This window comes from Felis catus, chromosome C1 (genome assembly GCF_018350175.1).
Source record: "Felis catus isolate Fca126 chromosome C1, F.catus_Fca126_mat1.0, whole genome shotgun sequence".
In the NCBI taxonomy this organism is placed as follows: Eukaryota; Metazoa; Chordata; class Mammalia; order Carnivora; family Felidae; genus Felis; species Felis catus.
Window position 1 is genome coordinate 99,728,883 of NC_058375.1, and position 71,641 is coordinate 99,800,523.

The following is a 71,641-nucleotide window of genomic DNA, read 5'->3' on the forward strand; positions in this document are numbered from 1 at the left end:
AATCTCTGTGTGTCTGTATTGTGGACTGGAGATAATAAAATACAGAAATTACTATTCTAGAGAGCAGAACATAAGTGCCTTGAGAAAGACGTGAGAGGTCAAGGAAGAGAGTGATAACATCCATTTGGGGAAATTGAAGTAGTCTCATCAAGGAATTAGAATGTAAGCTGGGTCTTGAAAAGTGGGTAGGATTTGGGGGGATGGAGACAGGGTGAAGGGCTGCCCAGGTGTAGACAACAGGGAACTGTAATAACAAAGGCAGACACCAGAAGGGGGACGGGTTTGGAAAACCACATGGTGAGTTCAGTTCAGCCAGCCTGCAGAGTGTGCCTAGAAGATGAATGGATTAATGTTGGAAAGTTACATCGGGTCAGGATTTGAGAGGCCAATAAATTAGGGTTTGCTTAGGTTGGAAACAGCAGTCCCTAGAGAGTCTCTCACGAGGCCAGTAACACCATCAGAGCTGAGCGTGGGGAGATTCAGCTTTAGCAGAGGGACCAAAGGCATTTCTGATTTACCCAATAATAACTGCTGTAGGTATTTGCCATGCCCTCAATATACACACACATTCGTACAGACACAGCTAAAGCCTTAGCAAGAAGAAACAAGAAGGGGGGCACCTGGGTGGCTCAGTTGGTTAAGCATCTGACTTTGGCTCAGGTCATGATCTCATGGTTCGTGGGTTCGAGCCCGGCATTGGGCTCTGTGCTGACAGCTCAGAGCCTGGAGCCTGCTTCAAATTCTGTGTCTCCCTCTCTCTCTGCTCCTCCCCTGCTCATGCTCTGTCTCTCTGTCTCTCTCGCTCAAAAATAAATAAAATTTTAAAAATTAAATACAGGTTTGTCCAATGTCAAAGCTTGTATTCTAAAAATAATAATAATATAAATAAATGAAAAATAAACAAGAGGGAATTACATTCTCAGAGCCAAGCAATGGGAGGGAAGAATGGGGAGCAGTGATTTGCCTTGGCCTCCTACAAACTTCTCCAACCCTGCTTCCTGCATCCTGCCCCCCATTTTTTAGGCTCTGTAGCCCTGTAACCACAGAGAGCCCCCATTCCATTTAAAATCTGCCTCGAGGGGCAGCTGGGTGGCTCAGTTGATTAAGCATCTGACTTCGGCGCACATCATGATCTCACATTTCATGAGTTCGAGCCCCGCATCGGGCTCCATGCTGATAGCTCAGAGCCTGGAGCCTGTTTCAGATTCTGTCTCCCTGTCTCTCTGCTCCTCCCCTTCTCCGTCTCTGTCTCTGTCTTTCAAAAATAAATAAATCTTTTTTAAAAAAGTTTAAAATCTGCCTCTCCCCCCCCAAAAAAAAAATAATAAAAAAAATACAATCTGCCTGCAGAGCCCAAATTTGCACCGGGATAGTGGTTCTCTAAACTCTGGTCTCTATAGATTTTTCATACAGTGGAGTTCCTATCAGTCATGGTACCCTTTGCAGAGTACCATGAAATATTGATATATTTAAGTCCAAAATACAGTCTATGATTTATCACAAAACTACGTATTTACTTACTGTATGCTTAAGTTGCTTAGAAATGTTAAATTTAATTAAATTTACAGGCACTAACACACAATATAAAACCACAACCATAAGCCCAAACACCTGTCCACAGAAAAAACAAGCTGTCAAACTAAGCACTGGCGGCTATGTCTGGGTCCATTAATATTCATTTGCTACTTGCTAATTCTTTCTGTCATCTGCTAGCACTGGCCAGTGGACAAGTAATAACAGGTGCCAAAGATTTAATAAAAATGTAGAGGGAAAAAAAAAAAACTAAAAGCTGGAGAAATTCTATCCATTAACTTAATTTTTCTGGGAATTAGTATATTTCTTCATTCATCCAACAAAGATTGATTGAGCGGTTACCGTGTGCCAGGCGCCGTGCCAAGAGGAGGAGACACAAGGAAGTCAGGTGCAGTCCTGCCTTCCAGAAGGTGGCTAGGAGGCGAGATGGGTGAGAAAACGCTAACAAGGCACGAGGAATGGAGTCTGATGGGCCCTACGGGGCGTAGAGCCCAGGGCCAGAGGGGGGTTTCCTGGAGGATAAGCCATGAGACGTCAGTCTCGAAGATAAACTCAAGTTATCTAAGCCATCAGAGCATGGAATTTCACAGCCGGGACAATGTTCACGGAAATGGAGATGGAGGCGGGACCAGCAGAGAGTTACCAACCTCTACATTTCATGAAATAATAGCCATGCAGAGTATCATCTGCCATTGCCATAACTTTACCATCTTTATTTATTTTTGAGACAGAGAGAGAGAGCATGAGCAGGGAAGGGGCAGAGAGAGAGAAGGGGACAGAGGATTAGAAGCAGGCTGGGCGTTGACAGCCCAGAGCCCGATGCGGGGCTCGAACTCACGAACTGTGAGATTGTGACCTGAGCCGAAGTCGGACGCTTCACCGACTGAGCCACCCAGGCGCCCCAGACGTCACTATAACTTTATAGATGAAAGCACATTTTAGTACCAAAAAAAAAGGAAAGAAAAAGAAAGAAGTATACAATTTTAGAAAAAAAGAGCTGTCCCCCAATTGGTATAAATTCGGTTTGGGAGAAGAGCTCATCACATTGTCCTTCTTTGTCTTGTTTTGCTGCAGATTCAAGGAAATATGAGCCATACAGCTGCAGTAGGGAGAGAAGCCGGGGAAGGCGCCACAAGCAGAGAAAAGGAACAGGGAGACAGGTCCTGAGTTCTGGGTTTGGGGGAAATGCAGGGGGTGGGCCGGCGGGGGCAGAGCCAACCAGACCCCAGGGCTGCACTGCGGCCTTCCGGGGCCTAGGCACATCTCCTCAGGGCATGGGGGGTAGGCAGTCCTGTATAAAAAAAATTACAAATTATATTTTATGGTTGTGTTGGTATACAAAAGAATATAATCTTTATCCCTAATAGTTCATTTTTTTTCCTTTTGATGTTAAAAGAAACTAACCCATTTCTGTGGGCCCCTCAAAGTATTGTAGGCCTAAGGTGCTTTGCCCGTGATGCCTAATGAATAAATAAGTCAGGTATGACTGTCCTAAAATTTGGGCAGCATCCAATGAGGGGTGGTCCCAAAGGACCTCCACGTCGCCATAATCGCCTCACTGGTTCTGCCTACGGAAAAGTCTGGCCCTGTTTGGAGGGCAAGGCACGAACTCGAGGCAGTTAAGCAGTAAAGTCACTAGATGGCCGAAGACCGTAGAGGTGGTGTCTCTGGTAAATGAGCACAGCCAGGGCTGGATACACAGGAGGACAAAGGGCCACTTGCCAATGGTCAATGGGACAGGCTGGCCTTTCTGGCTTCAGGGACAGTAAGCAGCAGGAACCTACCCTTTCTAGAAACTCTGCCAGATGGCCTAGCATCCTGGGCTCGGCCTGATCTACATTTTGGCGGCCAGGGCCAGACCAAGCCTTCCACAATTCTGAACCCCTCCTCCACCAAGACCCTGCCCCCAATGCCACCTCTATTATGGACTTGATAAACTAAAGCTAACATTTAATCCTGCCATCCTTTTTTGTCAAAGTCTCAGGTGTGTGCTTATGGGAGGTGGGGGTTGGGGGCTGGGACATTTTCCTTGTTTCTCCTCAAAGGAAGTCTTTTTTTTTTTTTTTAATTTTTAACGTTCATTTATTATTGAAAGACAGAGAGACACAGAGCATGAGCAGGGGACGGGCAGAGAGAGGGGAGACACAAAATCCAAAGCAGGCTCCAGGCTCTGAGCTGTCAGCACAGAGCCCAACATGGGGCTTGAACTCATGAACTGTGAGATCATGACCTGAGCCAAAGTCGGTCGCCCAACCGAGCCACCCAGGTGCCCCTCAAAGGAAGTCTTATCTAGGATACGCGGGGCCCTGAGTGCGGGGACCAAGGTCACTTAAATGCCTGGAGCATTTGAGATCACTGGTGGGGAGATGAGGGAGAAGAGGGAAAAGGAGAGAGACAGAGACAGAGACAGAGAGATAGAGAAAGAGACACAGTAGGAATACACAGCAGGAGCCCAGTTAATGTTTTTGAAAGCAGCATGCATCTTTACAAATATGTGGACTCTAATATGTTACCCCGATTTTCTTTTTTTTTCTTCTTTTTTTAATGTTTATTTATTTTGAGGGAGACAGAGACAGAGTGCGAGCAGGGGAGGGGCAGAGAGCCAGGGAGACACAGAATCCAAAGAAGGCTCCAGGCTCTGAGCTGTCAGCACAGAGCCTGATGCTGGGCTCAAATTCACAAACCGTGAGATCACGACCTGAGCCGAGGTCGGACACTTAACCGACTGAGTCACCCAGGTGCCCGTGACCCTGATTTTTCTAATTTAACCTAGGAAAGGGAAGTCCAAAGGCAAATGCATAATAATAAACATGGAGAGAATCCAAATGGACAAAACGTAAATATCTAACTGGAAGAGCGTCTAAGGGAGTAAATTTTCATGCTGTTCGCTAATGTCCTCTCCCCTAATATTTTATAGTGAAAAAGTTCAAAGCTACAGGAAACTTGAAAGAACAGTGCAGTGAATGGCTATGTGCCCCTCCCCTAGATTCACTAGTTAGCATTTTGCCACATTTGCTTTTTCTCTCTCTGTATATATGTCTCTGAGTCACGTGTGTGTATACAGGAGTATATTTGTGTGTGTGTGTATTTTCTTCTAAACCATTTCCAAGTAAGTTACAGACATCACCACATTTCACTATGTAACTACTAAGAATAAAGACACACTCCTAAAATAACATCATCACACTGAAGAAATTTAACACTGATGCAACAGTATTATCCAATTTGTAGCCCAATTATCTAAAAATATGTTTTTGTAGCATTTTTATAATCCAGGATCCAATCAAATTCACTCGTTGCAATTTGGTTGCTCTATCTTCTTAGTCTCCATTAATCTAAAAGCGTCCGCTGCCTTTGACTTCTTTTTTTAAGTTTATTTTATTTTTTTTTTGAGAGAAATTGTGAGCGGGGGAGGGGCAGAGAGAGACGGAGAGAGAGAGAGAATCTCAAGCAGGCTCGAAGCTGTCAGCTCAAAGCCACACGCGGGGCTCTAACTCACAAACTGTGAGATCATGACCTGAGCCAAAACCATGAGTCGGACGGACGCTTAACCGACTGAGCCACCCAGGCACCCCTTGACTTCTTTGTCTTAATGACCCTGACACTATTAAGGAGTTCAGCTGGCTGTCCTGTTGGATGTTCTGGGATTTGCTGGTTGTTTCCTTGTGATTATATTCAAACTGTTTGAGAGACGAGTACTACACGGGTGAATTGTGCACCTCCCACTGCACATGTCAAGAATCTATAAGGTCAGTTGCCTCATTGTTCGTGATGCCAAGTTTCATTAATTATTTGGTTAAAGGAATGTCCATCGGATCTCTCCATCGTGAAGACACCTTTTGGCCTTTATAATTAATAGTTACACTATCGGTGGTTTTGCCCGTTTGTTTCTTTGTTTTTTTTTTTTTTTTAAGGGCCAAAAGCCATCAACTTCTCTGAGAAAAAAACATCTTTCTTCCCCTGTCCCATCAAAAACTCCCACTGCCAGCATGGCGGGCTTTGGAACTCATACTGGCATCCAAGAGGCTGTTCCTATAGCAGGAAGCTTCATGATTGTAATAATTAATAATCATGACTTTTAAAAAAGTTATTTATTTATTTACTTATTTTGAGAGAGAGAGAGAAGGAGGGGCAGAGAGAGAGGAAGAGAGAATCTCAAGGGGGCTCCACCGTCAGCACAGAGCCCGATGCAGAGCTCGAACTCACAAACTGCAAGATCATGACCTGAGCCGAAATCAAGAGCTGGACGCTTAATGGACTGAGCCACCCAGGCGCCCCAATGAGCATAATTTTCTTAATGTTTCTGTAGCATCTTACAGTTGACAGAGCATTCCTGCACATATTACGGCTTTTTCTTTTTCCCCAAATTTCCTTTTCCGTCCATAAGAAGCTTAGAATCATTCACTCATTTGTTCACCTGTCCATTCATCCTGACCACATACCAGGCGGGGGCTTTCTGAGATGAGAGAGGGGATGGGATCCAGTGAGTGGACAAACACACACATTACAGCACAGCCTAACCAGCATGGCACTGGAGAGATCTGCTCTGGTGTAAGGACCATGGGGATGAAAGGGTCCCACCCAGGAGAGAGTCACAGGGAAGGGGAAGCCAAGTCTCCAACCTGCCCTATCAATTACGTGAGAAAATAGATTTCCTCCTCTTTTTTTTTTTTAATTTTTTTTCCACGTTTTTATTTATTTTTGGGACAGAGAGAGACAGAGCATGAACGGGGGAGGGGCAGAGAGAGAGAGGGAGACACAGAATTGGAAACAGGCTCCAGGCTCTGAGCCATCAGCCCAGAGCCTGACGCGGGGCTCGAACTCCCGGACCGCGAGATCGTGACCTGGCTGAAGTCGGACGCTTAACCGACTGCGCCACCCAGGCACCTGATTTCCTCCTCTTTAAAGCACCGTCAGCTGGGATTTTCATTACGGTAGCCAATAACGTATACTCTTAGCGGCCTCACATTGCAGGTAAGGAAACTAAGTCCCCAGAAGCCACCTGAGTTTTCCAAATGACACTCAGCCAGTGAGTGCCCAAGAAGGTTCTTGGTCCGGAATGCCTGGTTCCAATCCCCATGCATCTCCGTGGCCTGTGCTGGCTCTTAGGGGAGGAGGCAAGGAGAGCCCTTTCAATCCGAGCCTGGGTGCACCCCTGACTCCCCTCCTCTGCACACAGGCAGACGTGGCTAGACAGAAGGAGAATTACCCAGGGACACAGACTCGGGTGGCACAGGCATTGGTCATTTCCTTCCAGACAGCTGAGTGCTGGGCATCTCAGAATAGGGAGGAATTTCATCAAGTCTGGCCCGGCTCACACAGACAGACAGGGGCTGTACCCAGTTAATCAGCCCAAACAGATGAACAGACTGTCTCAAGGCCACAAAGTGCCCCATGAATAATTCCTGTAAATCCAAATCCAATGCCCACGTTTCGGAGGGACTGACTGTGTAAAAGACGGAATGGCTCAGGGAACAGGAGTTAATGGAGGGGAGGACTCATTGGGGGCGGGGGGTGGGGGGGTGAGGCCAGAGAGTAGCTCAGTGTACCAAAGAGCAGGGCTCCCCAGCCTGCTGTGAATTTGAAGTATGGGAGCAATTAGGCCAGAGCTATTTGCAGACAGAAGGAGAAGAGGTGAGCTGAGTGGCTCCATTCCGCGTGCAGGGCTTGACGCCGAGGACTGTCACCCTCAATAAAGGCTGTGAAATGATGTGGACGGTCATCCTTGTGGAGGGCAGGGCCCACAGTCAGCCACATTTACAACGCACCTTCTGAGCTCTGAAAGAGGTATCGCACATACATAAACACGAAGGCTAAGAACCCTAAAAGCTTGGCGGCTAATTGTTCTACTTCACCTTAAATCATTTGATTAGAGAACGCTGATACACCTGTATTTGTGGCGTGTGTGTGTGTGTGTGTGTGTGTGTGTGTCAAGGAGGTAGTGAGAGGGGGGAAACGTGGTGTTTTTGCCAGCATTTGCCTTTTTTTTTTTTTTTTGGCTTTTTTTCCCCCTGCTGTTCTCCACCCCTACAATAAGCTGAGGCAGTGTAAGTTACAATTTATTAGCTGGTTGCTATGGGTTACACCAGCGCTCCACACATATTCCCTTCAGAAATAGTAACATTTAATGTAATGTAAAACAGAACTACTGTATCTCCACTCGCTTGGCTTCTGCTGGCTTGCAACATTGTATCCTTCCCTGCTGAGATCGAAGCCTGGGGAAATTAGCTGGTGCCTTTATTTTATTATGGGGATGGGTGTCTGCCCCACCCCTTGTTTCGTGAAAAAGAGAGCTTGCAAACCAAGGGTGTCGGAAGGATCTGGGGTGCCAACTTATAGTGCCAGGCAGTGCCCGGGGACCGAATGCCCGTTTCAGCTCCCTGTTCATTATTTAAGGCAGTCTTCTCGAAGCCGGGTCCCTGTGAGCCTCAGGCCAGTTACCATTTCAGGGAGGCCAGGCATAACTACAGACGGGTTTTATTTATTTTGCCATCTGTATAGCATTCCTAGCAGGCCAGTTAACAAAAATTTGTGGGCTGATACATTTTTAGGATAATATTTAGCCGTAAGAGTCATGTCAAGGGAAACGGTTAAGAGATGGCAGTCATTCGGTTTAAAATAAACACAGCACCAGAGAGGTTGGTATTTTCGGGCCACCTACGTTCTCTCTTGTCGGCCCCCGTCTCCATCAGCCACCCAACCTCACCCAGAGCACACGGCCTCCTAACCGTCTGCTCACACGCTTCTCTCTCCTGCTCACGGAGCCAAGCTGTCTTCTATGTGCAGGTCAGTCTACACGTGTCTTCTTCCCGGACAGAGTCTACTTCCATAGGAGTAGTGGGGTGGTAGAGAAATTATAGGCTCTGGAGCCTGACGGTCTGTGTTCAAAGCCTGACTCTACTACGTTCTGGCTGCATGACCTTGGGCAAGTCACAGCTCTTTGGAGCCCCAGTTTCCGTGTTTAAAAAAAAATGGGAAAACAGTATTTACTTGCTCTCATATCACGAGGATTAGAGGGGAGACCTGTATGCTAAATCACTTAGCTCAGTGCCTGGAGCATCCAAGGCCCCTACGGGGCCATCCTGCTTACCTTTTCAGTTCTCCGGAACGTGGGATGTTGTTCCCGCTCCCAGAGAGACTCCTGACCAGTGGGTCTGTCTGGATGACTCCTGCCTTCTGTTCAAGACTCAGATACCACCTCCTTTGTGACACTGCTCATTTACCCGCCTAGTCCCCTGCTTCTGGGCACCGGTTCTCGGCGCCCTCAGCCCCCCTTCTGTTGTAGCGGGTGCACTCTGGATTGTCAGGCTCTGCCAGCCTTAGTCCTAGTGGCAGCCACCAGACCGCAGGACAGCAAATGCTGTCGTCTCTGTGGTTCAGATGCCTTTGGCTGCAAGTAACGAAAGATGCAATTCGTAACGGCTTAATGAGGAAACTTACTATGCCCCATAACAAGGATTGTTCCTCAGTAATGTCACAGATGACTCAGTTTCTCCAGCTGTACGAGGCATTGTATCCAGATCAAAAGGCGATGTCTGCTTCTCTTTTCGTGAAGGGAAACACTCTTTCAGAACCCCCTTCTCTGACCCAGTAGACTTACACTCATGGTTCCGGGCACAATCACGTCGTGTGTCCTTTCTGCAACCAATTACCAGCCCAGGGAAAGGGAATGCCACGAATGGCCCAGTAAAGCACGCGGTCAGGAGTGGGACAGGTTGCCCAACAAAATTTGGGGTTCTGTTAGAAACGGAAAAGCATGGGGTCAAGCTTATCCTGAATAAGCAACCACACTGCTTGCTGCAACGGTATCCATTCATTTATCTATTCGTTCAACAGATCCTTCCTAAGAAACCACCCTGCTTTAGGCATTGTGCTAAAAGCTGTGGACAGTGGAGAACAAGACACAGAGGCTGGGCCTCTAAAGGAACTAACATCTCGGTGGGGAAAGAGACAACGAACGTGGAAACAGATAAACAAGATAACTATAGATTGTTTTTATTTAAAAAAAAATTGTAATGCTTATTTATTTTTAAAGGAGAGAGAGAAAGACACAGCACGAGCAGGGGAGGGGCAGAGAGGGAGACACAGAATCCAAAGCAGGCTCCAGGCTCTGAGCCATCAGCACAGAGCCTGACGCGGGGCTCGAACCCACAAACCATGAGATCATGACCTGAGCCAAAGATGGACGCTCGACTGACTGAGCCACCCAGGTGCTCAAATGTTCCGAGAAGGAACATTTGATGCAGCATGGACCACAAGCCAAGTGAAGATGAAGGGGGAGGATATTTCAGGCAGAGGGACCAGCCAGTGCAAAGGCACAGAGGCAGGAATGAGGTGGCTGTGTGGCTAGAGCAAAGTCTGTGCTAATGACAGATCAAAAGTGGCTCCTGGAACCTAGCCCAGCTCCTGCCCCAGGCTGGAAACAGATCACTGGCAGTCACCCTAGCTTCCTGGAGCCTCTCCTGCCCAGACATGCAGCCCCACCCAGGTCAGAGGCACAGCTGCTGAGTCCATAGGACAACGGGCTCGGCTGTGGGCTCGGCTTCGTGAAGAGGCGGAACACTGCCTCAGTTTTGATGCAGAACGTGCCGACGGGGTCCAAGGCTTTGGGCACTGCCTAGTTTAGGTCAGCAGACGTTGCCTCTGCCACACCAACCGGGGGGATATAAAAAGACAGGTGCGAGGTAACCACGGAACTACTTTCTCTGTGTTTTCTCCCCGGTCTCCCCAGCATTGTGGCAGGCTGGGCCAGCGGCCGGGCAGTGCCTGAGCAGGCAGGGGCTGGTGTTCGGGACCGTTGGCAACAGCCATCCCCCTCCGTCCCCCTTGCTAGAACCTAGCTGCCGGGTGGACGCAAGCATCGACGGATCACCTGGGTCCTCAAACCTTCTTCCATTTTTGAGACTGGTCATCCCCCTTCTGGCCTCCCCTTGCTGACAGCCAAAACCTCTCCCAGGAGTTTTCCCGGCTCCTGCCAGGTTCAAGCCAGTCATGCGTATCCCAGCCTGGCCAGGCCAGAGAGCGGTGGGGTCTCCGTCCTCCTTCCTCTGTCAGCAGTGACACCTGGTACCTGCTCAGGGGGCTTCCTCTGGAGGCTGGGCTCTTTCCCTTCTGCTTCCAGAAGGGAAGTGCTTCTCTGCCATTTCCCTAAGGTGTGGCCACTAGACCCATCTGAAGTCTTGGTTTTCTCTGAAGCTCCTGTGAAACGAGAGTAGGCTCACAGGTGCCCGGATGACTCCAGATCCATACCAGTTCCCTGTCCCTGGCTCGCTACCCCGGGACACCAACCTGCTCAGTGTTTTTCACGCCCACGGCCTCCTGGACGTCCCCGAGGACGTCTCGCCCGTGTCTGCAAACTGCATGGTTTTCCTGGACCTCTGGCTCCTGGCAGGCTGCTTGAGGGTAGAAGAAAAAGAATAGGTTCCTCCCTCCGGTGTGACAACACCACAGGGCCCTAGAGCAGGGGTGCCCGGCATCTGGGGGGCTGGGAGTTTGGTAAGACACCCCAGCCGTCTGCTGGCGACTAGCTACCACACTAGCCGGGACCCCTGCTTCCTTCTGACTCGGAGATGTGCTGCTGAGTCCTTTCTACCTAAGGGTAAGCCAGGTCCTGGGGGCTCCACATTTGAATTTTGCCACCAATCTCCCCACCTCCCTCCTCTCCCTGTCCAGAGTCTGCAGGCAACCCTAGCTGTGGGCGTGGTGGGGTTTCTCCCCTGGGGCTTCAGAGATCCAGGTGGGAAGGGGTGGGAGAAGAGGTCCCTCCACCATCAGACGTATCTAAATCTTGGCTCTTTCTGCAGCCTGCTATGGAATGGTAGTTTCAAAGGGAGCGTAGAGGTCGAGCTCAACTAGCTCATTTTGCAGATGAGAAAACAGAGGTCCAGAGAGACAAAGTCGGTGAGCTCCGGACGTGGGCCACAGAACCCACGGCAGGCCAGGGCTCCCCATGTCTCCTGATTCTCAGTCGAGGTCTCTGTTCACTGGGTCTCCTGCCCTCCCCCCTTCAGAGTTCTATGAAAGGTCCTTTTAGATCGGAACACCTCTTCCATCAGTCCCCACGCCCCCCCCCCCCAAACTTGCACGGCATCGTATGAGGAGCGTCGCCGTGAGCGGTCCCCCTGGTTGGTCTTGAGGATGAGGACCACCTGTGGCGCTGTCTCTTCTAGCACACATAGGGGAACCAGCACATATGTATGGAATCAGATTACGGCCCCACTTCCCATTTTCTCCTTATTCTATCGCGTAGTAACAGGAGTACCGTGAAACACAAAAGTGCCTATTTTCTGCTCAATTAGGTGAGGCACACTTAGATTGTTGTTTTTACCGCAAAACCTAGACAGCTTTTAATAGGCTAATGAGTGCTGTGACGATGGCCCCCCGATAGGAACCTGTAACAACTCCAGAAAGCGCGCTCTGTGCCACATTTGGGGAAATGCTGCGGACACACGGACAATCGGGGGCTTCCTTGCTCTCCCCCTGGGGCCTCTGGTTTGCTGGGACGGCCAAAGCTCTCACTAGTCTCAGCGAGATGAGTATTCCTCCAGCTCGGCAGAACTGCCTCTCCACGGCCTGGGCCTCAGGGCTGCCGCGGGGCAGGGCAGAGCCCAGATCACCCCATTTGTACAGGTGGGGCTTCTAGTTGGCCGAGACATTTTCCCTCTCTGCTCCCCACTTCCTGGAACAGAGTTTAAGGAAGCCAGCTGGGCTTTTGGCCCAGGAGACAAGACATGAAATGAAACCTGTCTTCTGACAGGCATCTCCTGGCTTTCCTTCAAGTGGGATTTTGACTGTAGGATCGGGTTTAAACATTGAATTTCAATTTTGTACACACACACACACACACACACACACACACACACAGGCCCTGGGGCACTGGGGCATTTGAAACGAACACCAGCCCCAGTCCTCTACCTGCCCAGTGTTGGATTAAGCTGCTTAGGTCTGTTTCCACCATCCTGTCTTTCAAATATTTATGTGGCAGATTATAGGCAAGCTTCAAAGGCAAGGAAATGCAAATCTGTTCCATAAATCATAGAATAACACAGCTGCTGTCTTCCTCGGAGTGACAGCTTACGAATGCCAGCATTGCTGTCTGCAGAGGGGTGGTTGGAGGTGGGCTTTTTACTCTCAGCCAGGACCTGTGTGTGTGTGTGTGTGTGTGTGTGTGTGTGTGTGTGTGTTGGAGGTAGAGGAGGGAATGGAAGTACTTAAGATATTTGCCTTTTTGCAGAATAGCAGATTTTATTTGTATTTGTTTTCACTAATTTCCCAGCAGGTAAGGAGTCCTATGGAACTTATGTGAGGTAAGGAGTTAACTAATCCTAACACACTGTGGAGGGCTAGGACCTCTCCAGGGATCTGAGGCCTCTGGGAGTTAGAGATGGGAGTAGCTTTCAGTTCTGGGGAAATGCGCCTATAACGGAAAGTAAGGTTGGGGGGTGGGATGGGGAGAGAAGTCGGTAGGCAGTAACTTTGAGAATTCCAAAACGAATTTAATTCGGTCTAAATGTGTGAAAAGGAAATTGTGCATTGCAAATAGTTATGCACATTAAGCTCTGCCCCCAGGGTCTTAACAATCTGCCAGGGGAGGCCCCAGTATGCTAAAGATTAGGCTTTCGAGGGCTCTGTTCAGCTGTTGCCATGAACACATAGTTCTGGTACAATGGTGTTCAGTGACACATTAACATCCACCAAGACCAACACTGGGGTTTATGGGCCTTGTCCAGCAGCCGGTTCTGGCCTGTTGTCATCCTGTGTGACCATCTGGGGAGGGCTACAGTCAACAGTGGGCAGAGGCCCGGGGGAAGGGGCGTAGAAGAGGAAATGTGTCGGGAAAAGGTTTGCTGGGTATTAGTCAGGATTCTGTGGCAAGTGACTCAAACGAACTTGGGCAATAGAGGGATTGTCTGGGTCAGAGAAAGGAGTACTGAATAAACAAATCCTGGGAAAGGAAGGGCTGGAGGGAGCTGGGTTTGGAAACAGCTGGAACAGACTGGAACACTGCCAGGGCTCTCTTCCATCACCTGTCTTTGATTTGTTTCCGTGTTGGTTCCTAACATGGCTGGCAACCACTAGCGGATTTTGTATCTAACACCTTTTGCCTCCATCGTGTCCTATTTTGAATAATCCCAGGGAAGAACTACAATTGGCTCAAATGGGGTCAGGTGCCCATGCCTGGGCCAATCAGCTGTAGGGAGAGGGTGTGGGGTCATGTAAAAGCATGGCAGCTCTTATGGCTGTCTTACTAATAAGGGGAGGCCTTCCTAGCAAAAGGGGTGGGGAAAGCTTTGGGCAGACAATCCAATAACCATGCTCCTATTGCAGCCACGAGAGCACTGAAAAAAAATAGAACAGACAAAGCAGTGAAAGGGGGCCAGAAAAGATAGTGCGATAAATTAGTTACATCTGGAATTTCACTGACTTCTTCCTTGAAACTCAGTGTTCCACAGGATTCCTTGATGACACTGATTTCTCCTGGCTCTCCTTTTTATTCTTTCTCCTTGATTGCCCTGGATCCTCCCCTTCTCTGCATTGAGGATCCCTTCAAGATTCCAGTCCTTTGCTCCCCTGCTTCTAGAGGAGACCAGTAGACAGCTTCCTCCCAAATGCATAAAAAGTCTTCCTGTCAGGGCCCTCCCTTTATCTTTCAGAAGAAATCTATACTGGAAAATTCATTAGTCACCTTTAACCCTTTGCTAGTCAAAGTGTGGTCCCCAAACCAGTCACACCAGGATCCCTGGGAACTTCCTGGAACTGCAGAAACTTGGGACTTGCCCCAAACTGCCAAATCCATTTACATTCTAACAAGATGAGCGGGGAAGTTCGTTAATTTGAAATGCATTACTTTAACCAGTTGCAAACTGAACTCATAACCTTTCTGCTCTCCATGCTAAAATGAATATTTATCTACAGTTTTCCCAGCAGGTCAAAAGCAACCACTTTAAGAAGCCCAGACTCATGATAAACCTCAGAGTCATTTTTTTTAAATACTTTCTCGTCCTCCTTACCTATATCCAATCTGTCATTAATTTGCACTTGTTAATCCCACTGTCTCATTGGTCTGCTTTTCTTAATCATGCCCTCATCGCCTACAGCAGGCTCTAATAGAAGCATTTGCCAGTCAGCCTCCTCATTTATAAATTTTTTAAATGGGTCTGATAACACTAGACCTAATTTACACATTTTCGTATTATACAAATTTAATGTGTAATTATCTTCATCCTTGTAGGTAGGTGTAGTTTTCAACCACAGCTTTGTGAAACAGTTGCAGGGAATGTATCACAAACAATACATTACGAATCATAGAGTGCCGTAACTTAGGACGATTTTGCTGATGAACATAAGCAGGAACTTTGTTTGTCGCAAGCCCACCGACGTCACTGTTCCCAATCAGTAAAGTGTTGGTAGCCCTCCATGGTTAGAGTTTGGTGCAGAGGTAATAAACTCAATGTGAGAATTCTCATTTGATGGCCCTCTTCCAACGTCCTAGGAGGGTCCCTAGCCATCTGTTTACATGGGACGTGGTTTTATAAATTTTGCAGAGGATAGACATTTGAATCACAATCAGTTCAGGCACTCTCTCTTTGCTTTATGGATTTCCTTCTGCCAAACTCCCCTTCTGTCAGGTGATGTGAGCGCTCATGGGCATTTTGGGGAACGAGTAAAGGAAAGTTCAGTTGGTAATATATTTAGTTTGGGTGTAGTGGGATGTATTGGTGTGGCTTACAGACGTTTCCACAGACTTGCTCTTATCTGTCCTGTGCAGGAATACTGTTACCACTCACTGGGCAGACTTACCCATGGACCTGTTAGTAAGATGCAGAACCACAGGGACCTCCTGTGAAATGAGTCTGTTCTACGGCACCAGCACAGGACGGGCACAGGGAGAGGAAGAAGAGCAAGGTTTTATGTGCAAAGCTGGATAGTTTATAAATTTTAAAAATTAGTGACTCACAAAATGTTCTGATCGACCAAGTTAGAGGAGGAACTGAATTATTCTATTTTCCCTATCGGAAAGATTACATAGGGGTGCCTGAGTGGCTCAGCCGGTCGAGCGCCCAACTTCGGCTCAGGTCATGATCTAGCGGTTTGTGAGTTCGAGCCCCGCATCAGGCTTGCTGCTGTCAGCATGGATCCCGCTTCAGATCCTCTGTCCCCCTCTCTCTCTGCAATATACCACAAAACCAATGAAGCTAACTATGAGAATTCTCATTTGACGGTCCTCTTCCAGTCCCTGCTCAAACTCTCTCTCTCAAAAATAAACAAACACTAAAAACAAGAAATTATTACATAATAGCTGCAGGTATAATATATAGATCACATATATCTATATATTACAGCTATTTTACATATCAGCTTTTATTTGTATTATATCCTCCTGGGGTCATGATCTCACAGTTTGTGGGTTCGAGTCCCAGGTGGGGCTGTGTGCTGACAGCTCAGAGCCTGGAGCTTGTTTCGGACTCTGTGTCTCCCTCTCTCTCTGCCCCTCCCCCACTTGCACTCTTTCTCTCTCTCTCTCTCAAAAATAAATAAACATAAAAAACAAAAGACCCAGTTCTGTGGCCTTTTAGGTGTTCCCACAGGATATTTCATGAAAAGCTTATATGAAGGAAACAATAATATTCTCAAGTCAGAATTCTGCTAACCATCCAATCGGACTCAGGAGGACAAGACCCCTCTGACACAGCAGCTGTACCCCAATTGGTGAGGAATGGAGCCCAGGTGAGAGGGAAGGACTTTCTGGATTCTTATATCCTATTCCTGCAAAGTGGACAGATGTGGGATGGTCAGAGCCATCTGACCTTGTATTTAACCTTGGCCAGTGATGGGTCTCAGCAATGACGTGACGTATTCACCCAAGACGACCACCTGGCGCCTCAAGGGATTTTGAACCAAGAAGCAAGCCCTGTCCTGTCTGATGGCAGAGCTGGGCACACGTGTGCCTAGAGTGGCTGGCATCGGGCTTCCAGCCTTGAGAGGAAAGCCACCTGAGGAGACAAAGCTGCCTTGCCGCAAGCAGGAAAGAGGGACAAGAAGTGCCCCGAGAGCCTCCAGTCCTACTGGCCAGTGATGCCCAATCCTATTTCTTCCCCCTCTGGTTTGGGTTATGAGTCCACAGAGTCTCTCTATTGCTTGAGCTGATCAAAAGTTAAATTTCTGTCATCTTTTAGACCAAAACTGTGTACAAAAAATTTGTTTTAACGCTTATTCATTTTTTGAGAGACAGAGACAGAGCGCGAGCAGGGGAGGGGCAGAGAGAGCAGGAGACACAGAATCCAAGGCTCTGCGCTGTCAGCACAGAGCCCAACGCGGGGCTCGAACCCCGGAACCATACGATGGTGACCTGAGCCGAAATCAGACGCTTAACCGACTGAGCCACCCAGGCGCCCCTAGACCAAAACTGTTTTAAACAAAGCACTAAGTCAGGCAGCATAATTATAGAGCTCGATGAAATCAAAGAAATGGAAGCAACAGGAAACCTGGAGGAAATGCCATAATTCCCAGGAACAAAATAACCAGGGGGAATAAAATTTGCAGTCTTGGAAGTCCACATACGCTCCAGGGTACAGGGTTGGATCTGAAAACAATGACCTTGGAATTTTAGCTCAGGAAGACAAATGCGACTTGGAGGTGCCGTGAGCCTTGGAGGATGGAAAGGCACGGCAGCAACAGAAGGGGAGGAGAGGGCGACCACGTGTGAAGACGAGAACACGTGCGTGGAAGTGCACAAAATGAGGGTAGAGACGGTCACGGAGATGACGAAAAGAGAAAGGGAAATGCGACCGTGGCCTGGGCTCCAGGGCGTAGAACCAGAGGTAGGGAACGGATGGCCGGGTTCCTGAGCAGTGTCACAGGCTGCGTGCTGGGCTCGCTCACTGGGGGCAAGGGTCGGGGTTTGAAAGGACAGCGAGCCGCCCCAAGAAGCAGCCAGGCACAGGCCCTCTGGGGCAGGAACCACACTAGGTGCCGGACGGATCAACGCAGGAGCAGACAAACACGGGCTCAGGTCACCCTTTGGGCAGAAGCCACGTGACATGCGCGAGTGAGATCTGGAAAGAGAGCATAAGGGTGGGACACCGGCGGAGGGAGGAACCCAGGAGCACGTGGAGTCCCAGCAGACGGCCGTCTGCTGCCAAAGCGTCGCTTTTCTGCTGCTCGTCCACGAGAACGTGGCTCTGCCCTCGGGCTCGGAGGGCACATGTCTTCCGAGGGCACATGTGACCACGCTGGCGGGCACAGGAGCAAGACCCAGGGGAGATCGCGAGGAATCTCATCCTACCAGACACAGGGGGTCTGATAAATTCTCCTCATGCCGCTGACACTTCCATCTTCCCTAATTTAAAGAAAGAAACAAGAAGTGCTCCCCTGAACTCACTCTGGGCGTCCCGCCCTGCAGATGTGTAGTGACAGAGACCCCGAGAGGAACCAGCCTTTGAAAAAACTGAGGCCATCGAGGGCCCGACCAGATGAGGGCCTTGAGCCCACCGGGATAACAGGTTTTAGACATGTCCCGATAAGGGTTAGAAATATCCGGAGACTAGATCTCCAGGAGCAGAGACTCACAGGGAGCACACAGCTCCAGGGGAAAGGGAGGCTAACGGGGGCTAATTGGGACTCATTGTATGGTGCTAACCTATAATCGCAAGAAAGCGAGCTCAGATTGTACTTAACTTCCAAATTCGCAGTCGAGGTGGATCATCAGACTGGAAAAGGCAGGATTAATGCTGATGAGAAGGAATGAAGTCACATATAACGGCCACAAGCCGACTTCACGTACCCACTGAATACCTAACAGCCCCAGCAGGATTTGGCCCCCTCAGAGTGCTCCTTAGATACTTCCAAGCCCAGGGTGCTAGGCTCCAAAGGTTTGCCCACCACTCCAAATCCCCCCCTGTCGGTAATGATTCTCAAGAACCTAGCACTCTGCAGGCCACAGCCAGTCAGCTCTGCTGTTGCTACAAGTACACATGCCCCAGCGTGAGGGGTGCTGACGGCATTCCCTCAACCCCCCCAGAGTGCGGCAGAGACCAACTGACCTCCTTCTAGAACACAAGCTGCACAGGGGCAGGGGGTTTGTCTGTCCCTACCCCGCTATATGCCGTCAGGGTCTAGAATAGGGTCTAGCAGATAGCAGGAGCTCAGGAAATCATACTCGTAACAAGTCTTTCCTAAACATTCCAAAACTAAAGAAGAACGAGACAGAGAATAATAACAACTGTTAAAAGATGTTGCTAACTTGGGGGTTCTCAGGCCCAGATTTAGGAATGCCTGTGTACAAATTACAAAAAAGTACGCCCTTGAGCAGGCCCATGGCTTTGCATGTAGAAAACGCCTTTGCAGAAAGGAAAGGGCTCATTGGCCTGACAAAATAGAAAAACAAGCTTCCCCTTTGCCTGTCCGCCAGGTGGGCAGGGAATATACCATGATCATGAAGGTGGTTTTCCCAGGGCGAGGCTTATCCATTGCACACCGGATGTGCTGACCCCTGCGATTTCCCCAAATGTGGGAAACTCGACTGTGTAATTTGTGGTAGTGGGGGACTGCGTTCGTGCTTTCCCCTAAAAAACAAAAAAAAAAAGGAAGAAAACCCCACTTGGTGGGCACAGCCTGGGCAGAGGGCTTGTTTAGTAGGTGTCAACTCTGTGTAAAGAATAAGGCTTGCCTTAAGAGAAGAAAGGAACAGGGGTGCCTGGGTGGCGCAGTCAGTTAAGCGTCCGACTTCAGCCAGGTCACGATCTCGCGGTCCGTGAGTTCGAGCCCCGCGTCGGGCTCTGGGCTGATGGCTCAGAGCCTGGAGCCTGTTTCCGATTCTGTGTCTCCCTCTCTCTCTGCCCCTCCCCCGTTCATGCTCTGTCTCTGTCCCAAAAATAAATAAACGTTGAAAAAAAAAAAGAGAAGAAAGGAACAGAGAAGAACTACAAACACAACCATAAAACGAGTAACAAGTATATACCTCTCAATAAATACTCTGAATGTAAATGGACTAAATGTTCCAATCAAAAGACAGAGGATGATGAAATGGATAAGAAAGCAAGATCTATCCATTTCCTGCCTCCAAGAAACTCATTTCAGACCTAATGACACCTGCAGATTGAAAGTGAAGGAATGGAGAAGCATTTATCATGCAAATGGATGTGGAAAGAAAGCCGGGGTAGCAATACTTACATTGGACAAAATAGACTTTCAAACAAAGATTGTAACAAGGGACCAAGAAGAACACTATATAATCATAAAGGGAACCATGCCAAGAAGAAGATATAACAATTGTAAATGTTTATGCACCCAATATGAGAGCACCCAAATACATAAAGCAGTTAATAACAAACACAAAGGAAGTAATCAATAGTAATACAATAATAGTAGGGGACTTTAAAACCTCACTTACATCAATGGATAGATCATCCAAACAGAAAATCAATAAGGCAACAGTGGCTTTGAATGACACACTGGACCAGATGGGTCTAACAGATATATTCAGAACATTACATCCTAAAACAGAATACTCATTCTTTCCAAGTGTGCATGGAACATTCTCCAGAATGGATCACATATTAGGCCACAAAGCAAGCCTCAACAAATTCAAAAAGATTCAAGTCAAAGCATGCATCTTTTCGGGACACAATGCTACGAAACTAGAAATCAACCACAAGAAAAATCTGGAAAGAGCACAAATACATGGAGGTTAAATAACATGTTACTAAACAAGGAATGGGTCAACCAGGGAGTCAAAGAGGAAATCAAAAAGTACATAGAGGCAAATAAAACTGAACACGCAACAGTCCAGAATCTTTGGGATGTAGCAAAAGCTGTTCAAAGAGGGAAGTTTATAGCAATACAGGCTTACCTGAAGAAGCAAGAAACATCTCAAACAAACAGTCTAACCTTACACCTAAGGGAGCTAGAAAAAAAGAACAAACAAAACCCAAAACCAGTAGAGGAAAGAAAGAATAAAGATTAGAGCAGAAATAGACGAAATAGAAGCCAAAACACAATAGAACAGATCAATGAAACCAGAAGCTGGTTCTTGGAAAAGATAAACAAAATTGATAAACCTTTAGCCACACTCATCAGAGAGACAGAGAGAGAGAGAGAGAGAGAGAGAGAGAGAGAGAGGACTCAAACAAAATCAGAAATGAAAGAGTAGAAATAACAACTGACAACACAGAAATACAAAGATTACAAGAGAATATTATGAAAAATATATGCCAACAAATTGGACAACCTGGAAGAAATGGATAAGTTCCTAGAAACATAACCTCCCAAAGCTGAATCAGGAAGAAATAGAAAATTTGAACAGACCAACCATCAGTATTGAAATTGAATCAGTAATCAAAAAACTCCCAACAAATAAAAGACCAGGACCAGACAGCTACACAGGCGAATTCTACCAAATATTTAAAGAGTTAATAGCTGTTCTTCTCAATCTATTCTAAAAAACAGAGGAGGAAGAAAAGCTTCCAAATTCATTCTATGAGGCCAGCATTACCCTGATACTAAAACCAGATAAAGACACTACAAAAAAAGAGAACTACTGGCCAACATCTCTGACGAATATAGGTACAAAAATCTTCAACAAAATATTAGCAAAACAAATCCAACAATACATTAAAAAAAACATTCACCACAATCAAGTGGGATTTATTCCTGGCATGCAAGGGTGGTTCAATATCTGCAAATCAATCAACATGACATCAACAAGAGAAAGTACAAAAACCACATGATCATTTCAATAGATGGAGAAAAAGCATTTGACAGTGTACAACATCCATTCATGATAAAAACCCTCAACAAAGTAGGTTTAAAGGGAACACACCTTGGGGCGCCTGGGTGGCTCAGTCGGTTAAGCGTCCGACTTCGGCTCAGGTCACGATCTTGCGGTCCGTGAGTTTGAGCCCCGTGTCGGGCTCTGTGCTGAAAGCTCAGAGCCTGGAGTCTGTTTCGGATTCTGTGTCTCCCTCTCTCTCTGCCCCTCCCCCGTTCATGCTCTGTCTCTGTCTCAAAAATAAATAAACGTTAAAAAAAAATAAATAAAGGGAACACACCTCAACATAATAAAGCCACATATGAAAAACCCATAGCTAACATCATGCTCAATGGTGAGAAACTGAGAGCTTTCCCCACTAAGGTCAGGAACAAGACAGGGACGTCTACTCTCACCACTTCTATTCAACATGGTGCTGGAAGTCCTAACCACAGCAATCAGGCGACAAAAAGAAATAAAAAGCATACAAATTGGTCAGGAAGAAGTAAAATTTTCACTATTTGCAGAGTACATGATACTGTACATAGAAAATCCTAAAGACACCACCAAGAAACTACTAGAATGGATAAATGAATTCAGTAAGGTCACAAGATACAAAATGAATATATAGAAATCCACCGCATTTCTGCACACTAGTAATGAAGCAGCAGAAAGAGAAATTAAGAAAACAGTCCCATTTACAGTTGCACCAAAAATAATAAAATATCTAGACATCAACTGAACCAAAGAGGTGAAAGACCTGTACTCTGAAAACTATAAAACATTAATGAAAGAAAATGAAGATGACACAAACAAATGGGAAGATATTCCATGCTCATGGATTGGGCAACAAAATAGTGTTAAAATGTCCATACTACCCAAAGCAATCTACAGATTTAATGTAATCCCTGTCAAAATATCAACAGCATTTTTTCACAGAACTAGAAACAATCCTAAAACCTGTATGGACCCACAAAGGACTCCAGAGAGCCAAAGCGGTCTTGCAAAAAAACAAAACCAAAGCCCCAAAACTGGAGGCATCACAATCCCAGACTTCAAGTTATATTACAAAGCTGCGGTAATCAAAACAGTATGGTACTGGCACAAAAATGGACACATAGATGGGTGCTTGGCTGGCTCAGTTGGTTCAGAGTCTGACTTCAGCCCGGGTCGTGATCTCATGGTTCCTGGATTCAAGCCCCGCGTCGCACTCGCTACTGTCAGCACAGAGCCTGCTTCGGACACTTTGTCTCCTTCTCTCTCTGCACCGCCCACCGCCCCCCTCCCCTGCCACCGCCCTGTTCATGCTCTCTCTCAAAAGTTAAATAAACATTTAAAAAACAAACAAAAGTAGATGCATGGATCAGGAGAACAGAATAGAGAGCCCAGAAATAAACCCATAGTTAGTTATAGGGTCAATTAATCTTCAACAAAGGAGGCAAGGTAATGGGAAAATTCTTTTCAATGAATGGTGTGGGGAAAACTGGACAGCCACATGCAAAAGAATGAAACTGGACCACTGTCTTATACCATACACAGAAATAAACTCAGAATGGATTAAGGATCTAAATGTGAGGCCTGAAGGGGCGCCTGGGTGGCTCAGTCGGTTGAGCGTCCAACTTCAGCTCAGGTCACGATCTCGCGGTCCATGAGTTCGAGCCCCGTGTCAGGCTCTGGGCTGATGGCTCAGAGCCTGGAGCCTGTTTCCGAGTCTGTGTCTCCCTCTCTCTCTGCCCCTCCCCCATTCATGCTCTGTCTCTCTCTGTCCCATAAATAAAAATAAACGTTAAAAAAAATTTAAATGTGAGGCCTGAAACCATAAAAATCCTAGAAGAGAGCCAAATTATGGCAGTAATTTCTCTGACATTGGCCAGAGCAATGTTTTTCTAGATATGTCTCCTGAGGCAAGGGAAACAAAAGCAAAAATAAACTATTGGGCCTTCTTCAACACGAAAAGCTTCTGCACAGCAAAGGAAACAATCAACAAAACTAAAAGACAACCTATGGAATGGGAGAAGGTATTTGCAAATGACATATGTGAGAAAGGGTTAGTCTCCAAAATACATAAAGAGCTTATACAACTCAACAGCAAAAAACCCCAAATAACCCTATTAAAAATGGGCAGAAGCCATGAACAGACATTTCTCCAAAGAAAAAATACAGGTGGCCAACAGACGCATGCAAAGATGCTCAACATTACTCATCATCAAGGAAAATGCAAATCAAAACCACAATGAGCTATCACCTTACACCTGTCAGAATGGCTAAAATCAAAAACGCAAGAAACAACAAGCATTGGCAAGGGTGAAAAGGAACCCTCATGCACCATTGGTGGGAATCCAAACTGGTGCAGCCGCTGTGGAAGACAGTATGAAGGTTCCTCAGAAAATGAAAAAGAGAAATACCATATAATCCAGTAATTTCATTCCACTACTGCGTATTTACCCAAAGAATACAAAAACATCAATTCAAAAAGACATATGCATCCTTATGTTTATAGCAGCATATAATAGCCACATTATGGAAGCAGTCCAAGTGTCCATCGACGGATAAATGGATAAAGATGTGGTATACACACACACACACGCATGCACACACACACACACACACACACAGTGGAATATCACTCAGCCATCAAAACAAATGGAAGCTTGCCATCTGCAACAACATGGATGGAACTAGAGTATAATGCTAAGCAAAATAAGGCAGTCAGAGAAAGACAAATACCATATGATTTCTCTCATATGTGGAATTTAACAAACAAAACAAAGGAACAAAGGGGAAAAAAAAGACAAACCATAAAGCAGTCTGTTTCTTTTTTTGAGGGGGGGGGCACAAATGAACGAGGGGCAGAGTATGGTGGGGGACAGAGAATCCCACAAGGGGCAGAGACAGAGAGAGAAGTGGGGCTCGCCCGATTCGGGGCTCATGCTCACCCAAAGCTAGGGCTCGTGCTCATCCAATTCAGGACTTGAACTCACAAACCGTGAGATCAGGACCCAAGCCAAAGTCAGAGGCTTAACCGACTGAGCCACCCAGGTGCCCCAAGCAGACTCTTAACTATGGAGAACAAACTGATGGTTACCGGGGGGGGGGGGGGGGGGTGGGTGGAGGGGCGGGGAGGTGGGTGAACTAGGTGATGGGGATTAAAGGGCACACTTATCATGATGAGCACTGAGGAATGTACAGAAGTGCTGAATCACTAAATTGTACACCTGAAACGAATAGACCACTGCATGTTAACTATCCTGGATTTAAAATAAAATAAAAATAAATAGATAAATAAATAAAGTGAGATATGTGTGAACAATGCTAAAAAAAATAAAGTAAAAAAAAAAAAATAAAAGCATCCCGAAGCTGCCTGTTACCTTTTTAGAAAGCGCTGAGTGACAGCTAACCCGGAACATGGAACGGTTAGGGTGACACTTCTTTAAAAACGGAGAATTTCCCCCTTGTGAGTGTGTAGTGAATTCTATGTGACAAACCTTCTCCAGACGGGCGAAGAAACAGACCTATTTTGAGGCCCCCAGAACACTGACATGGTTTTTATCCTTGTTATGTGTAATGTTTTTATGCAGCTGGCATGGTGCAATGCTGCTGGTCTGATTTTGATAATCCTTTCAAAACGATCACATATCCTTACGTATCGAGAAGAACAAATAAAAAGGGGTGAAAGGACCAAAGAAGGGAAAAGAAAGAGAAGGCCTGCTTTCTGCCCGGGGGCAGCCCACACCAGAGTGGACATAGCGCCGTCCTTGGACGCGTGACCTGGTGTCACCCCTTGGCCGGAACCTTTGTTCCACGGACAAGCTGCGCTGTCTCCCGACGGCTCCGCCGTGCCAACGTGTGGCATGAGTCAGCACAGCTGCCTATTCGCAAGCCTTCTGGTGTCAGGCCAGCTCTGCCTGGACCCCAGCCCCGGCCCCACCCAAGGCGGAGGAGAGGGCGAGGGGTTCCCAGGCCTGCCTCCCTGTGTGCATTTCCTGTCCTGGCACCTGCTCTGTGGTGATTGGTGATGGACATCCATTCCCCCAGGAAACCAGCCCTCACCCCCCAGGTCTGCGATCTTGTCCTGCAGTGACCTGTAGAACAGTCCAGAGCACAGTAGTCCAAGGGGCTTTGGGGTCACCAGTCTTCAGTCATGCTACGTGGAGGACAGGAACTGTTTGCTCCAATTACGCTGCTCCGAGCATCCTTAGTTTTCCTTACAGTCTCTCTTCCGGGGGAGGTGAGCACTCTGCCTGGGTGTCCCTGACAGTCCTCTGGGCCCTCAGCTCCCGCAAACAACTGCTCAGGCAGAAAATACTCTACACTCAGCAAGAACAGGCAAACCCGGTAATCCTCAGCATTCGTACGGAGTTAAGAACTGTTTCTCCCCTCCTCTGAAAGCAAGATCACGGGGACTCAGCTCAGCCTTCATCACAGACAAAAACATACACTGCCAACACAAAACATTTATCAACCAGACCTAAAGTGGCCATCCAGATTAATCACGAGTTTCATTGCTGCGAAGGGCATGCACGAGGCATTTGCTTCGCGTGTGTGCACGTAGGTAACAAAATGACTCCCAAAGGGTGACCCGAGGATCGACCGTCCCGAGGGATCCAACTCGCTGTCTCCTTGTTGGACAAAGATGGATATGAGTTTGAATGGGAATTTCCTTAGATTCTACCCACCCATGGGGCTCTCAAAGAAAATGGCAGGCGCCAGCTTCATCCAGGACACACCCATCGTAAAAGAATTAACTAAGGGAATTTAAAAGAGCTTCTTACCATTGGAAATGGTGTTAAGTTTCTTGGCCTGAAACTTTAACCCTTGGGTGCTGAGAGACCTTGCAAATGTCATTGCTGAGTTCTGCCAACGACAGTCTTCAAGGGACTGTGGGGACGAAACTGACGTCCTACGACTAGACCCAGGCAAATGTCCTGTATGCAAACAACGGAAGAGGGGGAACTCTGGAAATCACAGAATGACCAGCCACCTAGATTCCGGGTAATATTCATGAATAAACTACCAGAAGGAGATACATGAGCCCTTGTAAAAGGAAGTGGTGATTGCTAGGAGCCGGTATCGATTTGCCCATAATGTTAAGGCCCGGTAACCATTTCTCACTTTTTGAGAGGACTATTAACCTGAGGGGATTCTGAGACAGGGGGCTCTGTGTTTCGTGAAGAGAGCACGAGATTGTTCATTCCATCTCCGACCCTATGAATCACAGGTTGTAAATTGGTAGCCCACGGTGCCCTGTGTCTTGTGTGGCTCTGCCCAGCATTGATGGTGCTTTTGATTCAGTTGCTAATGTTTAAAAAGAGGGTTGCAGATGGTATCCTTGCCCCCGCTGTCCCCTATGCCCCGCCCCTCGACCGCCAGTGGCCACGTGGGCAGCAGCGTCTCCCCACGAGACTCCCCGTGAAAGACAGAGGGGCAGGGATCCAGCCTCCCCCTTCCCCTCCCCTCGCTCAGGGCACCTGCTCTGGCTGACGGAGTGCAGGCACGAGCAACCCATGCCACCTGCTGGGAGCCATAGCTTGAAGAGGTGCCCGTGGGTCCGTGGGCCCTCTTTTCCCTCTGCCACAAGAGGCACATCCAGGATGGGGCCAGCCATTCAGAGCAGAGCCATCCCAGCCAGCACGCAGAAGGAACAGAAATAAACCTCTACTGGTATAAGCCAGTTTGGGGGGCTGTTTGTTCTACAGCTCTAACCTAGCAAAACTGACTGATAGGGGAGATATCCCATAGGAATCTGGATCTTCCCTTCGTCTTAAAGAGTCAGAAGACCCATGACCCTGCCCCCCCCGACCCCCCCCAGAGCCCTCTGGCAACAAACGGCTGGAGACGAAGGATGGCTCCCCCTTCGGGGGGAGACTGGTCACCACCTGCCCACTTTATTCTTCCGCATAGCTTGCCAGCCCTTCTAAGCTTCTGACTCAAACCCCCATGGCACCCCTGCCTAACACGAGCCGCAGAGAGCCTGGGAGAGGCCCGTCTCCAGGGTGCTCCGGGCACGCGTCACCTCCTCCATGTGCTTAACCATGCTTCGGACATCGCCCACCCACCTGTCCTTCTCCTTCAGCCTCAGAACGTCTCTAAGCTCCTGGAAGGCAGTCGCTTCCTCACGGCACAAACCATAGGACAAACGGGTTGTCTCCACCCTCTCCCGGCTTTCGAGGCCCATTCATGGAAGCCAGACCCCTAGAGTGCTCCCACCTCAGCCCCAAATAGTATCTGCACACCTGCGAGACCCCACTCCACACTCCTCCCATTCCCTAAGTCCTTGGCAAGTGCTCCACAGGTGGGGGAGAGCCTGGGACACGATGGAATGAAGGTGTCACGGGTTCTGCTGCTGTGGGGACACTGCCACATGGAAGCTACCAAGTGTCTGGGAGCAAACCAAGAGTCATGAAAGACCCACTGCTGACATTTGGGTGGCTCCAGCTAGCCATCGCTGACATCCCGCCTTCCCTGGGCCTCCCCTAACTGGCGAATGCCAACCCCGCTCTTCTGAAATGCAGCAGTATAGTCCGAACACCCTTGATGTCCCCTCTCCGGGTACCACTCAGGTGCCAGGACCCTAAAAGCATAAGTTATGACATGACAGACCTGATGCCTGGGCCTCCCAAACATCCTCCCTTTGGCGGTGACCCCAGGCCCCTAGCGTATTCACAGGCACTGGTTTGGGGCAGTGATCCATCAGGGTCCCCCGTCCCCGCAGGGTCCCTGCTGGACAGTGAGAGAGGGTGAATGCAGAGCTCAGTAAGGTTTCAGACATGCACTTTTTGAAGCCACTGTTGTCTCCTGGAGCCCACGATTTTATGGAACTAGACCCAGATGGCACTCACCTCCTTAGCTGGCACAGCGAGAGCTGGGCGCCACGGTTTGTGTGGTCTTCCAGCAGCGAGGGGCCGGGGTCCTGGACCACCCCCAGGACGTGTCCATGTACTTGCCTCACCTGGTCCCTCATCTCACGCCCATGCCAACCCCTGCCGGAACGAGCCTCGTAAAACGCCCCCCTGATTATGCCATTCCCCTGCTTATCCCTCTCTTGCCTGGTTCCCATCGCTTTCAGGAGGCAGTTGAAGCTGCTTAGCACAACAAGCAAGTCTGTTCATGATCTGGCCCCACACCCTCCCCCACTCCCCACCTGCCCCTCAGTTCACACCATACCGAACCGCTCAGGGTTCCGCAAACCCACCAGGCTGTGGCACGTCTCGGGGTCACCCCTGTGCCAGGAACACCTCTCCTGGCTTCTTCTCACGGCGAGCTCCTCCTGGGTGTTGTCTCCTTTGGCAAGCTTCCCCGGGCCCCTGAGGCTAATTCTGACGCCCAGCCCCTGAGATTCTGAGCAGCCTGGGCTCAGGGGCGACAGAGAGAGCGGTTCTCACCGAGTGTTGCTGCCTGTGGCCCCCACCCCCACGAAAGCAACGGCTCCCCCTGCCTGGCGTCCACGTTGCCTTGCCATCAAATGATACTTTGCTTAGTATTAAAAATCGCAAAAAGAGTCACGCCACATCCTTTCTTTTCCCCGCCCCACCTTATCACTCTTCCTATTAGTCCTTGCGTACATCATCAGGAAGACCCTTGGGATTGTTAGTCTGTTCATTCATTCATTCGTTCATTCAGCAAACACTTATACTTCGCAGACACTGTGCTGAGTGCTTGGGAACTTACATTCTAGCGGAGTAAGAAAGATAGCAAACAGGTCAGGCGCTGAATAGTAAGCTAGCAAATAAAGACGATGTCAGGTGACGCCGCGCGTCACGAAGAAAAATAAAACCGTACAGGGGCAAATGGAGCTGGGGCACAGGTGACTTGCTCAGGCATTTGAACGGAGAGCTGAAGGACATAGAAAACCATGCAGATGTTTGGGGAAGAGCATTCCAGGCAGAGGGAACAGCAAATGCAAAGGTTCTCTGTTGGTCAGGATGACACTCGCTGTGGAGGCGACCGAATCCCAGAACTTCACGATAACAATACGGCACAATAGATGTTTATTTCCTGCTCGTGTTCTTTCCGGTGTTGCGTTGCTGGTTGATGGACAGCATGCTTTCTTTGGGTCCAGAGACTCACATGCCTTCCCTCTTGTGGCTTTCCCATTTCCAAGGGCCTCAAAGACCTCCCAGCTGAGTCGGCAGATGGGGAGTAGAGGAGGCACGAACAGTTCTTAAGACCTGCACCCCCCCCCGGTGGCCACAGACCCCACTTCCTGTTATGCCGCGGAGGTGAGAAGGAGTCAGTAGACCACCCCGAATGCCCGGGATCAGACTGGGTTGCCGCCTCCCAGCAGCAAGGCCACACTGTGGACGGGCATCCTGGGAGGCCAGCCAGTGAGTGGGGGCAGAGCCTGGCAGTTCGAGGCTCAGCCAGGAGGCGGGGGTGACTGGGGCAGAGGGAGCCAGGCGAAGCGAGCAGGTCGGAGAGGTAACGGGGTGGGTGGCGGGCAGATGATGTGGGCCCTGCGGTCACATGAAGGACCCTGGATTTTACCGTCTATGATGTGGAAGCCCTCGGAGGGTTTAGAGCGAGGCAGTGGCATGAAATGGCTTCTATTTCGAGGGGGCACCCTGGCCGCAGCGTGCAGCACAGACTGCAGAGGACAGGAGGGACACCGGTAGGCGGAGGTAGGCTAGAGCAGCCATGCAGGGGTGAGATGATGCCGTCCCGGACCAGGAGGGAGGGCAGGGGCAGGGGCAGGGCAGACCCTCCTGGAGCGACATCCAAACGACCTGCCACCCACTCCCGCCTTCTAAGCCAGGGGCTGGGGAAGGGTCACAGTATTTTAGGCTTTACAGGGCACGTCCACGCAGTGCAGCTGCTGCAGGGAGAAAGCTGCCACAAACAACACGTAAACGAAGGAGCATGGCCATGGGCCTTGTGCCAACAGAGCTGTATTTACGAAATCAGGCCCTCGGCCGGCAAAATTTTCAGACCCCGATAAACCGGTCACACGGCACTGGGCTTCCCTTGTCCTCCGTTCCCAGCCGAAGCAGGGGTGCTGACTGAGGGCTCCGTCACTGCTTCAAGTGCGTGCGACAGCCACTCCCAACGAACCGAATTTCTCTCTCGGAGTAACGCTTGGGGTAGAAGAATGAATCACGGCTTCACGCTGCCTTTGAGCAAGTTCTCTCTTGACAAAGGAAATGGCTTTTGGCAAGACCTTTTTATTATAGTTCAGGCTCATCAACTATTCTTTTATAGCGCAATACCTTTGTTATGTGTAATTAAGGCAGCAGCTGAGAAAAGATGCAAATGTGCTCTTAAAAATCTGACTTCGCAGCAGCCCAGAGCTCTGCAACCTTTTAAAAGAGCAAGTTGATGTAATTTTTTTTTAATTTATTTTTGAGAGTGAAAGAGACAGAGCTCGAGCGGGGGAGGGCCAGGGAGAGAGGGAGACACTGAATCAGAAGCAGGCTCCTAGCTGTCAGCACAGAGCGTGATGCGGGGCTCGAACCCACGAGTCTCGAGATCATGACCTGAGCCGAAGTCGGACACCCAACCGACCGAGCCACCCAGGTGTCCCTAAAGGAGCAAGTTTAAAGCGAAACACATTGGGTCTGTGTCAAAACGGGAAAGGAGAGAATGAAAGCTAAAGAAAGAAATAAAAAGACGAGGGGGCTGCAGCATGGTGTTCGGGAACTCACGCCCGTCTAGCCGTCACCCTGTGAGCTGGGCAGACTGTAAACTCCGGGGAGCGTCCTCAGTGCCAAGCCAGCCCCGTCCCCACAATGGTCCCCCTGCCCCAAAGCCAAGTGCTGTAGCTTCAGAAATATCACAGGCTGCCGCATTCCCAACTTCCATGGGTATTATCCGTTTTCGGAATTTCTTCGACTTCTTTTCACAGCGAGTTGTAGAGGGTCGCAAGTCAGAGCAACTGGGAAACAAAAGAGGAGGCCGGAGGAAGGAAGAGAATATCCCATCGCCTCCTTCGGGATGAGGAATGGAAGCCAGAAACAATCCATTTCCTTGGCACAGCACCGTCCAGCAGCACTTTCTGTGGCGTTGAAAATATTTTATGTCGGGGCACCTGGGCGGCTCAGTCGGTTAAGCAGCCGACTTCGGCTCAGGTCATGATCTCGAGGTCCGTGAGTTCGAGCCCCGCGTCGGGCTCTGTGCTGACCGCTCAGAGCCTGGAGCCTGTTTCGGATTCTGTGTCTCCCTCTCTCTCTGACCCTCCCCCATTCATGCTCTCTCTCCCTGTCTCAAATATAAACATTAAAAAAAAAATTTTTTTAAAAAGAAAGAAAATATTTTATGTCTTCACTATTCAGTGTGATAGCCACAAGTCCCTGCAGGGGGCCACTGAGCCATCAAATCACCTTCTAGGTCAACTGCCTTGTATCTACACATGCATCGCTACTCGTGGCCACTAAGCCCCGTATGGGTCAGCAGAGCTGCAGGGGGCTGGTTAAGAACTTAGGCTCACGAGCGGCGCCTGGGCGGCTCGGTCGGTTAAGCATCCAACTCTTGATCTCGGCTCGGGTCATGATCTCGTGGTTCGGGAGTCTGAACCCTGCATCGGGCTCTGTGCTGACAGCATAGAGCCTGCTTGGGATTCTCTCCCTCCCTCCCTCCCTCCCTCTCTCTCTGCCCCGCCCCTGCTCTCTCTCTCTCTCTCTTTCTCTCAAAATAAATAAATGAACATTAAAAAAAAAAAAAAAGAACTTAGGCTCAGGAGTCAGACCCAGGCTTCGATGCTCGCTGCCCACTTACTGTGACCAGGCCAGATGCTCACTGCCACCAATCCTTGGTTTCCTCACTTGCAGGCTGGGTACAATTGTGCCAACTCATGGAGTCGCTGGGAGAATAAGGTGACGGAGATAAACCGCTTCACACAGTGTGCCTGGCGGAGGACAGATACTCAGTACCTGCTGATTGTTTTTATTGCTCTCTAGGAAGTCCCTCGCAGGACCCACCTTCTAGATGTTTCAGAAAGCTCTCTCCTAAGGCACCTGTGCCGGTTTTTCCCACCGAGGCTTCCTGGGTCTTAAGCTACACCACATAAATTTGGGGAGAGGGATGAAGGAGGGCAGAAGGAGAGCCAATGGCCACGAAACCAGACCTATGACTCCCTCTGATCATCTTTGAGGAGGTGAAGACTGCTTGCTGCCCACTCAGTCTTTGGGTGGCAGTGCGACCAGCTAAAAGACCTTATTTCCCAGGCGGTCTCACAGCCAGGAGTAGCCAATAAGATGTAAGCAGACACGTTAACCGTGATTTTCACAAAGTCTTCAGAGGCATCGATTTGTATGTGCCCTTTTGCCTTCTGTCTTTTTTCACCATTCCTCCTATTTCCTATCTGGGGCGTAGACATGATGGCTGGAGCTCCAGCAGCCTTGAGGAGCTATCCTTGTGGATGAAAACCCTGAACTACTAAGAATGGCAGAACACACATAGAAGAGGCCTGGGTTCATGAACACTAGGAAACGATACCAGCCTGGGACCACTTGCCTCCAGATTTCTCTTACCTATGAGAAAGCTTTGTATCATGTTTATGCCATTACTCCTTCTATTGTCTTGCTATGTGGCAGAACCTGATGTCAACTGTGCCTAATTATTTCTGAACGGTGATTAATTCTACAAGTCTAGGTTTTTATGACACATATTTGATGAAAGAGAGAGCTTGAGATCAATTTGGTCCCTGTTCCCTCATTCTGTCTGCAGGGGGCACCTCAACCTACCCTGAAATATTAGAAATCATCTATCCTGGGGGTGCCTGGGTGGCTCAGTCGGTTAAGCGTCCGACTTTGGCTCGTGTCATGATCTCGCGGTCTGTGGGTTCGAGCCCCGCGTCGGGCTCTGTGCTGACGGCTCAGAGCCTGGAGCCTGCTCTGGATTCTGTGTCTCCCTCTCTCTCTGCCCCTCCCCTGCTCATGGTCATGCTCTGTCTCAAAAATAAATACAAAAATTAAAAAAGAAATCATCTATTCTGGCCAATCTTTTTTTTTTTTTTTTTAGTAGTCTCCAAGCCCAGTGCAGAGCCCAACGCCAGATTTGAACTCATGACTCTGCGATCAAGACCTGAGCTGAGATGAAGAGTCAGACATTTAACAAACTGAGCCACCCAGGCGCCCTGACCCCCTTTGTAACCATCAAGCCTGTTTGCTATTTGTTTCTCCATCAATCCTATGTTCCGAAATAAGCTCTCCCCCCACCATGGATTAAGTTCTAATTGGTTTACTCATCATTGACACTTAGCAACCGGGGGCCTGGATGGCTCAGTTGGTTGACGCAGTTGGACTTCGACTCAGGTCATGATCTCGCAGTTCAGTTCGTGAGTTCGAGCCCCCGCACAGGGCTCTGAACTGGCAGCTCGGAGCCTGGAGCCTGCTTCAGATTCTGTGTCTCCTTCTGTCTCTGCTCCTCCCCTCCTCATTCTCAGTCTCTCTCTCAAAAATAAATAAACATTTTTAAAAAATGACGTTTAGCAACCATAGTGGATATGTGCCAGTTGGGAGGGGGGCCGCCCAGCTGTGGCTCCTCTTTCTGTATTTGGGGAGTTCTCCTAACACAAAAGAGTCTCTGATGACCTGACACTTGTCCCCTGTCTGAGCTGGACGTAAGCACAGAAAGCTGAAGATGAGCCGGCCGGATGGTCTGACCTGGGACTCTGCACCCGGAGTGAGGGGCACACAGCGGCAGCCATGGTTTGGGGCTCATTCCTCCAGGGAGCAACATCCTGCGCCCTCGAGTGGTGGTTCCAGGGGCTCCCTGACCAGTGTCCAGGGCTAGCCTAAGCAGGTTGTTCTTTACTCAGGTTCCCCTAGCTGCTGGCCATTTCGAGAGCCTGGCCCTCCTGCGTCTCTGTTTCTTCTGGGACCAGCAGACATTGTTCCAATGGTCTTTTTTTTTTTTTTTTTTTTTTTTTTTGCTTAAGTCAATCAGACTTGGTTTCTATTCCTTGCGACCAAGAATCCTGACTGACGTACATGCTGAGCAACATGATTTTACCTGTGATACCACACCAAACTGACATCATCCCAGCCAGATAAGGAGACGGCGTTGAAATTAGCCAGTGCAGTATACTTTCTTCGGAGCTTTTAAAAATACCGAGTATTGCCTGGTCCATGTCTCCATTTTCCCCATGGTGAACCTTTAAGGACTGGGAACTCAAGCCTGGAAAACCCCTGAGATCATTGTGTTTCCTCGTTTTACAGATGGCAAATGGAACCCCAGAGAGGCAAAGTGACTTGCTCCATATGTCAGGCTACAGAAAGAACTTCCAGCGAGGGTCACTAGCTGTTCACTCTTGCACTGGTTTGGCCTGTGGATGTGCTCTCTCAAGGAACTCAAAGTCAGGTAGGAGGGAGGGTGATCTGAGTGCATGCAAAACTCCAGGCTTGTGGATAAGAGCCCTGGGAGAACCACGGAGACCCAGATGTCATGGGAAAAGGCAGGTGAAGATATTCAGAAGAGACATGTGACAGTGAGAAAGGCAGAATGTGACCTAAGCTTCAAGAACCTGTGTGCAGTGGATCAAAGCAGGGATGTGACGAGGCAGCCGGTAGCCTGCCGACGTCAACCCCCATTCCGGACCAGATGAGGCGGTATGCCCAGAACGAGGTAGGGAGCAAGAGAGGGGAACCCAAGAAGACGTTTTGTAGAAAGCTTCCAAAGTCAGAGAGCGAAGTCAGTACATGATTATGTCCTGCTTTAAGAATGAGCGATCAGGGGCGCCTGGGTGGCGCAGTCGGTTAAGCGTCCGACTTCAGCCAGGTCACGATCTCGCGGTCCGTGAGTTCGAGCCCCGCGTCAGGCTCTGGGCTGATGGCTCGGAGCCTGGAGCCTGTTTCCGATTCTGTGTCTCCCTCTCTCTCTGCCCTTCCCCCGTTCATGCTCTGTCTCTCTCTGTCCCAAAAATAAATAAACGTTGAAAAAAAAAATTAAAAAAAAAAAAAAAAGAATGAGCGATCAGAGGGGTGCCTGGGTGGCTCAGTCTGTTAAGCATCCGACTCTTGGTTTCAGCTCAGGTCTTGATCTCATGGTTTTGTGGGTTCGAGTCCCGTGTCGGGCTCTGTGCAGAGCCTGCTTGGAATTCTCTCTCCCTGTCTTTCTGCCCCTTCTCCACTCATGTTGTCTCTGTCTCTCTCAAATAAATAAAACTTAAAAAAAAAAAGAAGAAGAAGAAGGAATGAGTGCTTGGAAACGTCTGAACGTGCAAAATAAAATTTTGCAAGATTATTCATTTTAAAATGGATTCTTCACTTTATTTTTTTTTAACGTTTTATTTATGTTTGAGACAGAGAGAGACAGAGCATGAACGGGGGAGGGGCAGAGAGAGAGGGAGACACAGAATCGGAAGCAGGCTCTAGGCTCTGAGCCATCAGCCCAGAGCCCGACACGGGGCTCGAACTCACGGACCGCGAGATCGTGACCTGAGCTGAAGTCGGACGCTTAACCCACTGAGCCACCCAGGCGCCCCGGATTCTTCACTTTAAAGAAAGGAAGGCGCATTTATTTCCTAAGACATGGGAATTTCGCCTTGCTGATTTATTTTCTACAACCTTCTACTGTGGAATAATTATTCCCATCTCACCGATTAGAAACCAAGGCTCATATAGAGGATGCATCTGGTCAAGGTGGCAGCTTGTAAGAGGTGGACCCAGATGTCTGCATCCAAAGACCCCGTGTTTCCTGCCCTGCCAGACCGCCTCCCCCAGAGCTCTTTTAAATAACGAACGCTCGAAATGCATTTGGAAGGCACTTCTCATTGAAGAGACTCGATTTGCGAAGATTAGATTTGCACACGATTTCGAGAACACATCCGTCCCACAAAGCATTATGCAACGATATAAGGATAAAGAGCATGGATCCCGTACAAAAAAAAAAAAAAAAAAAAAAGAGGAAAATGATAGAGAAGTGTGGTTAATTAATGCCGTAGGAACTGAAACACTACAGGAGCCAAAGAACACGCGCTCTCGGAATATGCTACAATAAGCGGCTTCATTAGAAAGACAATTTATGTGGTAGGAGAGAGATTAGCAAGCGGGAGGGGAAAACGTGGAAACAGATTCGTCTACTAGAAAACACTGATTTGAAAATATTTTATAATGATTGATTTGTAAGCAGTCTCTCGGCAGTAAACATCCTTGGAACTCTGGCTTTGGGAGATCTTAAAAAATAGGTCAGCTTCTCCGGCTTAGACAGGTTGACGTGTGATTTTCCTCTTTGGGGGGAAGGGGCCGGCTGGGTATTTTCAAAGGCCTCCTTTAGTTTATGGTTCCCAGGTTGCACTCATGGGCCTTTCTGTGACTGTCATCTTTTAAAGCTGGTTAACTCAGGGGCTTTATTTATTTTATTATTTTATTTTTTTGCCCTCTCAATTCCCCACAGGGCTTTAACTGAATCGGACCGCATTTGGAGTCCTGTGTGGCTTTCTGGGCACCACATTTTAAAAGGGACGTTGACCCGCTCTGCCTCCGGAGAATGGAACCAAGACAGGTGGGTGGAGGTTGCTCAGAGATCAATTCTGACTCCATACAAGAAAAGCCTATCTCCTGCTATCAGAGCCCTCTCACAATGGAACCGGCTGCTTTTTGAGACAGTTTGCTCCCAGGGATTGGAAACACTGAAGCGAGGGGTGTTTTAACAGCTGTCAAAGTTGCCCTGGAAGAGATTTTTTTTCTTTCTTTTTTCTTTTCTTCCCCCCTAAGTTTCCTTTCAATTCCAACGCTGTATGATTGATTGATCATAGAACTCTTCAGTACGTTTTGCCAAGTCAATAGCTTCTTTTTCAGGCCTTTTGTCTTCACCATTAGCCCCATCTCTTTTCAGGAGGGGGAAAAATAAAACCCAAAAAGGCAGTTGGCGAAAACAGTAAAGAATGACAGTCACAGTTGCAACATCATGGTCAGTGGCAATAATGTTGCCTCACGGTGCCACGTTCCCTCCACTGGGGAAGTGGAGATGATGTGGCCTGTTGATGATCAAAGCAGATGTCTGGGGCCCAGTCAGGGTGATGGTGACAGCGCTGGGCCCTCCAAATGGTCCCTGCGCAGGTCCGTGTGAAGAGTAAGAGGAGCCCAGGCTCAGTGAGGCCACACGTCCTCTTCTAGGGTCCCCACTTGGTTGGTGGCACCTCTCCCCAGCCAGATGTGACCCTCTCCGTACCCTGCACCCCACACCACTACATTCAGTCTATCACCCATCCTGCCCACTTGCCATCCTCACATGGGCCTTTGCCCCTGCTCTTGTCCCTGCCCTGGGCCAATGCTCTTTCATCGTCTTGGCCTGGTAAAGGCTTACCGGTCCTTCCCATCCCAGGTCCTTCCGCAGGGAGGCCTCCCTCACCTTCCTGACCAGATCGTGTTCCCCTGGGGTCCAAGGTCACAGCGCCTGTGCCTCTCCTCCCCAGCATGTCTCCCATTTACAGGAATTCCTCCTTTTCTGTGACCGTTTCGTCTCTGGGATGGTGGGAACCATGTTGGTGCTTGGCATGGCGCCTCTTGAATGAATGAATGAATGAATGAATGAAGAGAAGCTGTGTGAGGTGCTCTGTGCTTCCCAGTGGCTTTCCAGAGGCCTAAGAGCCATCTGGACCCAGGAGGTGGTCATCAATATGGCACTCCAGCCCTTGAATCTCCCCTCCACCGCCCCCAAACCTCTGTAACCACCAGGTCAGAAAGTCTATTGCTTGGTTCAGCGCTGTTCTCACATTTGAGTCTCCTTTGTAAGGCAAGTAAGGGAGGAGAGGGTGTCCCTAACACCTGTGGTTAGCCAACAGTTCGATCTATTCCTAAAACTCTCTCTCTAGAAACAGTTGACTTATAAAACACTATCGGGCTGCGGAGGGTAGAGATACGGGGAAGATGTAGAAAGGAAAGGGCATGACTTTATGTACTGGATGCCACACTGTTGGTGCCTCTTGGCCTTTGCACATGGGGACCTGCTGTCTGAAAGGCGCTCCTTTGCCTCTGGTCAAAATTGGTGTCATCCAGCAGAAGAAAGCATGGGGGACTTTCAGAAGCCTTCACTGGCCTCCCCTAGCAGAGAGGCTCCATCGTCCTCTGTCAGGCACCTTGCCCGCACGTCCACCGTTATGGCGTTTATCACATCCTCTTGCAAAGCTCTGTTTATACGAGGTTGCCCTTACCGGGCTGTGAGCTCTTGGAGAGCAATGCCCTTGTCTTCACACCTTTATCCCCAGGGCCTGTCGCAGCAGCTGGCTGTATTGGTCAGGACTCCTGGTAGCAAGCTATGCAAACCAACTCGATCTCCTCACTTGAGCAAAGAAGGACGAGCCACTCTTACTTCCTCAGCATGCTCCAGCCTCTCTGCAGTTCCTACAATTTCTCACAAACCTGGCAATCTCGTGGGCGAGCTCTCCGCGGGGAATAAGCCAATAGACGTGTACTGACCACTGAGTAGTGGGCGCCAGAGGAGGAGGGAGAGAGCGAGGCAGGGAAGGATGGCAGGGAGAGCCATGCCGCAGACCCGGTGAGCTCCCGTGTGTGGTTTACCTCGGGGCCACTCTGATGGTTCCCAACTCCCCATGACCGAGGGGCGCCTGGCCCGGGTCTGTCCTTCCCAAGGACAAGCTCTGTCAATTCACGAAACTCAGGAAATGGTGCATCACCAGTGCAAACGCAGGGCTGGGCTGCTGCATGAGCGTTGGGGTCCCAGGAAGGTGCCCGCGATGTTTCAGAACCCTTCTCCCTGCCAGCGTCAACTCCACGATCCCTTCAAGTCGCCCTTACGTTGTAATAGCGCGCTTTCTTTTCTTTGTTTCCTAGTTAAAGGCTAACAAAGAGTGAATTGGGTATTTCAGCTGTTTGTGGTCATCATTAATTTCATGGTCCTCTGCATTTATTAAGTCTTATTTCCTCTCCATAATCTCCTTTCCCCTGATATTTGTAAAAGCACATCTTATTCTCCTTAATTGCTTTGGCTGGTGTGATCTAATTCTGATTTTTTTTTCCCCCACCACTCTTATCTTTTCCCGGGAAGCTTTAACTGATGCAGCATATTCTTGTTTAATTCTCTTTCTTCTCCACAGACAGGAGAGTATTTCTTTCTCCGGAGCTTTCCAACAGTCTTTGGGGAAGTTGCACTGATTGCATTTTGCTCTCCTTTACAAGAAGTGCTGTGTCGGGCTTTAATTATGGGGGGAACCCCTCCTTCTCCGCGTGCTTCTTCCCTGAAAACCACCCAGCTCTCTCCAGCCCTCCGTCTGCAGCCAAACCGAGTGTCCTTTGCCCCTCCATTTTTCCGCTGGCTGTTTCGCTGATGGAACAGACGGCTGTGCCCTGGGGCAAGAAGGAAGAGGGAACCAGAGCAGTCACATGGGCCACCTATTAGCAGCTCTGGTGCACACACTGGTGGCAGAGTGAACTGAAATGACACTCCCTACCTAGCAGGGTCATGGCCCAGGATAATTAAGCGCTCATTATCAATGACAAAACGAAACTCCACTCCTGGGCTGTTGAGAGCCAGATCCAAATGTCTACCGGCCTATTTGTCCCTTTCTGGACAATTTGTCCCATGTCTCCCTTTCTGACCTGCAGGCATCACCATTATAGCTTCCCCTGTGTATTCGGCTTATTCTTCGTATCGAACATCTATTTCATTGTGCCTTGACCTGTGGTTAGTCATTCACGTGTCTCTCTCTCTCTCTCTCTCCCCCATGCCTCTCTCTAACTCATCACCTTGCCCCGTTGCAACGGAAACATGCTTTGGATCCCACGGTCCCCATTTCTAGTAGCACCACTGCCTAAACTATTCTAGAAATATCTCTGGCTCCCTTCTTCCTCAGCCTCCATACGTGATAGTTCACCCGTGTGCATCTCTGATACGTAGCCCTTTCCATTTGCACTTGATGCCCTTGGTAAACGCCACCTGGCTGCAGTGGACACTGGTGGTCAGCCACACCCAGCCCCCTTCTCTCAGTGACCACTCTTGGTTTTCTTTCCATTATCCACATCTCCCCAGGTGGCGAAGGGAAGCTGGCCCTACCCGGCACTCTGGGAATGGGGCATGTGGCTCAGGCATAGCCCAGTCAATGCAACTCCACCCCCTGGCTAGTCTCATGGGTTCAGGGGTGAGTACTCAACAGCGTTCAGACCAATGAGATAAGAGAGGATCCTTCCAGAACAAAAAGCATCCTTGCTCTTCTGAGAGAGGCTCTCCAAGTGGGCCAGGAGGTACTGGTGGCCATCTTTACCACCATATGGAAGAGCCCACCAGAAAGTGAAGATACAGACGAAAGCAGGGCCAATGGACCCGCTGTGCCCGAACCGCTCCTAGACCTCGGTCCTATACCCACACTAGAGCTGATCCAGAAGCAAACTCCACCGGCACTGCCTTTGGGATATACCCCTAACGCGATCCCTTCTTGGGTGTCTGCTGATGTTTTCCTGGGCCTCCGGCTCAGACGGTCACCACAGCCCTCACAGAGACTCCACCCCTGTCCCTTATCCCCTATTCTCCACAGAGCAGACAGAGACCCTAGCAAAATCATATGTCAGATAACACCACTACTCTGCTCAGAACCCCCTGAAACTCTCCATTCAACTCCAAGACCCTTATCTTGACTCTCAGGCCCTGCCTGACCTGCCTGCTCCCCCTCTGACCTCATCTCTTACCACCCTCACCCCAACTCAGCCCACGCTGTCCTCACTAGCCTTTTAACTCCTACCTCACAGCCTTTGCACTTGCTGTTCCCTCTCCCTGAAATGCTCTTCCCTCAGACCCTTGCATGATTTACTCCTTTCCTTCAGGGCTCTGCTCAACGGTTACCTGTTCAGTTAGGCCATCCCTGACCCTCGGCCTGAAATGGTACCGCCTCATCACCCTGCAGCCCCTGGGATTGCTTTCGTTTTCTTTATAGCACATACCACCACCTAAAAATGTATATATTCACGTGGCTATTATTAGCTATATCGCTCCATTAGAATATACATCCTTGGAGAAACCAGGGCTATTTGGATTGCTGTTATATATGCCATTCTTAGAATAGAAACTGGCACACAGCAGCCTCTCCGTAAAGTACTGTCAGCTTTCAGACGGATAGACCGACGGAGCTAATCACCTCCCTATTTTGAGTAAGGTCTTTGCTTTCTGGCAAGGCAGGGGGGTGGGGGGGGGGTGGGGGGGGAAAGCACTCCCTGTTTCATTGCCAAGAATGATATAGCATGTTTTCGATTCTCTAAGGTAAATACCTAAGCATGGAATTGCTGGATCAGATGGTAGCTTTACGTCTAGCCTTTTTTAAGACTTTTTTTTTTATTGAGGTATCACTGACATATTACATTCTATTAGTTTCAGGTATACAAGATCATGATTCAATAGTTCTACACATTGCAAAAAATGATCGCCGCTATAAGCCTAGTTGCATCCATCACTATACACAGTTACCAGTTTTATTTTTTATTTTTTTGTAACGAGGCATCTGACGATCTACTCTTTGCATCTTTCAAATACATAATACGGTATTATTCAGTATGGTCACCATGCTGTATATTGCATCCTTGTGACTTATTTCATTTCATTTCATTTCATTTGCTTTATATTTTGATTAAGGTTATTTTCAGGTGGCTTCCTGCTACTTTTTTTATGCCACTTGTAGACAAAGTGTTCTAACATAGGGTTTAATTAGTATTTACCTAAAATGTGCCTAAACAAATACCTTAGCTTGGGTCGGATTGTAAGTTACAATGCCTGGCCCACGACTGGCCCTTTCGAGTCCCAGGGATCATACCGTGCTCCCTTGGATACTTAACGTTGGTTTTGCCAGATACACGGAGCAAATCCTGCCCTGGTCCCACACTACGGGGAAAGTGGGCTTCCAAAACGTTAAGCAACAGAGCAGGGGCCAAATCCCACCTTTCCTGATGCCCTGCCCACAGCTCATGCACACGTCCGTTTTGCACTTCCGTCCACAAATCTATAGCCTCGTGGCACACGCCCGCCCACAGCCTTGGGGGAGTGCTGTGAAATTCTGGGCCATGTGGTCTCTATTTATCTAACATTTCCAATTCCCTCTTCTCTGAAAGCCAATAAAACTGAATTTCTCCCACATGAGATTATGGACCTTTTGGGGAAAAGAAAAGCAAGCATATGGCTCACAGGAAATCAAATCTGCCTTGTGAGATAAAAAAAAAAAAAAAAATCTCCCCCTCTAAGTCAGCCCATGGCATCACATTCTTTACAGCTGCCTTTTACACGGTGGGGGCGCGGACAACATACACGTTCTTCTGCCTTGAGTGGTCACAATACATGGCAAACTATCCCTCTGCAAATCTCTTCCAGAGTGTTTTTTTCCCTTCCCCAGCTATTCCCCGAGGACGACATTAGCTCCCTTTTTAATTCCTTTCCCCTCACTGCACACTCTGATGTTACTTGCCAACCCCCAGCGGACATGTGGAGACGTATTCACTTTCACATGTAATAGATAAAACAGCAGGGGCTTCTAATCGGAAAACGTTTCCCAGGCTGCAAAAGGCTATAGCAAACCACAAAGCTGCCAATATGGTTCAGAGTTTATTAATACATACTTGGCACACGTTGGCACGTGGCACTGCCCCCTCCCCCATGGGGAGGGAGGAGGGATTAGTTACAAGTTTACAGACAAAACCCACGGGGGCGGGGGGAGGCCTAGGATGCAGGCCCCTTTCCAGGGACCTTCTAGAGAGCTCCTCTGTTGTTGCTTTAAAAAAAAACAAACCAGTTCCAGGGGCACCTGGGTGGCTCAGTCGATTAAGTGTCTCACTTCAGCTCAGGTCATGATCTCACAGTCCGTGAGTTCAAGCCCCATGTCAGGCTCTGTGCTGACAGCTCAGAGCCTGGAGCCGACTTCGGATTCTGTGTCTCCCTCTCTCTCTGCTCCTTCCCTGCTCATGCTCTGTCTCTCTCTCTCTCTCTCTCAAAGATAAATAAACATTCAAGAAAAAACTTAAAAAACAAACAAACAAACAAACAAAACAGTTCCAGGGGCACCTGGGTGGCTCAGTCGGTTAAGTGTCTGACTTTGGCTCAGGTCATGAGTTCACGGTTCGTGAGTTTGAGCCCCACGTCGGGCTCTGTGCTGACAGCTCAGAGCCTAAAGCCTACTTCGGATTCTATCCTCTCAGCCCCTCCCCATACGCACTCTGTCTCTCTCTCTCTCATTCTCAAAAATAAACATTAAAAAAAAAAAGTTCCACAAATGTATCATTGATACACAAAGAACAGCATGTATTTAATGTACACAATTTGTTGAGTTTGGACATATGCAAACACCCATGATACCATCACCATGATCAAGGGAACAGACGTATTCAACACCTTCTAAAGTTTTCTCGTGTCCCTGTGTTTTTGTCATAAGAACGCTTACCACGATGGTACAGCCATTCTAGAAAACAGTATGGTGTTTCCTCCAAAAAATTAAAAAATAGAACTACCATGCGATTCAGCAATCCCACCTTCTGGGAATATATCCAAAGAAAATGAAATCACTGTCTTGAAGAGATACACACACCCCATGTTCATTGCAGCATTATTTATACTAGCCAGACATTGAAACAACCCTGGGTCCCTCAGTGGATGAGTGGATAAAGAAAATGTGGTAGATATTCACAATGGAATATTATTCAGCCATTAAAAAAAAAAAAAGGAAATCCTGGATGCCTGGGGGGCTCAGTCGGTTAAGCGTCCAACTTCGGCTCAGGTCATGATCTTGTGGTTTGTGAGTTCAAGCCCTGCATCAGTCTCTGTGCTGACAGCTCAGAGCCTGGAGCCTGCTTCGGATTCTGTGTCTCCCTCTCTTCTGCCCCTCCCCTACTGGCACTCTGTCTCTCTCTCTCTCAAAAACAAATACATATTTTTTCAAAATGAAACATAAAGAAAACAGTACGAATTTCATCCTTCTCTGAAACCTTTCACTGCAGCTCCTCTGCCTGCCTCTCTCAGAATCACCGGCTCCCCTCCAGGCTCCCTGGTGTCTGTGACTCCCTCCCACCAGGCCCCATGCCTGGTTGTCTTTAATTGGCCTCTTGTGTTTTTTTTTTTAAGTTTATTTATTTTGAGAGAGATACACCATGTGAGCAGGGGAGGGGCCGAGAGAGAGGGACAGAGAGAACCCCAAGCAGGCTCTGTGCTGTCAGTGCAGAGCCTGACGAGGGGCTTAAACTCACCAACTGTGAGATCATGACCTAGCCAAAGTCAAGAGCATATGTTTAACCGATTGACCCAGGCACCCCATCATTGACCTCTTTATGAACTTGCATCCAGCTGGTCTCTCAAGGTCCGGCTCAGGCACCTCTTCTCCCAGCTGGAGCGTCTTTGATCTGAGAATTCCACCTGTGAGGCTTCTCAAGGGTACCCTGCTTCCCGGGAGCCTGTCTCACCTCCCTCACCTGTCTGAGGTCCCTGGGGGCGGGGGGAGACTGCCCATGCCACCCCTGCCCACGGGCAGCCTCAGATACAGATGGGGTATAGGGAGTTGGGGGCCACGGTAGAAGGAAAGGATAGGAGAGGATGTCTGGGAGAACGCCCTACTCCCATTCTGAGAACTACCATAGTAGGGGTAGAACTAACCGACACATCTCTAGTGATAGCAGAAAGAACACAGGTCTTACAGCCAGAGAATCTGGGCTCATCTCCTGGCTAAGTCTCCCCAGAAATTCATTAAGCTTCTCCAAACTTTGGCTTGTTCATCGACAAAAATGCTTATAACTGCAAAGATATTATGTGGATGGGAGAACGTCATTTTCGAGAGAGAAACTGCGTAGCCCAAACACACTATGCAAATATACGGTCTGTTTGCAAAGGTTAGGTGTTAACAACCATCGACAGAGAAATCAGCAAGGGTGCAGTTCAGATTCTGGCCAGAGGGTGGCAGAAACAGGCAGGGACTTTGCCTCCAGGTCCTGAGAAATAAGGCAGCCCTAGAAGCTGCCGGAAGGGATCAATTTCCTGGGTTGTCCTGAGGTGATGGTTTTCTTTTCTGCACCTGACCCTGAAGCACTTAGCCTCTCACCCGGTGTGGGGTCTGACCACCGCTGACCCAACTCCCGGAAACCTGCCCTGCACGGTCCACCCCGCCCCCCACCCCGCGCGCTGCAAGATTCTCATGGCCACTCCCACCAGCTCTGCACCTTCCAAACCCTTCCGGTGCACAGTGTAGGTTTCTCGTCGGTGACTTCATCTAGCCCTCGCCATAACCTTCTGATCTGGGTTGAGCAGGCAGAGTGCCGCCTCCGCACCTCACCATTTCAGACGTGGAGGCTTTGCAGAGCGGACAGCTGGCAAGCAGAAGTTCGAAAGCATACCTGGCCCGCGGGTCCCCCAGCTTGAATTCCATAGCACCAACTCTTCCTTCACCTTCTCTGTTCGCTTGCTCCTACAACCAGCATTTATCGGGCTCTCGCTGTTTGTGAGAGCGCTGCACGGGCTTCCAGCCACCCGGTCCTGCGGCCTAGGCCACGGTCAGCAGGCAGTTCCCGCTGCACGCTGCTCTCGGCCAGCTGCGCGAGGCCTCGGCCTGTTTTCCTCTATTCCCGGCAGCTGGCTCTACCTCCTTGTGTCCTGGGCTTGTGTTCCCACCCCAGGGGCCCAGAAGCGCTCTGTTTCCCTGTGTCCCCTGCCTCATCGCTTCCTAGATCACGAGCTCCCAGGTCCTGTGGGCCTTCTAGCTAAACTGCCCTGAGAAATAAAGTGGGGGGGGGGGGGGGGGGGAAGAGGAAGGTTACAAAAGTAAAAAACAGAAAAAAGTAAGGCACGCCTAAGAAACCTTGTAAAGTTTTCTAGTTCCTGTGGCTCTAACACGGCTGACTTTCTTGCTGGAAAGGATTGAGAGGCCCTGGAGAGCCTCAAGCTTCTTTCTGAAGGTGAAGCTTCTCTATTTTATCCTCCGGCTTCTTCACTTAAGGAGACCCCTCTGTGAGGAACGTGGTGGCCAACAGGAAGGAAAACGGGCGTTTGTGGAGGGTCTCTTTGGGGCCAGGCACCGCCCTGGAGGCTGAACACAAGACACTGCATGTGAATCTCAGTATGAACTCACGGATGAGCCACGAATGAGCCACGGAGGCTCAGAGACATGGCCTGCACGCGCAGATCCGGGGAGCTGACAGGCGGTGGGTTGGGTCGGCTTGGCCCCCAGTGCCCTTCTCTGTAATCACGTGATTACACGGTCGCCGACCAACCCTCAGTACCCCTCCCCTCAGACGCAGTTGGCCCCTGGGGGACTTCCAAGCTGGTGATGCTCATCTCAGGAACCCAGACTTCGCACAGGAACTGTTTCCGTGGGCTGATGCCGTCCTCCCTGCTGCGGGGGTGGCAGACGCGAAAAGATAAGAAAACTCCGTTTTCACCCCCCCCCCCCCCGGAGGTAATACCTGGCAAAGGAGGAGGCTCTCAGAGACGGGGTCTCCCACCATGCATATGCATTAGCGGCCACCTGTGGGCCTGCGTGCGGCACGAGTGGCTGGAGCCGCAGCTGCTGCTTCTGATGCGACTGTCCGGATCCAGCCTGCTGACGTGGGCAGGACCGGGCTGCACACACACACACAGGCTGTGGCCTTTCCGATCATCCGTGAAGCCCTGGAATCCTGGGCTTTAGTCTAACATGCTTCATGCTTCATGCTTCATGCGGCCCCCTTTTCGTGTTTCTCACCTGAGCGTGTGGGAGGGTGTGGAAAGGGGCCGGTGGGAAGCACCAAAGGGAGGAGATGGATGTCTCGTAGGAAGATGGGACCGAACTTAGTGACTCCTAAGTCAAGGGAGGCCAGGATGAGCCGGGGGCCTCAGCAGGACGCACACAGTGTGTCCCAGAGGCTGGGGATTTGGCTGCTGACCTGGGCCTCCCTGAGCTCAGAACCCTCCGCTGGAATGTGGAGGCCAGATCCCTCCCTGAGTTTCTTTGCACTCAAAAGACCAGCAACTCAGGGGCGCCTGGGTGGCTCCGTCGGCTGAGCCTCGGTCACGATCTCGTGGTTCGTGGGTTCGAGGCCCACGTGGGGGTCTGTGCTGATAGCTCAGAGCCTGGGGCCTGCTTCGGCTTCTGTGTCTCTTTCTCTACCTCTCTCTGCCCCTGCCCTGCTCACGCTCTGTTTCTCTCTCTCAAAAATAAACATTAAAAAAATAATAATAAAACAACATCCAGCAACAGACAACATTCGGTCGGGTATGAACTGCCAGCGTCAGCACTGCCTGGTTCCCCCCAGTGCGTAACCTTCACCCCAAGAGCGGGCAGTGGGGGTCAGGACAGGAGGCATTTCCCTGATCAGGGATAGGAGTTGGTCCCACAGCAGCCTCTGAGAACACTTCCTTCTTCCTCCTCCTGCTCGGCTTCTTCCCGTCTTCCCTTTCATCCATTTCCCCAGGAGTATTAGTCGGGCAAGAAACGGGGTCCATGAAGACGGAGCCAGAGAAGCCCCAGAGGACGGTTTCCGCGGTGAGGTCGGTGAGGGAGAAACCGGGATGAGTCGCCCACTGTGTTTTCTACTGTGTTTTCCTGGAACCTCACATCCCAAGACAGGAGCTTCGCTCGCCCGCGGTGCTGGAGCTTTTAAGTAAGTATGGGGCCCACGGAGAATCAAAATAAACGTTTCAATTTCGGTCGAAACGCAATATGCGATCAAGTTAGAAATATTAGAAGAGTGACAAGAACCAAGGACAAAAGAGCAATGGCCATTATCCCACCATGCAGGGGCCCACGCCCTGCTGGACATCCTTTGAAAACACATACCCAACACACTTTTTGTTTTTTGTTTTTTGTTGTTTTTTCAATATATGAAGTTTATTGTCAAATTGGTTTCCATACAACACCCAGTGCTCATCCCAAAAGGTGCCCTCCTCAATACCCATCACCCACCCCCCATCAGCCCTCAGTTTGTTCTCAGTTTTTTTTTAAACATTTTTTTTACATTTATTTAATTTTTGAGAGACATAGAGAGACAGAGAATAAGAGGGGGAGGGGCAGAGAGAGAAGGAGACACAGAATCCAAAGCAGGCTCCAGGCTCAGAGCTGTCAGCACAGAGCCTGACATGGGGCTTGAACTCACAAACCGTGAGATCATGACCTGAGCCGAAGTCGGAGCTTAACCGATCAAGCCACCCAGGTGCCCCTGTTCTCAGTTTTTAAGAGTCTCTTATGCTTTGGCTCTCTTCCACTCTAACCTCTTTTTTTTTTTCCTTCCCCTCCCCCATGGGTTCCTGTTAAGTTTCTCAGGATCCACATAAGAGTGAAAACGTATGGTATCTGTCTTTCTCAGTATGGCTTATTTCACTTAGCATCACACTCTCCAGTTCCATCCACGTTGCTACAAAGGGCCATATTTCATTCTTTCTCATTGCCACGTAGTATTGCATTGCCCAACACACTTTTTGAGAAGCAGAAGTGAGATTATATTGCTTATTGTGACCTTTGTTTTTCATAGGCAGTTTGTCCGTATTGTGATTAACTCAGCCAACTTCCTCCTCTCAGACGTTTAAATTGCTTCCAATTTTGACTTGTAAAAGAGACCAGTGTATAAACGTAGAGCCAACTCTTATAAGTCCTTCCTTATTTCCAGAAGACAAAATCATCGTTATGGACTTGCTGGGCCCAAATATTAATATTTTTGATGCTTCTGATTCACACTGACCCATTTTCTACCAGAAACTCTACACTGATTTGCATTTCTTCTGGCCATATACCAGAAGGTCTCTTTTCACTTATCATCAATACTGTATAGTTCAATTCTTTCAATTTTAATTTAATGTTAATGTTTACTTTTGACAGAGAGAGAGAGAGAGAGAGAGAGAGAGAGCACAAGTGGGGGAGGGATAGAGATAGAGAGGGAGACACAGAATCCGAAGCAGGTTCCAGGCTCTGAGCTGTCAGCACAGAGCCCAACACGGGGCTCGAAATCACGACCCAAGAGATCATGACCTGAGCTGAAATCAAGAGTTGGACGCTTAAACTGACTGAGCCACCCAGGGGCCCCTATTTCATTTTTTTTAATGAAAAATGAGAATCTATGTTAAAACTTACATTGCTTTGTTTGTTAATAAATTGGCTACTTTCTCATGGGCCTATTTTTCAGTTGCATTTCTTCTTTTATGAATCGTCCCTTGACCTTGACCCATTTTTGACATCAAGGTGTCCGTCTTTTCTCTCTGCATTTACGCAAAAAAAAAAAAAAAAATTCATTTCAAGGGTATTAGCCTTTGTCATACATCTTGCAATTCATTCGCCCCACTTAGTACTTTGTCTTTTAATGTTTCTTAGGGGGTTGTATGTACAAAAGTTTTAAACTTTAATAGTCAGATGTGCCAATCCCTTCCTTTTTCACGGTCCGTGCCCTGGGTGTCATGCTCATTACTTAGAAGTGAATGAGCTGGAAGAGAAAATTATTCTCTCTCTGCCCCTCCCCCGTTCGTGCTCTGTCTCTCTCTGTCCCAAAAATAAATAAACGTTGAAAAAAAAATTTAAAAAAAAATAAATAAAAGCTGAGGCAGATAATACAATGGCCGCCACAGAGGCAAGACCAGATGTGTTTGACGTTGGGCAGCCAGCTAGCGGGCTGGTCACTTACGAGTGGAAAGCTGGATACTAATGCTTTCTCAGAATCTGCCTATGCTTTTGAAAAAAATCACGTGTGTCTGAAGCATCCTTTAGTTAAAAAAAGACATAAAAAACTTCGTTACAAAAATAGCATTTGTTACCAAAATTTCGGACCTCGCAGAAGTTGGTAAAGTCAAAAGTGCACATTTCTGGGGTGCCTGGGTGACTCAGTCGGTTGGACGACCGACTTCAGCTCAGGTCGTGATCTCAGGGTTTGTGGGTTCGAGCCCCGCGTCAGGCTCAGAGCCTGGAGCCTGCCTCGGAGTCTGTGTCTCCCTCTCCTCCTCGCGCTCTGTCTCTCTCTGTCTCTCAAAAATAAATAGACGTAAAAAAAAAAAAATGAAAAAGGAAAGCGCACAATTCTCATCAGCCTCCTCGAAATCGAAGTCTTGAAGGAGGAACACTGTTAAAAGGGCAGCAGCATCCTTCTGGACTTTTTTCCCCAGGGCATCCACTAATTGTAATATATAAGATGATGTAATGTAGTATAATTCTCACTGTTACGTCCACTTCATTCTACTTTAACCTTGATGCCGAATTTCATAAGGTGAATATATTGTAATTTTAGTTGTTTGCAAGTTTCTACTACAAAAAAAAAAAACGCTACAACAAACATCCTTGAACAGAATTTTTGCACATTTATGTAAATATCTGCGTAAGACAGATTTCTCAAATTAAAATTACTCGGTAAATATATATATATATTTTGAAGTTGGCAGATATTGCCAAATTTCATTCCGCATGAAGTATGGATGTGTACTCCCTTCAATATCATACAAAGATGCATGTTTCTCCTATACTCTTGACAATAATGTAAATTATTATCTTTTCCAATGTTGCCAATCTGGTGGTGATAATGGTATTTCATGGCTATGTTAGATGTCCTGTCATGTGCTTGGATTTTTCTTCTATTAAGCATTTCTTCTATAAACTGCTCATTTGTATCCTTGCCCAATTAAAAAAACTTGAGTTTTTCTTTTCTTATTAACGGGAAACATTTCTAGATCTTGGATATTAATAATTTTTCGTATATGTGACAAATATTTTCCAGCATGTTTTTTCATTTTGTCCATCTTTTTGCCTATAAATAAATGTCACTTTTTAAAAATGTTTATTTTCGAGAGAGGAAGAAAGCATGTGTGTGTGTGGGGGGGGGGTGCAGAGGGAGAGGGGGCTAGAGGATCCAAAGCAGGCTCTGTGCTGTAAATGTTCTGTGTAGGTTTCCTTTTACCCAGTGGTTGAGATCCATTGCTTTGACTTAATTTCATTTCCTGGGCAATTTTCTCAGAGATAATATTCATATTTGTGCCTAAATTTTAAAAAAAGCAAGGGGCGCCTGGGTGGCTCGGTCGGTGAAGCATCCAACTTCAGCTCAGGTCATGATCTCACGGTCCGTGAGTTCGAGCCCCGCGTCGGGCTCTGTGCTGACAGCTCAGAGCCTGGAGCCTGTTTCAGATTCTGTGTCTCCTTCTCTCTCTGCCCCTCCCCTGTTCATGCTCTGTCTCTCTCTGTCTCAAAAATAAATAAATGTTAAAAAAAAATTAAAAAAAGCAAGCAAGCATAGTCTTAAAATTTTTACTCACTCTATCCTAAGGAGGCAAAAACTAGACACTTACTTTGGAAATCCGTCATCGGGTGTCCCTTTTCTCTGTGGATGGCTCTCTCGGTGCATTTTTTTTCTGTGTGCATCTATCAATGCATCACTTTGTTTCTCTCCCTGACTCGCAAATTTCTTCCCTCTTCCTGAATCCTCTCTCACTTTTCCTTTTCTCTTTTTTAACCATCTGCAGTGTTAGCCGTCGTAAATGTTCTGAATGATTCGTTCTGGTTGCTTGATGGTATTGTTCCACAGACTCTACGCATTGTTGTTTGTTTGGGAACAAGTTTTTATTTACCTACCTGAATTTCAACAGAGTTGTAAAATGTCTGCTGAACATAAGCTCTGGGGGATCTCAAGTCTTTGCAGGCGAGACTCGGCTTATATTTCTTTCTAATCACAAAGAATTTTTAGGATGTAAAAATACGTCTTTCGAGAACGAGAAAAACATCCATTGTCATGCTTCCTTCACACGCATACGTTTCCCAATGCTTTTAATCATAGGATACAGGTTTGTGCGATGATACTCAGGAACATTTACCTGTATTTTTATGTGATCTTGCTAGAGGCCATGCAGCGGAATGGGTAGAATGGTTAGGTTTGAATCCTCGGTAACCAAAGGGGAATCCCGAGCGGTTTACTTAGCCTCCTGGTTCCTTTTGTCTTCGAGGGGGCTAGTAAAACCCACCCAAGGTTTTTGCGAGGATTAAAATGTGGTAAGAAGGCCTGTAGCCATACAGACATACCTGCTTTGGTAAAGGAGCACATCAGCAGGGTTGGTATGTGCACGCATGTGTGTGTGTGTGTGTGTGTGTGTGTGTGTGTGTGTGATTGCTGCAGTAGAAGAAGCAAAAAAGAGAGGCACGTGGTTTGGTTCTCAGAGGGTGGATTCCACTGGTCTTACTTTAGTTCCCTTTGCAGGAAGAGCTCAGAATCACAACAAGGAAACTAATCCCAAAGATGAGCCTCGCATGTCAGATCTTCCTTCTGATTTTCGTCTTTCCCATCCAAGGTAAGGTGGCGTGGGTCTCCACTGGTGACCTTGGGGCGAGTGTTACAGTCGAAGAGGTCAGAGCCCAGCTTTTGCTGGCAGGGAGTCTCAAGATCTCAGTAACTGTCTTGCTTTTTATAGGTGCAGCTCCTGCAAATGATGATATCGTCTGGGGTACCCTGGGTCAGGACATCAACCTGGACATTCCTGATTCTCAAGGGATTAATATAGATGATATACACTGGGAAAAAGGCAAGAAGAAGGTGGCGAGGTTCCAAATTAGCAACAAGCCTAAGAATCCAGATGAAAAATATAATGTGTCAATGAATGGAACTCTGAAAATTAAACATCTGATGCTAGAAGACTGCGATACCTACAAGGTTGTTATATACGATAAGGATGGAAAGAATGTGTTGGATAAAACATTTCAGCTGAAGATTCAAGGTAAGTCTTTGTTCCCTAAATTCCTTCATCTCAGCATGGGTGCTGTTTAGTAAATAGGGGAATAGCATTTAGGGACCGGCCCGGCCTGACCTTGGCCTTGGGCGAGCTCTAAAAAAAAAAAAAAAAAAAAAAAAAAAAAATCTAATGCCTCTCTCCCAGCTCAGTGAGGGCTCCAGTCCTGTGGAAAAGATGAGGTCCACACGTGTGGAAATCCACGGGGGAGAGATCCTCACCTCTATTTGCCTAAAACGCTCTCTTCAGAGGTTACGGGGATGTAGAACTGAGTGTCCAACCCAGATGAAGGTGGCATCAATCAGGAGGAGGGGAGCACGTGGGCAGAAGAAAACAGTGGTCATTCCAGGTGGCTCGTGAAGAAGCAAGCGGGGTGTGGGGCAGGCTAACTGGAGAGTACTGGGTCTTCCATCGGGTTTGAAGCCAGGATGCCCTGAAGGAGTCGTTCTAAGCCCTAAAGGGCTGGAAGTGATGAATTTAAAGATGAACGGCCCGTGTTTGAGGTCTACTCAACAGGAGAGCGATCAGAAGCAGAAGTTAACTCTTGCTGCTCTCTGTAGAAGGTACGCCAGGGGTGGCTGGCTGTGTGTGGTGGGCCGGGAGGGCCGGCGTGCATGTTGACGACAAGCCAGGGAGCTGCTGCTATAATCCGAGTGAGGTGAGAAGGAGCTGGCTGGTGATTCGTAACTCAGGCTGCCTGTTAGAGTCAACTGAGGTGCTAGGCAAGGTTACCGGTGCCTAGGTCCCAGCCCGGACCAATCAAATCCGAACTCCCTGGCATGGGGCCGGGGCATCAGCAGGTGTTCGAGCACCCCAGCTGACTCATGGGCAGCCAAAGCACGACCACTGGCCTCGATAAAGGGTGCCTGTAAATGAGGAAGCAGGGTACACGGGGGGGGGGGGGGGGGGAAGGATGGGCAAGATGGTCTGGGTACAGCAGACAAGGAAGAGAAAGTGAAATTGAATGACACTCAAGTTGAAAGCCCAGGAGACCCTCGGCAGGGGGAGGGGCGCAATAGGAGGAAGAGAAGCTTGGGGAGAAAGACAGGAACTCCAGCAGCAGCATGAGCCAGAGTTTCAGGGGGCAAATAAATCAATATTTCTGGGCTTCGCACAGGAATTGTCGCCAGAGGCAGGGTTCCTTCCCCCTCCCTAGGATCACCCTCCGGCCTGTTCCCAGCCCCCACTCTAGCAATCCCAGATGGGCCAGCTCCCTGCAAATGACAACTTTCCATACCCTAGTTCTGCAACCCTGAACGGAGAGGATATTCCAGAAATGGGGTGAGACTAAGAACAGAGCCTGAAGGGGCCTCTGCTTCCGGGCCCTGGGAACACAGCTCTCCTGACTCCTGTCCATATGGGCTCAAGTGTCCTCTCCCGAACACGAGCCTTACACGTGTGTCTCATCTAGTAACGCAGTGATGATGGCTTATCAACTAGGCCTCAGGTGCCTTGGTACGTGATCCTGTTTAAGGTTCCCAGCAATGCGGACAGCATCCTCTTATCATCCAGAGGGAATCAGGAGCAACTTGTCCGAAGTCTCACAGTTTGACAGGAGCAGAGTCAGGGTGCAAGTTCAGTGCTTCTCTTAATGAGGATGGTGACATTCCCACCCCCCCCCCCCCCCGCCAAACAGCTTTATTGAGATAGAATTCACATACCAGAAATTCACCCTTTTAAAGTGTACAATTCAATGGCTTTTGGTATATTCAGTTAGGCAACTAGCTCACAACTGATTGTAGAATGTGTTCATTACCCAAAAATAACCCCCACTCTCCTTGGCCAAAAGACAGAGATCTTTCCATGACACGACTGGTGCCTGCTGAATGAGTGAGTGTGTGTGTGTGTGTGTGTGTGTGTGTGTGTGTGTGTCAGTGTCACACGGCATCTTAATTCAGCTTGTGGTCTGGTCCTCATTACTTGCAACATGGCCTTGGGCAAATTCTCCGCCTGCTCTGAGCCTGATTTGTGTAATAATAACTCCATGGGATATTCAATGAGATAACTGAGCAAAGGTGCTGGACAGCACTGGGACCCAATACCCATTTGCTCAGTGCTGATGCCCTACCCCAACCCTGTTTCTTCACGCATCTATAGTTTCAGTTTCCTTGAGGAGGCTGCTGCCTCTGGCTAAAGAGGCATCAGAAGTTCTCTTAAAAGAGAGCTTAGGGGAGAACTAATAAATCCCAGCAACCTGGATCTAGGGAGTTCTCATCTATGTGATGTGCCCCCACTGGATCCAGCCATGCCTCTTCCGGGAAGCTACTTACAGAGAGGACATTTACAAAGACGTGGCTCCAAGAACCTGCTCATCGCTGTGTGGTTTATGTTAGTGAAAACCTGGAAAGGGTCACAAAGTCCCCAGCAGTTATAAACTTCTTCATTAAATTAAGACACCTCATTTAAAAAGATGGGGAGATGAGTATTTCTTGATGTTCAGAAAGGAAAGAATTTCATAACAGATCATCAGTAAGGAGGGAAAAAAGCAGACTACAAAATCACACGATCCAGTTTTAGTTTTTAAAACATTATGTGTACGTGTGTTACGTATTGAAAGCATCTATTGACTCTGGGTAGTAGAATTACACGCGATTTTTTTAAATCTTGAAACATGTTACTGTAGCTGATCAAGTTTTACAATGATTAGATGTTACTGTTAGAAACAGAAAGAAGATTCTTTCCATTTTGAAAAGGCAAATAGACACCTTGACTTGACCCCTAGACTCCACTGCCCCTGCCTTGTAGGCCCTCCATCCTGTTCATTCTGGACCCCAAAGAATCTTGGGATGGGAAGAAAAGTTAATTTCTGCATACCTATCTACTAGAGCAGAAATGAAATTTGATGGGAAAGTGCACAGAGAAGATACGTTGCCTGGGAGGCAGGGAGGGAGGGGTCATTGAAAAAGCAGCCGTCTGGCTGCATAACGGATGGAGAGAAATTGAGCGAGAAAGGTGGTTAAGTCTGGGAAAAGAGAGTAAGGGTAAGAACAAGAACAGAAGAGAAGAAGGAGGAGGTCAGACAGCTAAGAAGTGGTGACATTAGGATTGGGACCAGCCCTGTGTGAAGCCAAGGGCTTTTTCTTTCATGACGCAGCCTTGGAATATTATTGTGTCAGAAAAAGAGAGGCAAGGAGTTGATGATTATGAGGGGCTGGTGCCCATTCACCCCAGAACTTGAGCTGCACACCCGGCCCTCTCCTCCCAGGACCTGGTGGATGGATGGGAGTAGGGTCTGTTTGTGACCAAGGTCCCAGACCACACATGTAACAACACCTCCAGGGTAGGGTTCCTGGCTGCATGGAAGCATTGCCCCCCTCAAGTTTTGGCGATCAAGACATGCTAACTGTCTTACCCATGCTCCTGAACTTGGGCTTAGAAGAGTGAGCTCCTCCCGTTATCTGCCATTTATTAGTGGGTGCCCTTAGATCACCATTGAACCTCTCAGGGCTTTGGGGATATCCACTGTCAATGGCAAGAAAAATCAGCCTCTTCTCTGTTAGGATTAAGTGACATCATGTATGTGAAAACATTTTGAGGTATAAAATAGCACATAAACATTTGACAGGATGCATTTTTTTTCCTGCTCATATGATGTATCTATGAACATCATAAAAAAATTGTTCCGAGTGTGCTGTATAAAAAAAATAAAAATGGGGGTGCCTGGGTGGCTCAGTCAGTTGAGCATCCGACTTCGGCTCAGGTCATGATCTCGCAGTTCATGAGTCTGAGCCCGCATTGGGCTCTGTGCTGACAGCTCAGAGCCTGGAGCCTGCTTCCGATTCTGTGTCTCCCTCTCGCTCTGCCCCTCCCCCACTCATGCTCTGTCTCTCTCTGTCAAAAATAAAATAAACATTAAAAAAAATTCTTTAAATAAAAATGATTTGCAACAATAGCTAGTGGTCTCGGAAATCGTCTCCTGGTCCCAGACTAACTCCATTCCCCCCTCCATAAATAAGTATGTCAGTTAAAATCAGAAAATTGACTACTATGAATTGGATCTTTTTTTTTTTTTTTTTTCAGAGAAGGTCTCAACGCCTAACATCGACTGGAATTGTATCAACAAAACCCTGGTCTGTAAGGTATCAAATGGAACAGACCCTGAATTAAAACTGTACGTAAATGGGACCAGTATCAAGCCCGTTTCTTCGAAGTTCAGCACATACAGGTTTATAAACAAGCAGAAGATATTAGTCAACTGCACGGCAGAAAACAAAGTCAGCAAGGAAAGCGACGTGAAGATGATCACTTGTTCAGGTGCGTGGCAAGCACTGGTCAGACATCCCAAGCTCATTTGGCAAACACAGCCTGTCAGGTCTGGGGCAGAGACTCGCTCTGGGGCACGGGGGACTGGGCTGGGAGGCAACCCTTTGAAAACACACCTCTTCCTTCTGGAAACCTTCAAGGGAAGCCTTGAAGGAGAGAGGGGTGTGGTGTTCTTGGGCGTCCGTCCATGGAGCACAATTTAACGTCAGGCAATCGAAAAGATCCTCTGGAGGAACTGTCGAGGTTTATCTCATGCAAACCCCCATTTCCCAGAGAGGTCAACTGACTTGCTCGAGGTCCCTCAGCTAGTCAGTGACCAGGATTGTGACTCCCAGGGTAATGATGGAGAAGGGAGCAAAAAAAGATTACTTTGTACAAGGGAGGTGGGCAGCACTTCCTACCAGGAGCAAAGGTAGAAGGGCCGTAGAAACCCAGAAGTTAGGGGGGTACGGGGAGAGGACACGCTCACGGCCAGGGAAGACGGCGGACACAGTGAGGCGAAGCTCCTCCCACCACAGAGCTGACAGCCCGTGTGGTGTCAGCACCAGGAAGTCCTGAAACTCTAAGAGTTTAAACTCTTCTCCAGGGTCCCCAGCTTGACATGACCCCCGGAAGTAATTCTTGAGAGGCAGCCTGTGGTAGTGGGGGCTCTGGGGACCAGGGGCCTGGACTTCTAGTTTGGGTCTGTCCAAATTTAGCAAGATTACCTCGTCAGAGCTCCCCCACCCCCACCCCCATCTCTGGGCTTCTGTCACCTGGTCCACAAAAAGAATGAGCGCCATGAGCTCCAAAAGTCTCTTCTTCTGGTATCCTGTGAGTACCTTTCCCGTGCTGTCTGGTTAACCCCTCCGAAGGGACACTGAACACACACAAAAATAGTTAATTGGCCAGACGCCCTGAGTTTCTACAGGGACTATGGCTGGTTAGCTACCTCTGGAAACAGCCCTGAACTGGTATGAAGTCAGAAGTGAGGCTTTTTCATATACAGTTTCAATTAGTTATCTGTTGCTGCATAACAGATTACTTTTGTTAGTGGCTTGCAATGACAGTTCCTGTCTCCCAGTGTCTGTGAGTCATGAGTCTGGGAATGACTTTGCTGGCTGGTTCTGGCTCAGTCTTCTGTGAGGCTGCAGTCTAGACGCCGGCAGGGACCACAGTCGTGTCAGTCAGGCCCAGGCTCGGTGCGGGGAGGGTCCACGTCCAGGCTCGTTCACGTGGACCGTTGGGCCGCCTCACAATATGGCTGCTAGCTTCCCTCCTTGCTGGCTAAGAGAGAGAGTAAGTACCCGGGACCAAAGCCACAGTCTATTTGTAACTTCACCTCAGGAGACATATCCCATCACTTCTGCTGTGTTCTGTTCTTCAGAAGCAACTCAGTAAGCCCAGCCCACATGCATAGGAGGGGACTGCACAGAGATGGGTATACCCGGAGGTGGGGGGCTGTGGGGGCCAGCTTAGAGTCTGCCCACCACACGCTTAGACCAGCATCACTTCACTCTTCACGTTGGTCCCCAGCCATGGCTCCGCGCCCCCCTGCCCCCTGATCACTGAGGCTCCCTGCGTGAATCTATCTGTCCCTTGTTGACTTCACAACCTCTTTCCCCCCTTCCGGGAGGCCCCTGATCAGAGCTGCCCCACTTAGCAAATACAAAAGACAGTATAAGTATCTTCTAAGTGCTTCATGGGACATACTTATGCTAAAACTTATCCATTGTTTATCCAAAATTCAAATGAACCTGGGTGTCCTGTGTTTTATCGGGCGACCCTGCTCTTCATGTTTATTTTGGCCAGAGCCCACGAGTATAGACATGTGTGTGCATCAGGGATGGAGGGAGTCAGGAAGGGCCTCGGGAGAAGCCAAGGCTCAAAGGTGGGACCTTCGTGTCCCTTCCTCTGTGGTGCAGAGCAGACGCCAGTCCGAGGAAGGGCCGAGAAAGAGACGGGAAGAACACCTCGGGAGGGCCGGGGGAGGTGCAGGTACCCTCAAAGGGATCACTTTCAAGGGCCAACCCAGAGTGGGGCAAGGACAAGAGTAACCATTTGGCTCAGCAGAGGTGAGCCTGTCCTCGAAACCAAAACCCTGAGGGAGGAGCAGGTTTGGAGGCAGAAGAAGGACCCCATCACAGGAACGTAGGGGCACATCATCTCCAGAAGGGCACACAGGAAGCCGAACGCTTGGATTCAGAGATGGAGAGGGTGTGGTTTTAAATGATGGAGCCATGGCCACCTCTGAGACAAGCTGGAAGGTTCCCTGTGGAGGGTCACGCCGGACAGGCCTGCCAGCGGGCGGTGTGAGGCATGCCCGCGTATCTCCCAGTGCCCCCACACTGGGGTGTGGCCACCCCATGGCTGCATGGCTCGGCCCGCACTCCCTGACCTGTCTCAGATCCTGGGGAGTTGAGCCCGAGAGAGACTCCAGCAGCCCCTGGCTCCAGCCTGAGGAGCCTAAAGGACCCAATGCTTTCTCGGTCCCATGGAACGGGAGCTTAGTGTCCTGCCTGCACCTTCGTCCACACGGCAGGGAGAGGTGGTGTGACCGGCAGGCAAAGAATGGGGCAGAGAGAGACCCGAGGAAAGAGAGAATGAACAAACCGTTGCAGTCAGATCTGTTCAGTTTGCTTCTCGGGCCTCTGGCCTGCTCCCAGGGCCCATCGTGGGCTTCCCGGGTAACAGGGTCTTCCTGGGGACGTTGGGCTGGAAAAGGGTTTCCTTGTGACACTGGCTGAGCTCCAGTTTGTTCTCCAGATGCGCCAGTCCCCCGCCACACGGCCCCAGCTGCTGCCTCTCTAACTGCTGTTGACTCACAAAGGGCAGCCGGCCCAGCACCTCTCCCGGGAAATGGCTCCCAGAATCACCAGTGCACAGGGCTCTACTAAGAACAAGACCTCACCCCTATGTGTTGTTTTACAGTTTACAAAGCACTTTCACATCCATTATCTGATTGACCTCCAACAGCCACCCTGTGATGTAAGTTTCATGATCTCCCTTTTATGAAGAATGGAACAGGCTCAGAGAGGTGGAGCCCCTTACCAAAGGTCACACAGCTCTTGCCTAGAAGAGCCTGGATTCAAACCCATTTCTCTGCACACAGAGTTGTTGTCAGCCTCGTGGCATCACAGCCACTGACGGTCTGTGAGCTGAAGATCAAATCCACGGCTGCTGCTAACTCACTGTGTGTGTGAGGTTCTCCCACGGGCCGGGGAAAATCCGGGAGGGGTTGCTGGCTAGTGGGCCGGACAACTGAAAGATTTACCCCAAGTCTCTCGAAAATGCCTGGTTAAGAGGGTGAGGGGGAAAAAATGGTGCAGGAGGGCAGCCAGAGATGAAGGTGGGTAAATAGTGCAGAAACCTGGACCCGAGGGGCTGCTTAAAGGAACCACTCAGAAACAGATGCTTTGTGGCCTCAGGCAACTCATCCTCCCTCTCTGGGCCTGTCTGTGAAACTCGAAGGTGACGCTAGATTGTTTCTAAACTCCTCCTCAGAGCTAAACTTCTGTGACATGCGCCTTGATGAGGGGCAGTGGACAATGTCCCAGCACACGAGGAATTTGGCATTTCCAGTCCAGACCAGCTGCCCGCCCCCCGCCCCAGGAGCCATCTGGGGTGGGGGGGCTTATCCTGGACCCTGCCCTTTGGGAGGCTGACACAATTGAGAGCCTCCACGAGCTCGGCTTTTCTGAGGTTGAAAAGTCCCATCAGGCTCTTTTTATCCGCGTCATGCGGGAGGCAGGAGTCCTTGGCCAGCGCAGTAAGATGGCCGCTCTGCCCGGGACCCCTCCCCCGCTCCATCCACTCCTGTTCCTCTTGCAGAGAAGGGTCTGGACCTGTATTTCATTATTGGTGTTTGTGGAGGAAGCACCATCTTTGTCATCTTCATGGTGCTACTCATTTTCTACGTCAACAAGAGGAAAAAACAGAACAGTAGGAGGAATGGTAAGTCCCCCCCCGCCCCCCGCCACCCCACTTCTGTCCCCCCACCCCGCCACCCCACTTCTGTCCCCCTGCAGGCCCCAGGCAAAATCCCCATGGAAACAACTCATGGGGACGACACTCTGAGTCTGAAAAGAAAATAATGGAGATGGGGAGTTTGAGGATGTCAGGCCTATCACCAGCGGTTACAGTGTGTTCCATTTCGTGGTTAGCTTGATCTTTGAAAAACACATTCTCGGTGGCGACAATAGGAGAGCTGTGAGAAGCCGAATCCTGGTTGGCCTCCTGGAATCCCCCGCCGAGGCTGACTCGGTGAAGGCCTATGCGGACCTATTTCGAATGAGCCACACGTCTCTACGTGGGTAGAGCGGTTAGCGTCAAAACATGGTTTCCATCAACAAACATCTCGTCCTGTCTTGAGAGGGCGGCCCGAGATGTGTTCAGGACCAGGCTCCTAGGAGCACAGGTACAATTTCGGGGACCTACGAGGACACGTATGGTCTAAAACCAGGGGTTTATGCCCCCCTTTCCGATTTGTTGTTCAGACGGAACGTGCTAGTTCTGGGACTGTTGCGTCCGCAAGTCAGGCCTCTCCAACAGCCACCAAGAATGAGGACGTTAGGCTCAGAAGTGGGGAGCTGGGCTCAAAGAGCATACAGTACAGGCCACCCAAGGCAGTGAGTTCACATGACGGTGCCTTAGGTGTCCCTGCAGGCTCTGGGGTGGGGGTGGGGCCCCATGCTCCAGGAGCGTCCAGCAAGCTGTGTCCGGCCGACAGCAAGACGTGCAGCCAGGCAGGAAGGTCCCTCGGGTCCTGGGCAATCTGCCATTCACTGTAGGGCTGGGTCCCCTCACTCTGGGTCTCTCCCTAGAGCGGGCCCGGGAGGCCCATGCCGGCCACCGGCAGCGCCATGCAAACAAGGATGTGGGCTGAACCTGCCCCAGCGGGGGTGGCCTTGGACCCCCTTTGGATTTAGCTTGCTTCCTTCAGACTTCTCGCCTTGGGCCTCCTTCGGGCCCCTGCCCCTCAGCCCCATGTCCTGCCACACCACTGCCCCCAGTGTGGCGCCATATTTCCACCACCATCTTTCCAGTTCTCTCTGCCCCCGTGGAGCAGAATTGCTTGCCGTGTCCCACAGGTACGCGTAGCTCCGTCACCCCTGTGCCCTGCTCAGGCGGTTCTCTGCCCGAGTCCCCCTGCATTTGTCCACTGCCTGATGGTCAAAGACCACGTATTCTTCCGACGTGGCCCTCGCGTGGCACCCCGCGACAAGGCGATCCCCGCTTTCGCCAGGCCAAAGTGACCAGCGTGATCATTAGCCGACGCTGACAAGCGGTCACTTGTGCCAGGCACTTATCTCTGTAACAGAATGCTTCGGGTTCATTATCATATCCAACTGTCTCGGTGATCCTGTGAGATAGATAATATCCATACAGGTGAGGAAATTCAAGCTCAGTGAGGGTGAGTGATTCCCTCCCAATCCTATGGCCCGCGGGCTGAGTCAGGACGAGGGCGATATAAGCCGGGAGCCCATCAAATGAAGCAAAATTGAAGGAGACCATCGCCCTCAGGGCCCACGCTGCCCTTGCCCAACCCTGAGAGCGAGGGCGCTTTCAAGGCCATGCCCTGGGTGTCTTGCTTGCGTCACCCTAGTCTGGGCCCCGGGTGCGTACCCAGGAGGCGAGATGAGTGAGAAAGGACACTGAGTGTGGAGTAATTCCTGGGAGCAGACATTTGGGCAGTGGCTGAAGTGACAGGCGTGGGCAAACCGGGCCCCACGGTCCTGCTCTGCCAGGCAGGCCGCTCCGAGCCACAGCTTACCCGTCTGTGCGAGCCGGCCTGGGGTCTCAGCCACTTGGCCACACCCCACCCCTCCTCCCGGAGCCCCTGGGCTCTGCCTGCACCCCTCGGGGCTCTCACCGGAGAGACGGTCATTGTGTGCATTGTGTGCATTCCGCTCTGTGTCACTTGATTTCAGGCTTCCCGAGGGCAGTGTTTGCGGCCGAGCCGTTGCTGCTACTTTAGCCATGGCACCCGAACCCAGAAGACAGGGAATAGATGTTTGAAGAACAAACGGACGGGACGGTGGGTGGTGGACAAATGGGCAGCCCAAGCTTGCCTTAGACGAGGGCTGTAAGAGCCCCACTGCTGGGAATTGGGGTCAGGGTCAAGGTCCTCCCCACAGCGTGCTGGCGTACCCACCGCTACCTCGGGCCAGCAAAGGTGGCATAGAGGACGTGTTTTTCCCTTTCTGTGCCCTTGACCTTTGGTGCACAGAGCACTCTGGCCCCTCACGTGTCACAACCACGTTGTTAGACTCTGAGTCTTCACGTTCAAAGCCACCTGAGACTGCATTTTCCGCCAGGAGGGGCGGCTCTTCCATGGGCAGCCTCACCCGAAGCTACGGGGGGGCGGGGGGGTTCAGAGGGGGCCTGTGATTCCCGGGGCTGTACCCGCTCCATACTGACATGTAGGGCCATTCCTTGGCCCCAGGAGGACATCCTCTTCCTAACTCCCTTGGGAGCCCCCCCCCCAGCTCCCTTGGGAGCCCCCCAGCCCCAAACCAAGGATGGCTTTGGACACAGAGACCAGAACGCCTCCCTCGTAGCCCGGGGAGTCCCGAGGGGCCAGCGGGGCCCTCCAGGCCTAGAGAAGTAGGAAGCCTCCTCACAGATTGCCCGTGTGGTTTTAAGACAACAAAGGAACAGCCACGTTACTGGGAGTTGTGGCCCTGCCTTCGTGGAAGGCAGTCACACATCATGGAAAATTCCAGACGGGGCGAGAAGTTCTTTTCCTGCCAACCCCAAGAGGATGGGGCTGGCTTGTGAATTTCTGAGAAATGCATAGACACTAGGGAGTTTCTAAGGTCTCAAAAGCCTCTTGCTCACGTTCCTTGGAACACACCTGCATGAAAGGCAGATCGAACAGGGAAACCCACCTGAAGGCAGGCTGTTGCTGATGTCCCCTCTGACTATTAAGCTCCTGCCCTGAGGGCTCTAACCACAGGGTCCTTTCTGGGCATGGTCTCTTGGATAACCCAGAGGCAGGGCGCTGAGGTCCATGTCGTCAGGACACCCAGACACAAAGCTGTCTCCTCTCCCCGCCTCTTTGCCTCTGGCTCCCTGAGTTCTGGAAGCCCTGGGCTCTCACTCCACCCTGCCGGTGGGCGTTTCTGTCTCTCCTACAGGACCTGGACATTTTAGAGCGCAGAGGGGGCTTCTGCCTCATCGCGTCCCCCCAAACAGCATGGCATTTTGCACGTAGGTGGTACACTCAGTAAATATTTACACCAATCCTATCTTACCGAGAGACCTGTCAGAGGTTTTATTGTTGCAGATGAAGAGCTGGAGATAAAAGCATGCAGAGTAACCACCAAGAAAAGGGGCCCGAAGCCCTGCCAGGTGCCAGGCTCGACTCCTCAAAGTCCCGCTGCGTCCCAGGCTCCTCCACCGCCCAGTCATCGGCCCCAGGCCCCGGGTCATCGGCCACCGCCTCCTGGCCACCGGGCCCAGCACAACCAGCAGAGGAAGGCCCCCCCTCCACCAGCCACACAAGTTTATCAGCAGAAAGGCCCTCCCCTCCCCAGGCCTCGAGTTCAACCCAAAGCTCCCCGTGGGGCCACAGGAAACTCATAACTCTGTCTCCTGACCTGGGTGTCCCCTTCCTCTAATTAAAAGCGATAGAAATCGTCCTTTCCCATAAAGGCACCATGGAATTTCCCCGCTGGGAGGGGGAGCACCTACACTTCCATCAGGCGTGTTCTGCGGTAGGATGACCACCCCTGGGCTCGCGGGCCACGCCGTGTCGGCATCTCCTAGCTCACCTGCATGCTCTAACACCTGGAGCCGCTGCTCCCTGTCACGCCCAGAAGGGCTGGCAATACAAGTGCCACCATCAGGAGGATGGGCCACCGACCGCCAAGTCCTCGCCTCCCCTTCAGATCCCGTGCAGACGTGAGGCGTCCTGCAGCACCGGGACCTCGCTGCAAGCCGTCTGCCTGCTCAAGACGCCCTTGGGTTTCTTATGTATCTGGTGGACGCTTGCCCACCCTCTTGGACGTAGGAGGGAAATAAAAGCTTTCGTTTGACCTCAGTGTCTGCTCATTGTAGAAAGAAGCCCAGCATCAGGCTGCTGGATGAGAAGGAGGCCGGGTGTGTGTGACAGCAGGATCCGGCTTGGTCACCCCAGTTCACCCGGACCGCCTAATCCCCCCGCCGAGGACAACCAGAACGTGCTCCCCAGGTCTCAGCTGCAAAGCTGGCCCGATAGGCTCTTTGTAGACTTGTCTGACGGATTGAAACCTCTGGGCGCAAAGTGTGAGGAGGGGCACCGGCAAACGTGCTTGTTTGGGTCTCGCTTCCTTGACTGTTTAGACACGGGCCCAAGGATCTGTAGACTCATCCCTGAAAAGAAAGGAATCCGTGAATACTGGCGGTGACACGAGCCTACCAACCACCACCAAAAGGCAGGCCAAGAGCCAGGTCGGTGGAATCAAATCCCGAGGGTCTTAAATGGCCATTAGGAAAAGAGCATACCCCATCCCCAGCGAGCTGCCGCATGCTAACTGCACTGGGGGACGTGGGAGGAAAAGAAAACCAAAACAGTTTTCAGTTAAGGTTTACAATGATAGGCGGTGAGAAGGCACCTGCTTTGAAATGCTGGTGCCATTTTTGTGGTCCCATCTGCCCCCCTTCTCCTGGCTTCTTCGACTTGCTAAACCTTGTCAAGATCTGGCAGGAAGCTCTGAGGTCTAAACCACAAAGTCTATGTATATTCAGGGCTTCCTGTGAGAGCGCACCGAGGGGGGAGCCGCTCTTGCCTCTGAACCTCAGTGTCTGTGTGTTAACACCCAGAGTCGATTATTAAGGATGATGACGGATGCACCCCCACAGCCTCCTGAAATTCAGACACGAAATCCAACCAAGTAATGGTTTTCGCAGGATCTACCTGGTGGGAGAAATGAAGGTCTTAGCGCTGGCCCATTCTCCTCCCTCACGGCAGTCCTGAGCGATTCCATCAGCCATCCGGCCAGCATGGCCCATTCCCAATCCCTTCATGAAGACTTCCCTTGCCTTTCTAGCCTCCAGCCCCGCCTTGCTGCTGACATCCGGTGGCATTACATGTGGTAAAGAACGTACAGCGTTCACGCATTCAACCAACATTGACCGAACGTCTCCGTACCGGGCTCTGTGCTGGGTGGTAGGAACACAGAGAGGTACGACTGCGTCTTTGCCTAGACTCAGCTTACAGTCTAGAGAGGGGAGGACAAATGTAACACAGCTTGGTAAGTGGAGGTCAGAGGCAAGTATAAGAGCCCCGAGGAAGGACTCTGCGTCCACACTGAGTGCAGGAACTGAGGTGACATGGAAGGCTTCCTGGAGGAAGTGGCATTTGAATTGAGTCATAATAAATCAGTAGCACTGATGAAATAGATGTGCAGAATTACTTGTGCAGGGGGAACGGCACGAGCAAGGTTCACGCCAGTTACCTGTTTATACAGGTATATTATTCCCTTTTCAACTACTGTGTTTCATCAATTTGAAGATACCATGGATTCTAAGAGGCTTCATCATTTTACATACCATAAGAAAGAAAAAACACTCTCTATTGCATCGTAACAAATGCTAAAATACAATCAACTTTTAGACGCAACTCCATTTCCAGGATATTAACATGTAAAAAAAAAAAAAAGCTTTTTAAAATCAATGAAAGCAAGGGGCGCCTGGGTGGCTCAGTCGGTTGGGCGTCCAGCTTCGGCTCAGGTCATGATCTCACAGCTTGTGGTTCGAGCCCTGCGTCGGGCTTTGTGCCGACAGCTCAGAGCCTGGAGCCTGCTTCGGATTCTGTGTCTCCTTCTTTCTCTCTGACCCTCCCCCACTCACTCTCTGTCTCTCTCTGTCTCAAAAATAAACAAACATTAAAAAAAATTTTTTTTAATAAAAAATGAAATCGATGAAAGCTTTCTGAGGACAATGACTATTTCTCAGTATTGTGTCTAGCACTTCATGGAAAATATCACTAGCCGATTGATTGGATGGGTGAGGACAGTCCTGTCAAAGGAAGGGCAGCGAGCATCTATGGCATCTGTAGACAGAAGACACATCCTCTGCCCTCCTGGAGTCTCCACCGTAAGGCAGAAGACACGGGTTTTGCTCAAGATTTATGCTGCAGTCACTCACATGTCTGTTGATGCGTAACCTGCCACTGATCCTGTCCTGGGGCATGGAGTTTCTAAGAAATGGTCAGGCCAGCTGCATGAGAATAGACTGTAGATAAAAAAATTAAAAAATTAAAAAAAAAAACGTAAAAAAAAATGAGGCACCTGCCTGACTCAAAGGAGCATGTGACTCTTGATCTCAGGGTCATGAGTTGGAGCCCCACACTGGGTGTAGAGATCACCTAAATAAATAACCAACTTTAAAAAAAAAACGGAAAAGAAATCCCAGTGATTCAGTGGGGTGGGTTGGGGCCCCTGTGTTTTTAATAGCCTCTCTAGGTGATTGCAATGGACATTCAAGTTGGGGAAGCACAGGTCTTTTGGTCCTCAAATTATTCCTCATCAGTGGGCGGCCAAACTTGAGGACTTATGGATAATACAACATTGTAGGAAAGACGGTGACAGCCTGGTTAAATAATCCTCCACGGGGATCCTGGGTGGCTCAGTCAGTTAAGCGTCTGACTTCGGCTCAGGTCATGGTCTCACGGTTTGTGGGTCCCAGTCCCGCGTCAGGCTCTGCACTGACAGTGCAGAGCCTGCTTGGGATTCTCTCTCTCTCCCTGTCTGCCCCACCTCCACTTGTGCTCTCTCCCTCTGTCTCACAATAAGTGAAGTTAAAAAAAAAAAAAAAAGATAATCCTCTGCAGGGAACTTTCTAGACAAGGAAGTCTGCCAAGTTGGAAAAAATATCCAGGTAACGCGAGAGACTGAAACAACACAAGAGTGTCGTAGAAAAGTATGATCTTTTTGATAGCCACCCCCTGCCCTCCCTGAAGAGCTGTCTAATCCAAGCACCCGGGCCAGCCTGGCTCCGAGGGGCCCCTGGCCGTGGACTCGGCCCTCCTCCCTGCAGTCTCTCACATGGGCCCCTCAGGGCTCACCCATGCTCACCAGGCAGCAGCCACAGGGCTCCTCAGGCTGGGACATGTGTTCTGTACTCCAGGCCCACCGCCTGCCCTGTCCCCCTGGCTCCTCATCTGTCCACAGTCTTCTTTCAGGACCCAGACCAAAGGTCACTAGAGAGGCCTTTCCCGAGCTGGAGTAGTTTACTCAGCTTCGTTGAATATTGGTTTCCTTATCTGTCAAATGGGGATAACAGCTCATGGGGGCAGAGTGGGGATTAATTGTAAATAATAGATGTAAACGTAACTGGTCTGTCTTGTTGGACAGAAGACATCTGATAACTGAGCTTCCTATCTGGCTTGATACTGGAACGGAAATACCCCAGATAGTAGGTATAAATGACCCAGTTATTGGAAAAAGACAAAGTTGATTATAAATCAGTCAATAGGCACACTATACGGTGACTCATTGTGCTGTGAGTTTGATTCACCTGTGTTAGTTTCCAAACACCGGGCCACACGGGACAAATGGATGAAGTTCTATACCATATATGTTAAAAGCTGAAGAACAGATCTGGGAGACCACCCCACAAAGCTTAGACTGAGCCACCGGCCTGGCTGTCACCTCCTTGGCCTCTTGAACAGGGCCACCCCGATGACACATCTGGACATAAGATGGCTTGGTGGTTTATTCAACAGCAACTCAAAGCAGAGGAGAGGGAGGCCAGGGACATTCTGGTCTTTCTGATAGCCTACCTGTCCACATGAGATCTACCCACTGGCCAGGGCTGGCATAGGGGTGGTGCTTCCTGTCAATGTTTGCACTGGGCAATCCACTTTCATGGATTTAAGCAGTCAACCAGTCCTGGAGGTCCAAAAGGAATTGGTGTAGCAGAGCCCAGCCACATGCACAAGGGAGACAATACCTAGATTGCAGGGGGCTGTGACTGGGGAGGGGACAGGGCAGAGGTAACAATAAAGAAGAGGCATCTCTAGTTAAGGTAAGAGCTTAACTCCCGCATCAGTCTTTACTCCCTTGTGAAACCCAACAAAAGTGACATTACACTTCACAAAAATAAAAGATATAAATCACCAAAACAGGGGCACCTGGCTGGCTCAGTCAGGGAGGCGTGCAACTCTTGATCTTGATCTTGAGTTCAAGCCCCATGTTGGGCACAGACCTCACTTTAGGAAAAAAAGAAATAAACCACACACGAAAAAAGAGAAAACAGAGGAAAAAACCCCAATAGCGCATTCTGGGGAGTTGTAAAAGGCAGAGGGAAGGGCAGTAGCTGACTATGAAGACTTCAAAAGTGACATCAATCTGAAGGCAGTAATGGGGATAGCCATGGTGCAAACTGATTTACGCCATTAAATACTCAAAAGGCATAGGAGTTGGTGGCATGAGGTATCTCCAGAAGTAGGAATGATGGTGAGGCTGAGACAGAAAGGCTGGTTCATGAGAAGCAGTTAGATCCCAGATTCTGTCTCCTACACCATGCAGATCAGTTACTTCTGGCAGAGATCTGGAGGTTTGCTCCCTGCAGATGGAAAAACAGAGTTTCTAGATTAGAAGATGCCAGGCACAGTTCACCAAAAGGGACTATATTAAAAAACAGGGGGATTATATAAAAGTTTTCTACTGAATGTTGGGATTGAACTCCTACCCCACCAGCTTGCAGAAACTAGGCAGATTATGTAGATATTTTTTCAGGCAGGATATTAGAAAAGACTTATCAGCTCAAAAAAAACCACCAGATCTTAACAAAAAATCTTATTGAAAAAGACCTCATGACACCAACATCCAGGGTTTCCCCATGAAACCACTCATCTAGATGACCCTGGAGTGAAGTCTGCTGTCACTAACCCCCCCTACCCACACAAGGTTGTCTTTACAGTTCTTCTCTTAAATATGAGCAGATAGTTGAGTATACCATGGAGAGGAGGAAAGCTTCCAATCTGAAACATGAGGACTCAAAAAAAACCCCAAGCATAAACATTGGAGGTGAGGGAGGAAAACTTAAACAGCACGCTACCCTTATTGAGCTCAAAGGGATGAGAAAATATTGCATCCCTGAAAAAAGAACAGAGTGCTATGAAAAAAGAAAATGCAGAGAACAAAGAGTGTTCTTGGAAATTACAAATATAATAGCAGAAAGGAAAAACTCAACAAAAGGCTGGAAGATACGTTGAAAAATTTTCTCAGACAACAGAGCAAAAGGACAAAAATGAAACAATGGTAATAAAAAGATTTTAAAATTGGAGAACAGTTCGAGTAGATCCAAAACCTAAGAAATGAGCATTCTGGAAAGAAAACAGTGGGCGTAGAGGGAGTTTGTTGTCCATGAAATAATTCCAGAACATTCCAGAATGGAAGGATGTAAGTTTCCACACTTGGTCTTAGCCAAAAGGCCGAGAAGAGACAGGGACATAAATTTCCACATGAAAAGAGTTCACAAAGGACCTAGCACCATGAAAGAAAGTGATCCGCAACAAGATGTATCATTGTAAAACTCTGGAACACTGGGACCCAAAAAAGGAAGGTGGGGAAGAGAGGAAGGAAAGGAGAAAGGGAGAGAGAGAGAGAGAGAGAGAGAGAGAGAGAGAGACTGACTGGAGCAGAGAAAGGGACCAAGGGAGAATTATTCAAGAAGATGAAATTAATAAAACATCTGATGTATTTAAGCATATTGAGAAAAGATTTACATTTCTGAGGGAGAGTTTGAGAATAAATTAGGGATAAGTACAGAGCACATTACTCAATGAACAAAAGACAATAATTAACCATAGGAAAAATAATAACTTGCACAGAAAAGCAAATCACTGCAGCCCATATCACTTGGCAGTGCACAACACTTACATGACCACTAATAATATAAACACTGAATGTTGATGTATCCAAAATTATAAGGTTGCTTTACTGGTAGGATTAGGGGTGGGGAATCTATACACATAATGCCTGAAATGGAAAAAAATCAAGACGCAACTATATAATCATCCTTAGAGACAGGGATGTAAATACCCAAAGACTCAGTTTTAAAATGTAAAGGTGGTTTTCCCTGGAGAGTGGGAAATGTGGGGAGGGGGTATCAGGAGGCTACTACAAGCGTTAGTATCCTTTTTGGTAATAAGCTTTGTGGGACTGCTTGACTCTAAACTATATGCATGTTAAATCTTGGTAAATCTGACAATTATGTCAAGAAGAAGGAGGGGGAGGAGGAGGAGGAAGTGGAGGGGGAGAAGAAGGGGGTTAAGACAATTTTTTTTAAGCATAGAAAGATGACAGAATATATAAACTGGACCCTAAGAGGACCTCGGGCTGGAGAAGTTGGACCATATCAGAACAGAGACACAAATGTGTGGGGATTTAACTTGAGTAACAGGACAGGATTCCAGAAGTCAACCCCAGGATACCACATTCTGAACCAGAATAGTGGCGAAAGTAAGGCGTTACAGGAGTATAAAAAGTGAGAGAACTGTGGCTGGCACAGGGGCATGGTTTCCCAGATGAGCTAAATCAGGGTGGTGAAACATGTCTCCACTTCCTC

At 49.2% G+C, this 71,641-nt stretch overlaps 1 protein-coding gene and 1 pseudogene across 1 annotated transcript; both read left to right on the forward strand.

Moving 5' to 3' along the window:
* Nucleotides 1-18,946: 18,946 nt before the first annotated feature.
* On the forward strand, nt 18,947-19,100 carry LOC111562192 (annotated as a pseudogene).
* A 33,213-nt stretch (nt 19,101-52,313) lies between these two features.
* On the forward strand, nt 52,314-65,119 carry CD2 (CD2 molecule). The gene is given in 5 exon segments (NM_001009841.1): nt 52,314-52,405; nt 52,526-52,828; nt 56,861-57,094; nt 60,914-61,036; nt 64,371-65,119. Coding segments are annotated over 5 exon segments (1,011 nt in total). The 5' UTR covers nt 52,314-52,353; the 3' UTR covers nt 64,670-65,119.
* The last annotated feature ends 6,522 nt before the right edge of the window (nt 65,120-71,641 follow it).